Source organism: Desmodus rotundus, chromosome 3 (genome assembly GCF_022682495.2).
Source record: "Desmodus rotundus isolate HL8 chromosome 3, HLdesRot8A.1, whole genome shotgun sequence".
Lineage (NCBI taxonomy): Eukaryota > Metazoa > Chordata > Mammalia > Chiroptera > Phyllostomidae > Desmodus > Desmodus rotundus.
In genome coordinates this window covers 174,095,261-174,162,684 of record NC_071389.1, presented here as the reverse complement: position 1 = coordinate 174,162,684, position 67,424 = coordinate 174,095,261, and the positions used below count along the sequence as shown (strand labels likewise).

The 67,424-nt window shown below is 39.3% G+C and overlaps 1 protein-coding gene across 3 annotated transcripts; it reads left to right on the top strand.

Moving 5' to 3' along the window:
- The first annotated feature begins 23,152 nt into the window (after window positions 1-23,152).
- On the top strand, window positions 23,153-51,350 carry MGST1 (microsomal glutathione S-transferase 1). Of its 3 annotated transcripts, none has more exons than XM_053921765.1 (6): window positions 23,153-23,309; window positions 30,878-31,018; window positions 34,712-34,806; window positions 44,857-45,643; window positions 49,025-49,051; window positions 50,381-51,350. In XM_053921765.1, the coding sequence occupies exons 2-4, from the start codon at window positions 30,893-30,895 to the stop codon at window positions 45,101-45,103; spliced, it is 468 nt and encodes a 155-aa protein (XP_053777740.1). In that variant the 5' UTR covers window positions 23,153-23,309; window positions 30,878-30,892; the 3' UTR covers window positions 45,104-45,643; window positions 49,025-49,051; window positions 50,381-51,350. The 3 variants fall into 3 exon arrangements, with proteins under 3 accessions (XP_053777740.1, XP_071077173.1, XP_024431538.2); XM_071221072.1 differs by having other exon boundaries at window positions 49,025-50,083; XM_024575770.3 differs by lacking the exon at window positions 49,025-49,051.
- The last annotated feature ends 16,074 nt before the right edge of the window (window positions 51,351-67,424 follow it).

Below are 67,424 nucleotides of genomic sequence, written 5' to 3'. Positions count from 1 at the left end.
AAGGTGCCAAAGTAGATGTTAAAAATCAACAAGTTAATTGGGAGAATGCCCAGAGATTGACAGGAAGAAATGGTGATTAAATTAAAATAGGGAGAATGGTAATAATAAACACAACCAATATGGTTCTTATGGAACCCAAGAAAAAAGGAGGGTAAGCATGATGTGTTTCCAGGGGAAAAGTGTCATTCCAGAGGAAGAGGGCAGCTTGACTGGGGAGCACAAATATATGAGTAAATTGGCAAACACAGCCTTTTTCTGGAGAAAGATGACTCATTGGCTTCAGAGCTTGATGAAAATATCATCTCTGGAGGCCACACAATTTTCATTTCTCTGATTCCATATTTACCAAGCAACCTTCAAATTTAAATTTAGTTTCTCAGTGTTTTCCCTATCAGCATAAGAAAGCACTAAGAAACAAAAACCAAAACCACAGTCAAGCTGTCTGTTTTAAAGCAGATTTTTCATGGGAAACTATTAAATTTTTCTCTCTTACCAATTCAAGCAATGCTACTTGTCACTTAATCTATACAAGGAACTCTTCTAGGCTGTGGGGTAGTACAAAGCTGACTGGAACTTAATCCCTGTTCTCAGCTTGCTTACAAAGTTGGGAGGGCCAGATTGTGTTTGCTTTTGGCATAAATGTGAGCCTTATTAAACATCCAGAGGAGCTGACCAGTAAATTCCTTGACCTGTAGCAGCGGCGGGTCCAATTTGGACCCATATTGCCTTGTATTAATGTGTCTCCCCTTAAATGCTCCTATTTCCAAGCTATAAACATTCCCGTTCAGAGAATTTGCTCACTTATCCCTGTTCAACTTCAATTCCCGCTCCTCCTCTATCCTGTGAACTCATTCTGACTTGGTGACAAGCAATAGACATTTCCCCAGCTAAAAACTGAGACAATACGTGGCCTTCCATGGTAGTAGCACCATAATATTGAGGCCATTATCCCCTTTTTACTTGTGGACTTGGGAAAACTTAAGAGACAAAGGTTGTGAGATCTTTGCAATAAGTTAAACATTTTAAATTATTTCCTTGCATCAGAAAACCACAGAAGAATGAAACACTGCAGCCTGTTTTAAGAGTGTTCATTTTCAATCAAGAATTTTGTAATTATGTAGCTTGGTCCCTCTGTCATACGCATGTGTGTGCATGCACAAACACACACAGAGGCACCCACAGCCTTCTCTCTGAGCATGCCGTTATATAGTCTTCCCACGTGATTATGCCCCAACCCAGGCTGGAAGCACACAAATCCTATGGAGTGATGATTTGGGGAAAGAGAATGGAGATAGCATTATCTTGAAAGGCATGAATGAATTTGTTTACCACTGTGACCTTCACCCTTTGTCCTACTTGTGGCTCCTAACGACGCGCAATTTCCAGCATCACTCCACGGTGTGGTTATTGGTGCGTGGTCTCTCCCAAGGCTAATGTTAATAAGTTAACACAAAATACTCGCAATTGCATGGATCTTAAACATCAGCTAGGATAAAGATAAAACACATTCTAAGACAAAGGGAGTGGAGTTTATCACACATGGCTCAGTCTCACAGATAAGGGATGTAGGCTCCATGGGTTTTGCACTGCTTTTCACTCTTGCATCTGTGACCTTCCCCCCCAGGCTTACAGGGCAAGGCCTCAGATGGTCCTTTAGCCTTGATTGGGATCAGTCTAAACTAAACTAAACTAAATATTAGGGTTTTTTCCTCCCCACCCCACTTTCTGCTCCATTCCACATCTTTTTCATAGTTAATATCCATGTGGAACTAACTCACTGCACTGTTTTTCAATTCGTACTCCCCAAAGCCTCCTCTGGAGCCATAAAACCATGAATAGGAGAAATTAGCAAACAGAAAGCCTGTGATTTTAGAGTATCTGGGGTAAATGGGAATATAATTAGGCTAGTGCTGGTTTACAATTAGGAGAGGGATTATATCTGCCTTTACTCTGTATCTACCAAGGTAACCTGGAGAAATATGACTAATTTAGGGGAGAATTATTACATTAGCCCATTGCTCTAGGTCAGCCTGTCTCTCCCCCAGCTGTGGTAACCCTACGGGCCCTTCTTACAGAGAAAGCACAGCTACCACTCCTGCTGCTTTCTAAATGCCCTCTTCAGCCTGAAGGGGTTGTGCTCATAGTGCAATTTTCATTTAGAAATGGGCTTCCAATTGTGTTGACACACCTCATTAGCTAAGCCTACCTTTTCAGTCAGGGACTTTCATACAGGTGTTAAGTACTGGAGGGAAAAAATATAAATAAATGAAGAAAAGCTTCATTCTCCACTTAAATAAATAAGGGGGGACAGCGTTCCTTATTTCAAGTCCCTTGTGCCATGTAATTCTGTTTATTTTTGTTGTAGTCGCTATTGTTTTATTTTACTTTTTTCTTCACTGTAGTGTAGGGAGTCACATTATCTGCAGATGACGAAGGTGAGGTTAGATATGGATTGGGCTCTTTAGAATTGTAGAAAAATTGCCCAATATTGTTTTTCTCCGTATAGCTTTCGCTGCTGCGCATTCTTTCATTGTCAGGTGTGCCATTTGGAAGCATTCAGTTAAATTTATTTAAATGTTTTATTTTATCAGCTTCTGCTGAGGGCATATTTGGCACTTGATTTTACTTATTGGTTTATCCGAGGACTGGTTTTTCAGCTACCTAAGGGAATATATGTACTGATAACTGAAGCAGGTGTTTAAGCGTTTGGCAGGGTTTGGCACTTGGAAGAGAACCAACCCAGCTTGGGCCATGTCCTATGGTAGCACATTTAAGCTCCACTCCGTGTTTCTCTTGCTCATCGATGATTTACATGCGAGGAAGAGCTTCTAGGATGTTCTATTGACTTAGATGACTCTGCCATCCTCAGAAATATTTAATGAAACAATTCCCATTATAAGACCAGGCTGGAGACAATGGCTTGTCTGTTTTGCTCCTTTTCTTCCTGCTTCTTTCTAAGTGCTTTCCTGAGAAAGAGAATTGCATCATAAACCTGCTGTGTGCAATTAATATGTGATACTTGCCTTCTTCTGGACCCCTTTTTATGTTTCATGATCAGCTTTTGCTAACAGCAGAAATGGAGACAGAATGTCAAGAGAGAGAAGCTACTGAAAAGGCTTTATGTGACAAACCATACTGTCACACATTTCCAGAAAAAACACGGCAGCGGAAAGGTGGCCACACACAGGGGAAGAAGCACCGATGGCCACCTCAGATAACAACATACGTTTAATTTCCTTAAGTTCTTTTTTCACAGGTTATGGTTCTGAAAAGCATGTTCTGGAATGCTATTCTAGTACATTGATAGGTTTTAGAACTCTAACATATTTCTTAGCAAACTCAGTGCCCCCCTGTCTAGGTTTCATGGAATTATTTTTTGAAAGCTGTCATTCTATGTCCTTTTCAGTTGACCTATTTGTAAACTACAATTTTGCTTCCTTCTAAAATTGGTTGTCTTTAACGATGTTTCTAGATGTGTCAAAGAACGAGTCTACTTCTGAATTGCACCGCCTCACCTAAGACAACGAGCAGGCTCCCCAACCGCCTGAAACACATATCCCGTTCTGTCCATTAGACATTGCCTACGATTCAGGGATTGTGTTTATGTCTTCACTTACTCGTTTGAGATGTGGAGATATTACAATAATTCTTATCACAATGATTTGAGGGGGGGGGGCTGATGCCCCAGTGCAGTAGTAAGGATCACCTTCTTGAAAATACAGATTCTAGCCTGAAACTACACGGATTTGAATTAGAATCTCCAAAAGGTGGGGCCCCCAAATCTGTAATTTTGACAAAAGCTTACTCTTACTATCAGACAAGTTTGGGAAACACCCCTCTACATCTATGAGCTCTGAGATAGGGGAAAGAGAATGGTCTATGAAGACAGACAGACATGGGCTTGAGTTTCTGCTTTATCACTTACTAATTATAAGGCTTTTGGCAAGTAAACGTCCACAAGCCTTACTGGTCCAATCTGTAGATGAAGGATAATACTAATATTCAGGTGCTGATAGTGAGACATTCGATAGTAAAAATGGCACAGCAACAACCAATCACCACTGGCCAGAGCGCTGTGTTGGGCTTTAGCCTCTTAATTGCTGGATTGTGGGGAGGGGGAGGGCAGGTGGTGACAAGAGAGCCTGGGTAGCTGCGGAGTCTAGTAAGGACTCTTGGAAGACCAAAGCAGGGGCTATTTACTAACCCATAAGAAAATGTTACAATATTTTCAAAATTGGGATGGCTATATCCATATGCTTATCAGCAGACTATTGGCCTTGTAAAATTAAAAGATGGTTGTGACTATTAAAATAAAGCTTGAAAACATGGGGTCCAGCACTTTGTAAGTATTCAACAAATAGAAATTACTGTTTTCATTAATGCTTTTATATTACTTATGTGGCATCTGTTATACTTGGGATATGGAGCTGAATCAGATCAAAGAAATTCAGAATCAAGAGTCCATAGACACTTCAGGGCTTCTAAAATCAGATTGTAACTAGAGTATTGATCTCACCATGGGAGGGACGGATGTGACTCTAGAAAGGGAATATAAAATTGGGATATGATGCCAAGAGAAAAGAACAGCCGCATAAGAACAAGGGTTAGAGTGAATCACATGTGTCACTTGAAGCAGAGTTGTAGCAGGTAGTTATAGTGTCTACAGAGACCCCAGCTCTGTAGAGAGATCTGGCAGAGACCCAAAAAGAGGTATTCAGAAATTCAGTAGATGTCAAAAACCTACATTCAGGGATGGGGCACAAAGTAGGTGAAGGACCAGGTGGGAACAAAAAGGACCCTGACCTTGCAGGAACTTTTCTGCACTAGTCACAGAGTTGGGAAAGCAAACAAATTGATTTCACCTGGAGATAAATCATTTTGAATTTGAATGTTTAAATTCCTCTGCCCAAACACTGGACTGATTGTACTGTATGGGCAAGTCTTAGCCTATCAGTGGACACTTTTCCTAGCAATTATCTGATCTATGTGGCAAGAGCCACGCACATGGGTGCAGACCCCGGGGAGTTACTGAGAAAGGAGTAGGTGGGAGTTGGTGGCAATGATTTGCAGAGGGGCGCTCCTGGGGAACAGGAGAAGTCAGTGGGGCATGGAAGGTGTCCCTTGGTGACATGTCAGTCTTTTTCTTCCCACGCTCACCAGCTCTCTCCATCTCTAGCCCATTTTCCTCTCATCTATTGACATTTGGACCCCAAATAACATGATTGTATGGAAACTTACCTCCATTGCCCTAGGAAAGTATTATATACATGTATTAAAGAGAAACAGCTACTTGTAGAATACTTAACTGTTTTTTATGAATTGCATTTTTTGATTAATAGACTATTTTAGAGCAGTTTTAGGTTTACAGAAATATTAATCAGAATGTATAGAGTTCCCATACACCCCCTTTCCTTTTCTTGCACATTTCTTTATTATTAATATCTTGCATTGTTGTGGTAAGTTTATTACAATGGATGGATTGATACATATTATTAAGGAAAGTCCATAGTTTACATTAGGGCTCACTCTTTATGTTTTATTTATTTTTATTTTTGTAATCATTTTTTAAATTTTTCAGTTAAAGTTGACATACAATATTATGTTAGTTTCAGGTGTACACCCCAGCGATGAGACATTATATAACTTACTAAGTGATCATTCTGCTATGTTTCATACCCATCTGACACCATTCATAGTTATTAGAATATTATTGACTCCATTTCCTATGCTGTACTTTATGCCCCCATGACTGTTCTGTAACTACCAGTTTGTACTTCTTAATCCCCTCACCTTTTGCATCCATTCCCCCAACTCCCCTCTCATCTGGCAACCGTCAAAATGTTCTCTGTATCTCTGAGTCTGTCTCATTTTTGCTGGTTTGCTTATTTTGTTTAATTGAAAATACTATTCTGAAAAAAGAAAAGAAAAAGAAAATACTATTCTTATGATAGTGACAGCTGCTTGGCCTGCAACCCTGTCACTGAACTGTGACTGGAAGGCAGAACCCAGCTGCCGGTGTCTCCATGGGGCTGGGAGAGCCACCAGAGCCAGAAGTGAGGAAACTGTGTTTTATAACCCACAGCAGTATTGATTATTCTCTCCTGCCTTTTGTAAGAACCAGAAATCAGGAGTAGCAGAAGGCTGGCCAGGGGCAGGTAGGAAAAGGAATTTTCAAGTAGTCCAGGAAGAACCAGAGAGGGTAGCATCTATTGAACGGGACCTCTGGGTCCCAGGCTACCTTTCGTAACCTGTGTCTACCTCCATTTTCCTCTGGTCAGTGTTGATATGGAGTAATCAGGACCTTTCTTCACTCCATTACTAGCAAACTCCAAAGAGAAGTTTTACCAAACTGCCTCCTGGTTGCTCTCATTTCTAAATTTTGAGCTGGTGATTAGTTACTTACGAGATGGGTATCTTATACCCAATGATTTAAATAATGCATATTTATTTATATCTTTAAATACATTTCTTTAGGCACCTACTGTTCTAAGAAGTGTCACAGTTAAGCTGAAGGAGGTGAGTTCAGGCTGGAGAGACAGTTTCTGTTTCTTGAGTTTAAATTACCTCCTTGACATTATAAAACATTACAGATGTATTACCATTGTCGATTGTGTACTGTTTGTATATTTTGGCCACTGCATTATTCAGAATTAAGTTAAAAATTCTTTTTATTGTGTATTAATGTTTCTAGGATGTGGACAGATCAATATTTCTAGCCTGTGCACGCACTACCTGAGGGCTATGAGTCATATTTGCTTTGAAAGAAGTAGCACTTAAGGCCTGTCAGTCAAGTCAGTTGTAAGAAACATAGAACTCTTTAAGAATTACTCTGCCTCCTCCTCGCATCTAAATATAGCTAACCAGTTGGAGTGTCTAAGAAACATGGCTCCACAGTATTTTAAAAATGGTGCAATTGCAATTAATCAATGCAAATAAAAAGCTCAAGGACTTTTTACCTATATATATCAAATATATAATCTTTATTAAATTAAAAACTGTTTAACAATATGAATAAGGTATATGTGTAAGGGAAGGACCCAGTTCCGAAAGTCATTTGTACAGCAATATTATACTCTTTTATTTGAATAGGTCTCTATGCCCAGGTGGGAAAGCCCTGTGCAGGGTGTGGAAAATGGGATTCTAGTCTCCATTTGACCACTGCACGACCTTTAAAAACTACTGCCTTCATCTCTTCCTCCCCAAGGTCTCAGTCTCGTTTCAGACTACAAGGTAGGGACTACATATTAAGAATTAATTGTATATTTTCAGATTTACTCTCTGTGTCTATGGGAGAGACTAGATTAATATCAATATAGTCTGATATAGAAGAAATCCTCTACTAACACTAAAATGGGCATGTCTAATTAATACTTGTTTACTGTTCCTGAAAGTAAATACAAGCAAAATTGTTCCTCTGGTATCTAATATGCTAACAGCGTGACAACTATTTACCCACTGACAACTTAATTTTTATCACTGTGCTTGCTGTATATATATACATATATATATATATATGTTTAATCTTCTCACTGTATAAGGTCTCATTTACCTATCCCATAATTTATATTTGCAAAGTGATATTTGGATTTTTCTGGCATGTTACTGTCAAGGGTGCCAATAAAGGAAACATACTGTCCCCTAATATCCCTGATTATGTTTGTATCAATGTCTGTAGAGGTTGCATCAGCAGACAGAAGATTGGACCGTACCATTAAATTAGCACAATTTTGCGGCACTGCCTGGCAGAGGCTCGCATTTAATCCAAGAGGTTATTCAACCCTATCCAATATGATTACTCTATAAATATTTGCCCAAGCTCAGCACCAGCCATTATATCACTAATCACACACAGGTTTGTTACAGCAAAGACCCCCAGTGTCAGCAATTTGAAAAACAAAGCTAATTAGTTTTGATTTAGAGATGGGAAGATGTTAAGTTGAAGTGAACAGTTCACATAGTATAGTAGCTATTTAGAGCACATACGAATATGAAGAAGTTCCACAATTGTTTGTGTAGGATTTTGAGAAGGAATGGGAACATTGGTGGCTAAGAATACAGACATATGTGACAACCAGTGGCAGCGAACAGTGAGGGCTGGATTGGGGATGGGACAATAGAACAATCCCCTTAAAAATACTACCCCCAATAAATATATATTAAGTGAACACTTTCGTTCTATGCAATCAACTTTAGGGCAAGTCCCTGGCTTCGCCTTCTAAACATATCACTGCTCCTAAACTCCTCCAATATATTGAAAATTCTGGTACCAATAGTGATGTTGACCTGTATGATTTGACTTGGGGGAGGGTAGCAAAGGAGCCCTTTATTCCTACATCCCTCTAGTCTACTGTGTTACTTGAAGTATTGTTATTATTCTAGTGTCTGTATCCTTTAAAAATGCTTTGGATGGTGGGTACACAATGCAAAATACAGATCATGTGTCATAGAAATCTACACTTGAAACCTATGTAATCTTATTAACCAATGTCACCCCAGTAAATGTAATAAAAATACAAGTGAAAATGTTTTGATTTGTAAAAAATTTATGTAGTAACATATATCTTTATTAGCACCACATAATATAGTATTACTTCTTTTCAGTTTTTGATAGTGATCTTTCAACAAAATCACCTCTACTCTGAGACATGAAAGAAAAAAACCCCTAACATTAAATTGTCAAATTGGGCCAAGCACTGTGCTAGTCTCTTTAAATATGTTCTCCTTTAATTGAATGCTCAACAATTCTACCTGATAGAACTAATGATTTCTCCTTTAAAGATGATAAGACTGAGACGAGTGGGGTTAAATAACTTAGCTCCGGTCATCTCAGACTCTCTCCCATCGACAACCAGATTCTTCTACTCACAGATGGGATCCCACATAAGTTGTTCCCTTCTTTTGGATCATTTGCCTCCTCTGCAAAGTAAGAGGAGCAGGCAAGATCACTTGTCTCTCAACTTTTTCAAAAAAATTATATTTTCCTATTAGTGAAAAAAAACCTTTGATCTTTACCCTTTAGCATATATATAATAAGTCGTACAAGGTCTGTCCAGAAAAAGTCCAGCCATCGTTAATATAACAAGAACAGTTTGCATTGATGTAACCTGGCAGCCAAGGAGAGTGGACTGGAAGGCACAAGCATGAGCAATGATGACTTCACTGTACTAGTCAGTGGGGGTGGTAGACCCTATTGAGTGAGCATGTGGACTGGGTGGCCATTGCATTAAAAATGACTGAGCAAGTGGAGCAACAAATCTGCATCACATTCTGCTTTAAGCTTGAACATCCCTCTGCAGGAACTATTTGGATGAATCAGAAGGCTGCAACTATGGGCAACTGGTGATTGGCAGCTTCATCTGGACAATGAACCCACTCATGATTATATTTCATGCAGAGTTTTTTAGGAAAACATCAAATTACCCAGGTGACTCAGCTCCCCTAGAGCCCAGATTTGGTGCTCTGTGAGTTCTGGCTTTTCCCAAAATTAAAATCATCTTTGAAAGGGAAGAGATTTCAGATCATTGATGAGATTCAGGAAAATACAAAGGGCAGCTGATGGTGATTGGGAGAATTGTGTGAGGACCCATGGTGCCTACTTTGAAGGGGACTGAGGCATCACTGTCTTACGTACAATGTTCCTTGTATATTGTATCTTTAACAAATGTCTCTATTTTTCATATTACATGGCTTGATACCTTCTGGACAGACTTTACCATTGTGAATTTGTTTATTAAATAATAAACTAATTCCTTGAATTTTATACTGAAAATATATAAAATATAAATCTTAAGGTATTTTCTCTTGAACTGCATGAATCAAGATTCCTGTGTGCTTCACTTTGGAAACTACTGGACTGGATGATCTCCACAAGTTCTAAAAATCTAAGATTCTAGGGTTCCTATTCAACTTTGTAAATTATATTAATAGAAAGAATGCATTGATGAAAATCTGATTGGCACAGGTAAATTACAATAGAGGAGACAGAGAAACCTGGAAAAACTAGGCCAGGAGAGTTTAGCTGAGAGTCCTGAGCAAGTAATATAGGGAAACTAGGAACTCAATAAATTGGGAAGAAGTGGGGATGAAAAGAGATGGTGATGATAACAATAACAATAATACAGTAGAATGCTTTCTATGTTCCAGGCCCTGCTGTAATAATTTTCCATATATTTATTTTAATTATCACAGCAACCTATGGGGTAGGAACTATTATTATTTCTAAATGAGCAGCTGCGATGGTAGAAAATGAGGAACAGAAAGATCAAGTAATTACTGAAGGTCGTGTATCTACTAACCGGCCAAACTGAGATTTAAACCCAGTCACTTGGTCTCAGAAATGAATTATAAAAGGAAGCATAGGAAACAGAAGGCTGTTGAAAATTTCTAAATTTTAGTGGATATTTATTCATTGTCTTGTTAGGAGCCAAGCTTCCCTACCTCACTCCTAAATCTACTCCCAATTTTCCCAACTAAAATTTGGATGGGGTTGGCTCTCACCCCTGACTCTAGAGGTTAACCTAGTCAGCAGTTATATTAGTCAGGGCTGTCTAGAGCAGCAGAACCAGTAGGATAGAAATAGAGAGATGACAGACAAATGATAGAAAAATGATACATTGTGTGATGATGGGAACTGGGAAGTCCAAAGTCTTCAGTGTGGGCTGACAGACAGCTTGGAGGCTGAGGAGAGCCAATGGTGCACATGAAGACCTATGGTGCAGGGAAAGGCTGAAAGCAGTCTGCTGGCGGATTCCTTCCTTCTCTGGGAGGTCAGTCTTTTAATTCTATTTGGTTCTTCAACTGATTGGATAAGGCCCACCCACACATGGAAGACAATCTGCTTATTCAAGGTTCACTAACTTAAATATTAACCTCATCCAAAAACACCTTCTCACTTGACACATAAAACTACCTGCCACAGCAATGTAAGCCATTCAGTGTATTTTATCTACCTAATTTTATAGATGGATACCTGACCCCATTAATACCGATTAGGACCAAGAAAGATTACCTCTATGACTTAATGTGTTTCCAGACACATGACTCTCTTGCAAACATGAGGGGAGAAGTTTCTTGAGATGTAGACAATGCCAAGGAAGCAAAGTAGAGTAATAGAGAAAGATCCCAATTTTATTTTTATAAAACTTAACATAAGCCCTTATAAAAACTACATTTATTTGTGGATGACTCAATTATGTGAGTTAATAAATTCCTTTTAATTGAATTTGGGTTAGGTATTCTTATACTTGTAACTTAAAAAGTCCTAACAAATATATAGAGAGATGTTAAGCAGGGAAGGAACTCAAACTTTTTGAGGTCAACCTCCAGCTGTAGGCAGCTGCCACACACTTACAAAAGGACAATCACAGCCAACTCTTCGACAGAGCCAGGATAGCACTACAGACACTTTCAGGTTTTTTCAGGTGTAGAGAAAAGCTCGGCTGACCTTTTCTGCAATGAGCTATTGCCTGCTTCATGGTTTCACCGGAGACTCACTTAATGACTAACAAATAAAAAGAAAAATGTGGCCATACACCAACTAAATCAAAACCAGAAATCTTGAAGGATTTGTGACTAAAATTATCTTAATATATTCTATAAAATATTTCATCTTAATTCCAGTGGGAAAAATTGCAGGAATCAAGGGATCCAAAAAAATAGAATCAGGGGATATAAATACTGTACTTTTTTTTCTCAGTCTCGGTCAGTTACCCTGTATTTCTGACTATTCTTTTGCTCACATTGTTGCCCTCTTATCTATTCAATGGTACCAAAGTGTGCTGTCTCCTTCAAAAGCATTTTTTCTGTCTATTTCACCCATATTGAGCTTTCCTTTCTAAACCATCCAAGCTGGTGTTGCCTCTTCTACACACGTGAGCACTTAGTTACTTGTTGTCTTACATCATTACCTTGTGGACTTGCGTACATGAAAGAAAAAGAGAGAGAAAGATGTATCATTCAATCCATTCTTAGAAGACCGAGAGAATTTACTCAAAGGATTTTCCCAATGGGTTGAGCAAGGAAGAGCAAACAGAATGGGGGAAATCTTGGTGTGTCGCTTAGGCTGGGGGTGGTAAATTTAGAGATTGACCTATGGAGGCTGGAGTGCTTTCAACTGCAAAATCAGGCCAAATGTGGAAGAGACAGAAAGATATGTAAGTACGTTCAGGTTCAAACAAACCTTCACTGTCTGTCAAAGAAAGACCAATGTTGCAAATAACAGACCAGGCATTGGAGATGAGCCCTGTGGAAGGAAGGAAATAGCCATTGGGTGATGAGATATCTCTGGCAGGGAAATCTTTCCTGAGGTCTGGAATGAAAGCTGGACTCTACACATTGAAGCCTAGGGTGTAAACAGAGGGTAGGGACTCAAAGTGGATACACGTCACAATCAGGAATTAGGTTAGAGAAACATAATGCTCTAAAATAATAGCAAGCAAGAATTAGGACAGTATAGTGTAATAGCCAGAAACTTAGACTTGGAAAAATGAGGTTCTAGTTGCTAGCAGAGTGATCTTGGACAGGTATTATAACCTTTCTGTACCTCAATTCTTTTTTGATAAAATGAGGATGTTAGAATAGATGAACCCCAAGTTTCCATGAGGGTAATTCAGGGATTTCCTAACCAAGGAAGCACATGTTTGCACTCACTAATCAGTAAAGAGTTTAGACCATCTGGGAAACTTACACCTTGCTGTCAATTATTTTAAATATTAAAGTTCTGTTTTAGATTTCATTTGAAAACAATTCTACTAAAAATAGGTTGAAGTCCATTTGAACTCATGCTACCGGAGTTTCTTTTTATTATATAAATATGAAAACTAAGATTATTTCTCTTTCCAGCAAAAAACCCTAGATGGTAAGTGATTTGTGTTTTATCGATATCACTTCACAGCATCTTGTGAAAAAAAGGCCCAAAGTACCTTGGCAAAAGAAGCAATCAAATATTTTAATTTTTGATCAAATATATTTATTATTTTATTTTTACATTAAAAGTAATGTATATTATGGTGGACATTTTAAAAATCAGAGGTTAGTATAAGGAAGAAAATGGAAATCATATGGATACCTTTAAACCAGAGAAAACATTTAAAAGCATTTGGTATCGTTGCTTCTAGTCTTTGTGTGTGTGCCCGCAGGCATGCTCATTGTACGTTGGTTTTCATCCAACTTAGGGCCATATACTTATATACTATGTATTTAAAGGTAAGCACAGATAGCCTAGTAGGAGTGTTAAAATATTACAAAAGTTATAAAATAATAAGATAATATATGCATGTCATAAAAAAGATAAATATAATCCATTACAAGAGTTCAGAGAGAATGAAATCACTTTTAACTTGGTTTCAGAACTAAGGGAAAGTAGCAACTAGGTTAGGCTACGTGCATTCCAGATAGACTGATGTGAGAAGGAAGACAATCTCCGATAAGACAGCAGAGTTGAGGAATAGCAGTGGAAACAGGTGCACAGTGTGTCGATTCACCAACCCCAGGGTAACAATGTATTTGGACTCTCCCCCTGATCCACTTTCTCAGCCTGGCCTGGAATTTCCTATACAGTTAAAATATCAATCATTTGTATACTTATTTGTCTTTAAAATATTTTGACATTTTTAAGCAATTGCTGAAAGAGATGATAAGGGACGGAAGCTTCCTAGTGTTGACGGACAGTATCCTGTCACTCTCAACGTCAATGTAGAGCAAACTATTTTTGGATGTCATTTGAAGCAGGAAGCAATTCTTTGAACCAGAGTAGGGGGTTTGAACCTCAGCCCTATCTTCCCTATCCCCTGTGAGTAAGAGAATAGAAAGTCGTTGATCTTACAAAAAGAAGGCAGATGTGGAGAGCATCATCATTCAACAAACAGCCAGCCAGCCTTAAAGATCATATTGGAAAAAAAACCCCTTCCCACTAAGGTCATTTATAGACCTCCATATATGTAGACTGTACTATGAACAAGTGTCTGAGCAAAGACTGAGACTTCACAATAAGGATTCTAAAACAAGATGCAGCATAGGTTTTGCTGAACAAAAATAGAGTAGCACATATAGGAGAAAAATCCATTCTGAGTTGTGTTATCTCCAGTTATTGAGTTATAGAATACAATTATTGCCAGGCTTTCCCCAAGGAGGAACTGAAACAGTGATCAGAGCCTGCTGGATGTTCACTGTTTTTGAGTCGTTCAACCAAGACAGGACTGTGCTCACGTGGCCCTGCATTCTCAGCCTCATGGTAGGAGCCCAGCTCAGCACCTCTCATAACTTTCTGGAGGAAAACCAATTCCCTGAGATGTTAGAGAGAGCTGGAGACTCATTTGAAGACTGTATGGGAAAGGAAGGGAATGGTTACAATATACACTATGCCTAAAATGCTGATAAAAGCCTCACTAACCACAACTGTTCTTCCTCTGAGGTTCCTCTTCTTCATCAGCCACCTCATCTCTTTCTCGGCCCTTTCCCCAACTGCTCCTGCTGGCCTACTGGTTTGATTTCTGCCTGAGAACCCTCTCCTCTTCTGATCTGTATTTTATTCACCATAGAGCTACTTAAAGTCTCTTTTTCAGTTGCCTACTTCTTCTGAGAGCATCGGAAAATTGTAAATTACTCATTTTCCCTAATACGAATTTTACAAATGTACATGTGTATACTAAGATTTATTATTTTCAAAACATCTGCTTAATTATTTTCAACTAATCCTTCATACTCTTCAAAGAGAGAAGCTTAGGTGTACATAAGCACTCCTTTAGGTGCCATTACAATGGCGTGGGGGTCCAGCTTACCTCACTATTACCGTCAACACTTTGACAAACCAGAGGCTGATCAAACCAGGTAAGAAGACTCATTCCATTTCTCACATACTTTACTTTTACTGCAATATTACGTATCCTATAGTTGAGACTGGAAAGTTAGACCAGTCAAAATCATTAAGTTTCTCAAATTCTACTACAAGCTTAGAGTATAAGAGAGCCTTGATCAGAGCTATGCTTCAGGAAGTCCAAACAGGCAGTGCTGTACTGGTGGGGAGAGAGGCTTAAATTGGAGAGTCCAGTTAAAACTTGTGGTGATATTTCTGTGGTCCTTTGAAAGGTATCCATTGAAGAGAACCTGAGATAAATCTCCAAGTTCTAATGCCAGATGAGACATTTCTTTTTTTTTTTTTTGTACACTTTGTTATTTCCCATTTGGTTTTACAGCTGGAGAGGGAGTACTTTATAAAGTTGATTTGAGTAGTTTGATCAATGGAAAAGCAGAACTCTTTTTTAAAATTAACAATTTGGAATTTTGATTTATAAATCAGCAATAATAAATATATTAGTATGGATTTACTTTGGAGAATGTGGACACTTTCTTGGGCCAATAAAACAGAAAGAGTGAAAATATTTTAGCATTAAATTAAATACTTAAATACAAAATACTTAAAGAGGGAGGTATCTCGGCGAGGCATCATAGTCAAGCCGTGCTTCTCCCTACCCTACTTTGTATTGTTTAATTCCCATACAGCCTTTCAAAGACATTTAATTTTTGTTCTTCAGTTTCCTGATCTATGCAGGGAAGACAATACTTGTCCTAAAGTGTTGTGTTAAGATTCAAATTGGCCTTGGCTGGTGAGGCTCAGTGGATTGAGCGCAGGCCTGTGAACTACTCCCAGTGAGGGCACGTGCCTGGGTTGTTGGCCGGGTCCCCAGATGGGGGCGTGGGAGAAGCAACCCACTGATGTTTCTTGCTTTCTCTTTCTCTCTCTCTTCTCCTGTCTCTAAAAACAAATAAATAACATCTTTAAAATAAGCGAATCAAATTGTCAGTAGAAGACAAGAGAAGTGTAAAAACATTAAAGTACTATGAAAATTTAAAGTGATAAAAAGTCAACCAAAGATGGTGAACAGAGATTGTTGGGGCCTGTGCTCCCGATGGGCCATCCTGAGTGTGCAGAAGGGTAAAACACATTTAGTTTACAGAAAATGTATGTCCCGTCCATCCCTGTTTGCTCTAGTGTGCTCCATTCTTGGGCTTTGTGAATCTGGGAACTTATCCAAAGAAGCTCAAAACACTATGCACACCCCTATGTTTATTGCAGTGTTATTTACAATAGCCATGATTTGGAAGCAGCCCAAGTGTCCATCAGTACATAAGTGGATAAAACAGCTATGATAAATGTACCTAATGGAATACTGCTCGGTCATAAAAAAGAAGAAAAATTTACCCTTTGTGACAGCATGGATGGACCCAGAGAATATTTGCTAAGTGAAATAAACCAGTCAGAGAAAGACAATTACCATATGGTTTTACTCATATGTGGAATCTAATGAACAAATGAATCTAACAAGCAAAATAGAGACAGACTCATAGACAGACAGCAGGCTGACAGCTCTGGGCTGAGGGGCTTTGCGGTGGGGTGGATGGATCGAGCAAAAAGGGAAAAGAGAAAGAACTCATGGACACAGACAACAGTGTGGTGATTGCAGGGAGGGGGCAGTAGGTGGAAGTGGAAGAGGGGGTAGGGGATAAGTAGTAATGGAAAAAATACAGTAAAATAATGTAAAATGTATAAAAAATAACCTTTAAAATGCTGAGAAATATTTGTATTAGATTTGTATTATTTCTAGGATAAAATTTTTAGTGGATGTAAATTAACTCGATCAAAGTTTTATTAAGTGGTTGGAAAGATGTCCAACTGAGATGAGTAACATTAGATGTTCTGTTTGGGGTAAGTAGTTCTCCGTACACCATACATACAATGCTTCTTAGTACCATTTAATAATCTCGGTGCCCGAGTCTCCCTTTGCCAGCACGAATGCTGCACTTCAGCCTTGCTTGAAAATTTGCACCGTTGCTCCCACTGATAAATCTGTTCTAGAAAGAAACAGGCTTTCATTTCCAGGACTGTCAAATGAGGAGCTTTCACAAGAATTCAGAGATTCACTCTATTATTGCACATCATAGAACTCATGCCTGTATCTTGAAAATAGAAGTCTTTGGTGTAGGCATCTGCTTGTTTGACAGTTCTGTTCTAAATCTTGAAACTGGTGGTACTGTAAAGTGCCTGTCTGACAAGGGTGTACCGGGGCTTAGTCATGCAAAATAATTATTGTTCATGGTTCCTTAGCTGAAGTCAATAGCTCCGTGCAAAACACAACATAATGCAGGGATCTAAAGTTACTAAATCAAAACCGAGAAAAAGAAGAATTTAAAAGAGGTTTGGCAGAATAAAATAGCTTCTACAAGATTTGCCAAGTGATTTCTCTCAGCACATAGAAGGCTCTAATATTTCTAAAAGGGGCTCCATGATAGAAATGATGGTAACTTTTATTAGTATGTTCTGGTGATTGTGTCAGTGAGCTCATAGGATGTTAAAGAAACAAAAGCAGTTATGGAGATGCTATCAAGTGGGGCATGGTGCTCATTTTCCAAAGTTGAAATAATATGTTCAGGTTTGCTTCTGTGAATTCATCCTTTTAAAGTTTCTAATATGCCACCTGCACCGAAGGGACTGGTTACATTAGCCGGACCTTGTAACTAAATTTTTGTGACTGGAGTGTCAGGATGCCTCCCCTGGACCGCAGGGTCCATGAATCAGTGTAGTGTGTGTGCTGGGAACATCGACATTAATCCCCAAAATGAAGAATTATTTCTCCACGTTGCCTGAAATATTTGCCAGAGAATCTTGGCAAGATTAGGTGTTGCTGCTTAACTGCTCGGAATGAAAGGGATGATGTCCTTTCTAACCCTTGGCAGACAATTGCACTTATGCATGTCCCTCTTCTGGGAAAAACAAGCAATTTTTCACTTCCTCAGAAGTGGGAGAAACACAGAAATAAATTAGGATTGCGCAGACCTCTCTATAATATATTTGTCTACATCCTTGCTTCCACACTTTCCATCTGATATTAAGATGGAACTGGTGGAGGTGAATATGTCATTATTTTAGGCTTAGCTAGTTGCCATCTTTCACAGTTGATGAATTTTTAAAAATCCATTTCTTACTGAGGTAGAATTTGTATACAGTGGAGTGCACAGATTTTAAGTAAGTGTGCAGTTCAGTTAAGTTTTGACAACTATAGACAGTACTCTCATGTACCTAATATCCTGAACATTTTTACCACTCCAAAAAGGTTTATTTATTTATTTATTTTTAATTGTTCAATTACAGTTGTCTGCATTTTCTCTCCACCCCTCCACCCCACCCCAGCCAAACCCACCTCCCTCCCTCACCCCTACCCTCCCCCTTGGTTTTGTCCATGTGTCCTTTATAGTAGCTCCTGTAAATTCCTCTCCCCACTATCCCTTCCCCACTCCCCTCTGGCTATTATTACATTGTTCTTAACTTCAGTGTCTCTGGTTATATTTTGTTTGCTTTTTTCTTTTGTTGATTATGTTCCAGTTAAAGGTGAGATCATATGGTATTTGTTCCTCACCGCCTGGCTTATTTCACTTAGCACAATGCTCTCCAGTTCCATCCATGCTGTTGCAAAGGGTATAATCTCCTTCTTTCTCTCTGCTGCATAGAATTCCATTGTGTAAATGTAACAGTTTTTTTGTTCCACTCATTTGCTGGTGGGCACTTAGGTTGCTTCCAGTACTTGGCTATTGTAAATTGTGCTGCTATGAACATTGGGGTACATAGGTTCTTTTGGATTGGTGTTTCAGGGTTTTTAGGGTATAATTCCAGCAGCGAAATTGCTGGGTCAAAAGGCAGTTCCATTTTTAGTTTTCTGAGGAAATTCCATACTGTTTTCCACAGTGGCCTCACCAGCCTGCATTCCCACCAACAATGTACTAATGTTCCCTTTTCTCTGCATCCTCTCCAACATTTGTTCGTTGATTTGTTTATGTTGGCCACTCTGACTGGTGTGAGGTGGTACCTCATTGTGGTTTTAATTTGCCTCTCTCTGATGGCTAGTGATGCTGAGCATCTTTTCATATGTCTCTGGGCCCTCTGTATGTCTTCCTTGGAGAAGTGTCTGTTCAAGTCCTTTGCCCATTTTTTAATTGGGTTCTTTGTCTTTCTGGAGTGGAGTCATGTGAGTTCTTTATATATTTTGGAGATTAGACTCTTGTCTGAGGTATCATTGGCAAATACATTTTCCCATACTATTGGTACTCTTTTCATTTTAATGCTGTTTTCTTTAGCCATGCAGAAGCTTTTTATTTTGATGAGGTCCCATTTGTTTATTCTTTCCTTTACATCCCTTGCTTTAGGGGATGTCCCAAAAGGCTTTTTACCCTCCTTTTCAGCCAATCACCACCCATGTCACTGGAAATAACCACCTTTCTCATTTTTATTATCATAGTTTTACTTGTTTTTGGAGTATATCTAAATGAAATTGTATAGTATATAGTTTTTTGTGTCCCTTTCATTTAACATAGTACTGAGATTCAATCATATTATTGTATGTGTTAGTTTATTATTTTTATTGTGATATAGCTAATGTTAGTAAATGAATATACCACAGTTTATTTTTCTACCTTTCTGCTGATAGACATTTACATTTTCTCAGTTTTTGGTAATTATGAGTAAAACTGTAGAGATATTCTTAAACTCCCCTTTTTGTGTCTCTGGTCCTCACTTCTCTTGAAGTCCAAATTATCAATTATTTTCTCTTACAGATAGTAATTGTTGTGTCTGGTCTAAAAGATCTTTGCCTAATCCAAGGTCATGAAGATATTTTCTTCTAGAAGTTTTCAAGCTATAGGCATGAGTTCTATGATGTGCATCAATAGCGTGAATCCTTAAATTCTTGTGAAATTTCCACCTGGTAGTGGAATCATTGGATGATAGCCTAAATCTATGTTTCCCTTTAAAAGAAACGAGGAGAAAGTTTTCTAGTGTGGGTGTTCCCTTTCATACTCTCACAAGCAGCACACGAGCATCCCATTTGTTTCACACACTCATCAGCGTTTGATTGTGTCTGTCTATTCATTCTTGCCATACTAATGTTTTGTCAGAAGTATCTCATTGTGGTTTTGAATTGCCTATCTCTTAAGACTAAAGACACTGAACACCTTTGCTATGCTTCTTAGCCATTAATACCTCTTCTGTTGTGAAGTGTCTGTTCAAACCTTTTGTGTATTTTTCTATTTTAACTGTATTTTTGTCTCAACTATTATTATAAATATTCTTGTTCTATTTTGCATACAAGTTCTTTGTTAGATAAATATATTAAGAATATTTTTCTCCCATTCTGTGCCTTGCCTATTCATTTTTTTAATGATATCTTTTGGTGAGCAGAAGATTTAATTTTTTTAATGAAATCCAAATTATTTTCTCTTACAGATAATTTTTGTATCTGGTCTAAGAAATCTTTGTCTACTCCAAGGTCATGAAGATATTTTCTTCTAGAAGTTCTGTAGTGTTAAGCTTTAGGTCAATGATCTATCTTGAATTAATTTTAGTGTATGGTGTGAGCTAAGGGTTAAAGTTTTTTTCCAGATGGTTATCCAGGTGTTGAAAATGTTCCTTGCTCCATTGAACTGCTTCAGCACCTTTGTTGAAAATCAAGTGACCAATTAGTGTGACTCTGCTTCTGGATCCCATTTTATTCTTTGACTTACTTTGCTATCCTATCCATACTGTCTGGACTAGCGTCATGAGTTTTACCTTTTTTTTTAGATTTGTCCCTCTCATTGTGGCTACTTTTATGCCCTGCAGGGAGGTTATCAGGTTCCGAGTTTATTTTTGAAGTCAGTAGAAATTCTACATTGCTCTGGATATGAGTGTCTGTGTATAAAATAGGAGAAATAAGAACCTCCTTATTGGGTTGTTGGGAGAGATAAACAATCCAGTATGCCTTTAAAATATAGTATAATTCTAAAATAATAATTGCATGTTTAGAATGTTGCATATTTTAATTCAATTTTTTGTTTTCCTTAATCTTAAGATGTATTCTCATTTATGTTTACTGAAATCTCCAAGAAGGGTATGTGCCCTCAGTTTCAGATTGTGGGGACACCTCATCTGTGGAATTAGGGGGGAAAGATCTAAGATACCCATAATCACGAGTGATGGGTACCTGATTCCTTCCTACTTATAAGAAACCTGGTCTAGAGATGATGGCAGTCCTTTCTTTTCTCTCTTGTCTGTTTTTTAAAAGGCAGGAGCTACTAGAATTCTAATGTTTTATTCTTCCAGAACTTTCTCATTTGATCTTTCTTTTCTTTGCTGTGCCAGCTACTCGTTACTGAACGAATGACCTTTGCTCTCCCTAACCCAAATCAATGACCTTTTAAACTGTTTCAATACCTACTAAGGACCTACTTGTCCCAAAGCTTGGATCCAGGTTTCCTGATAGATTTCTTCATAGGCTGAAAATGGTGGTGAGGAGCAGGGTTTGAAGTCTGAACCCTTCCCTTTACCCACTCTAAAGCAAGCCAAATAATAATAACTTTTCCTCTTCCACACTCATTTAAGAGCAAATAATAAAGAGGTATATAAAGTATAAATTCTTTCACAATCTTTTTCTTGTTATTACCCTAGTTCATACCCCAATTTTCATTCTCATTCCTAAAATGACATCTTTTCTTTTTCAAGTTTAGTGGCAACTTTTTAGTTTTGGGGGGGATCTTGTGTTTACTAGATTGAAACTCCTTGAGCACAATTATTTGATTTTATTTATGTTAGTTTCAGATTGTAGCATCCAGCCAAAAACATTATATTTATTTCCTAAGTGTCTGTTGTAGTAAATTTATTCCAATCAAGTGTTGATATTTTACCAAAGACAGTGTCATATATATAACCGACAGGCATGGTTTATTGATAGCAGGGGCTCAGTATTTATTCATTGATCAGTTAAGTTTGAATACATTTTATAACTGAGTATCAGATGAATCAGGTACTCCTTTTCTTTTCAAAAGCATGTTAGAACTGCTCATCTGGAACTCTGTAGAGCAAATTGTTTAAGTTATAGCTGTCCGTACCCTTTTCTGTAATATTATCCACAAGATTGGGGCCATATCACTTCATAATAAATGAAAGGGTCTTTTAAATGCTTCTAGTACTGACGTCCTGTGGTGAGAATTACAAATAGACTTATCTCAAATTCTGTCCTATTCCAGTTAGTGTTACAGCCAGGTTCCCATGTACTTTAACAAGATAGGTGAATAAATATAGTTTTCAAAAAGTACAGACATGGAAATGAAGCACTAATGTCTTCTGATGCTAGATTTTCCAATACTCCTACTGGTATGCTTACGTAGAAATTGTTCCCATACCTGTGATTAAGTCCTCTTCCTAGAGCAAACTGCTAAGTCTTACCTTCTTTTTTGGTAGAACTTGGACTTGGCCATCAAATCTAAGAGCTAGCTCCAGGGACACCCCTTAAAGCTTAAAGGAGGTAACATTATGACCAAAAAGGAAAAAAAGTGTACTACACATAGCAGGTGGTAAAAATGTAGGGAGTATTACCAGGAGAGAAGTAACATAGATTGAAAGCATAAATCCTTGAACATTTTTAGATAAACCACAGGAGCTAGATCCATAAATATTGTTGTGGGGTTAGGAATCTTGAAAATACCCTTAATGTAGATATTGATGTTGCAATAAATATGCCTTCTAAAACATTCCCCTAAATGTCCCTGTAAAAACTATACTAAACTGATTGTGTAGTGAACTAAACTAGAATAATCTCCACTTCCATTTTCGATTCTGAACATAAGAGGATACAGTGAGGAAGCAGGTAGTCTGGGATCACAGATTTGGAATAATCTGGGCGATCTTTACTAAATGTTTACCTGTGTCAGTGCCAGCCTTTGCCTTGTTCGGGTGCAGGGAAAGTACAATTCAAAGGAACTAACGTTACTGGGGACTTCTAATCAGTATTCCCTCTCCCTGCCCCGCCCAGAGATTTAAATTTTCTATAAAGCTTTTAATGCTTTCAGGATTCAACATTAAGGTCTTTTTACATTGTTTCCAACTAAATAAAAGTTAACCACCTTTGCCTTACTTTCCCACTCCCATAGTTGAAATGTTAGGGGCTAAGGCGTTTCTAGACCATCGCCAACGTCTCCGCCCCACTAAATGGGAGAAATGGCAATTCAGGAAGCAGAGCTGCTTCAGGCGCCAAATACGAGGGTTCAAAAGGGGAACCCATAGTCGGAGGTTACTCAGGGAAACAACGATCAGGCGATTCAGCGGAGGGAGGGGCTTGGCGAGGCTGGGAGCCTTGCTTTCAGCGCTGAGAGCAAATTAATAGGAAATTAGGTAGAGTGGGCGTGGCGCCTGCGTCTGGTCCGCGCGAGCCTAGTGAAAGTCCCCGCAGTTCAGCCACCAGCCTGCTGGGACAGGTTTGCTGCCTTGCTCCTGCTGCATTCGATCCACGGTGCGTGACGGGGAGGGGATGCGGAGGGAGGCGCTTTGGAGAGGGTGGAGGGCGGCTAGGGGCGAGGTTTGTGGCCGGTGTAGGCTTGAGAGGTCTCTTGTCAGCCTGCAACTTCTTCGCTTTTTCAGTGGTCACTCCTGAGATTTATTCTCATCTACTTAGAAAGGACCCCCTTGAATCTTTGGGGGAAGGAAAAGTCCGTGCAAGCTGTAGTACTGTAAATGAAGTCTGTAGTTTAAGCAACTTCTGTCCACCCTAAGGGTGTAAAATCCTGAAGCGACTCTGTTGCACGCTCAAACTGGCGTTTGTACCTGCTGAAAGACGGAACTTGTCTGTTCACAAAGTCCCTTTGTTAGGCGCGAGAAACATCAGCGAGTTTAAAATAATAATAATAATAATAATAAAAACGACAACAAACAACAACAACAACAGCAGCAGCAAAGTGCAGGAGGACATGGATTAGACCGTGTGATATTTTTATGGCCAGTTGATTGGAAAGCTAAGAATGGGACTCCCTAGAAGACTCCACCCTCAATCTGGAGGAGGATGCCATGTGAGAGTAAAAGAGAAGGGGGATTTGTGGGGGGAGTGGAGGCCTCAGATATTATTGCTATCTTGGGACGGGAGTGGTGGAGAGAAGGGTGTCTACCATTTCCCTGCTTCCTCTGAAACAGTTCCAAAGCCTCTTGGTAGTCCTGTCACCCCTTCTATTTTGTCCTTTTCCCTGTCCCTGCTTTCTCTGTGAGGGAGTGCCAAGTAGGCCCCAATCAAGCATTGTTATACAGCCAGAGGGAAACTTCCCAGGCGCCCAGCTAACAGCCTGGAGTTCTCAGGGCTCCAGCCTGCTGTGAATACCAAGCTAGACACACCTTTTGCATCCCCAGTGGGTTTACAACCTGAGAGTTAGGCTGGTTTGGGGGCTTTGCTGTCCTCTGCCTTATCCAATATAAAAGGCCTATGTGTATTAACCATTTTGGTCACTTCTTAAAATCAGTTTACATTTGCATATTGGTCTCTGTGGCAGACAAACAGTTTTTCTCAGGGTTTGTTTTAGGAGTGGAGTTCTTTAATCACAGAGGCTAGTAAAGGAAGTCAGTACAGTCCCCTGAGAACAGCCTTGCCCCAAATACCCCCAGAGCCACCAACATTCTCCTTGTAGCCCCTGGGCTCTGCAGCTAAGGAGGCCAACTCTACAGTTACCTCAATCCCATCAGGAAATTCTAGAACTCATAAACAGCAACAAAGAACATGGATTATCTTTTTTCCTAATCGCATGAGTAGTGTTCTGTTGGTTTTAGAGAGTGCAACGCTGCTGAGTCATGCCCCAAGGGACGGCGCCCAGCTTTTCTGTGTGTTTCACAATATTGACCCAGAGAGGCCAACGCTAAAGAAAGAACTTTGCTCTTTTTGGCCAAGAACCTGTAAAGGGAAGAAGAATATTCCTCAGTTGAGAGATGAAGACCCAACTGTGATGGGGTCGGGGAGGGAAGGGCAAGATAGGAATGGAATCTGACAGAAAAATCTCCCAAAAGACCAGAGCAATCTTGAATTGTTAGCCGGAAGATGGATAGATCACAAGTTAAAGGAGAAAACTGGGTTCTAGTGTTGGTCCCTCAAGTGTGAACCTGGTCAAATTAGTCACTGTACCTCTCTGGGCCTCAGTTTCCTTACGTGTTGAAGGAGTTTTCCAAATCAAGTGAGATAACGTGGAAGCTTGAAAACTCTAATATTTAATGCTCGGTGCCTAGAACAGGGCCAGAGTAGGCGCCTAGTTACTGACCCAGGATGTACAGAGCGCTTCCCAGGTCCCAGGACTTTTCTAAGTACTTCACTCATTTAATCCTCACAAGGTTCCTGTGAGTAGGAAGCATCATTAACTTCATTTTACAGGCAAGGCCAGTAGGCCCCAGAGAGGTTAAATCACAGCTCATAAGCAACAGAGTCGAGATCCACCTGAACTCCAGAGTCTGTGTGTGCTCAGCACTCTGCCCTTTGTCCTCTCCGAGGCAGTCACCTCCACGTTGGGGGACTGAGCCCTGCTCTCCGGGGAGACATATTACGGTATTCTCTGTGATGTCAACCAACGATGGCTAATAAAAGCAACAACATGCTAGACATTGTAATGTTTTTTTTTATAATTTATAACCAAGTGTCATATTTTGCTCTGCTTACTTTACTTAGATTATTTCTACCTCATTCTTCGAATGCTCAAGTCATCTCACACTTTACCCTCTTATTATTACTACTATACTGTGCTCCTTCCTCCTGGTGACTCTTCCCGGCAAGAAGCTTTCAGTAATTTCGTTTTGAGTGCAGTGCCCAGCCATGCTGCGGGGTCAAGGCAATTCAGTGGCAAATCAACTTTGGGAAAAACAAGCCTAGAATAGTAGCACCTTATCTCATGCTCTATATAAACGACTCTGATTTCTTAGTGTCTTCCCTTTACTCCTCCTCACTTGGCCCTCGGGTGTATTGGGACTGGAAGATGTTGTCCCCAAGGAGGAGGATCAGAGGCTCAGCATTGCCCTGTCTCCCAAAGCCACAGGCCAGAGAAGTTAAGCCACATTTTTGGTGATTGAGAAACTCTCTCTCTGTGAGGTGCACTTTCACATTTATTTTTTAAAATTATATTTTATTGATTATGTTATTACAATTGTCTAATTTTTCACCCTTTCCCCCCTCCCTCCAGTGTCCCCCACTCCCTCAGGCAATTCCCACACCTTTGTTCATGTCCACGGGTCATGTGTATAGTTCTTTGGCTACTCCATTTCCTATACTGTACTTCACATCACCAGGGCAATTCTGTACCTACCTATTTATACTTCTTAATCCCTTCAGCTTTTCACCCACTCCCCCAAACCCTCCTCCCATTTGACAAGTATTAAAATACTCTCTGTACCCATGATTCTGTCTCTGTTCTTGTTTGCTTAGTTTGCTTTTTAGATTCAAATGTTGATAGATATGCAGTTATTGCATTTTATTGTTCATAGTTTTGATGTTCTTCTTTTTCTTAAATAACCCTTTAACATTTCATATAATGATGTTTTGGTGATGATGAACTCCTTTAATTTTTTCTTGCCTGGGAAGCTCTTTATCTGCCCTTCGATTCTAAATAATAGCTTTGAAGGATAGAACAATCTTGGCTGTGGGTTTGTGCTTTTCATGATTTTAAATATTTCTTGCCAATCCCTTTCAGCCTACAAAGTTTCTTTTGAGAAATCAGCTGACAGTTTTATGGGAACTCCCCTGTAGGTACCTAACTACTTTTCTGTTGCTGCTTTTAAGATTCTGTCTTTATCTTTAACTTTTAGCATTTTAATTATGATGTGTCTTAAGGTGGGACTGTTTGTGTCCCTCTTGTTGCAGACTCTATTTGCTTCCTGGACTTTCATGTCTATTTCCTTCACCGAATTAGGGAAGTTTTCTTTCATTATTTTTTCAATTAGATTTCCAATTTCTTGCTCCTCCTCCTCTCCTTCTAGCACCCTTATAATGTGAATGTTGGAGTGCTTGAATTCATCTCAGAGACTTCTGACTTTGGTTTTTTTATTTTTTTTTCTTGTTGTTCTGATTGGTTGTTTATTGCTTCCTTATGTTCCATATCATTGATTTGATTCTCAGCTTCATCCACTCTACTGTTGTTTTCCTGTAAACCATTCTTTATTTCAGTAAGTGAATCATTTGTTTCTGACTGGGTCTTTTTAATGCTGCGGAGGTCCTCACTAAATTCCTTGAACATCCTTATAACCAGTGGTTTTGAACTCTGCATCTGATAGATTGATTGTCTCCATTTCATTTAGTTCTTTTTTTGCTTTGATCTGTTCTTTCATTTGGGCCATGTGTCTTTGTCTCCTCATTTTTGGCAGCCTCCCTGTGTTTGTTTCTATGTGTTAGGTAGAGCTGATATGACTCCCTTAGTAGGGTTGACTTAATGTAGTAGGTGTCCTGTAGGGTCCAGTGGCACAGCCTCTGTCACCCAAGCTGGGTACTCAAGGTGAGTCCTTTGTGTGGGCTGAGTACATCTCCCCTTATAGTTGAGTCTTGATTGTTGTTGGCAGGTCAATGGGAGGGACTTACCCAGGCCAGTCAGCTGAAAGAACTAGCTGTGACCATTGACCACCAACCTCTGTCCTCATGGAAGATCAACTGTGCAGGGGCAGGGTGGTGGTGCTACAATGTGGTCTGTGGCTGTTCCCTGGGTCTACAGGCTCTGGGTTTCCTGGGTGGTGCAGGCCAAGGTTAGCCACTACCTGTGTTGTGCCCGGTGCCACGCAGCATGAGCTACAAAGGAATCTGCAGATAGCTGCTACTTGTGCTGGGCTAGGAAATTCCCATGGGAAGTGAAGCTGTGAACCTAGGCTGGCTGTTGATAATGCTGTGCTTGGGGCCACTTAACAATAGGTATAGGGGCTGGGGCTCACTGAGTCTGGCTGCTGCTTGTTTGAAGGATTTAGAAGATACAAAACAAGAACAAAGGCAAGCCATTCATATGGAAAAGCCACTGTTAACAGCTTGGGTGGGCCCATAAACTGGGTGGGATAGAGCCTCAGGGAATCACTGGGGCAGGGTAAATAGTGTTAGCCAGGTTAATGGAGTCTCAGAAATGCACCTGCCTTCTAGTTCTGTGGCTTTGTGAGGGGAGGGTTCAGAAAAGGAGCAATGGCCTCTGCCCACTGTTCTGTCTGGGAGAAAGTTGTCCTCCAGCTCTTGTTCTGATGCCAGACACTTCATTTCCTTCCTGTATGTCACTGGTACCTTTCAAACTGCTACCTTGGTGCTGGAGCTCAGAGGGAGTAAGTCTGAGTAAGTCTATATTTGAGTCACTTGAGAGGAACTGCCTGGGAATCCAGCAGTTTCTTCCACTCACTCAAACCCCAATGGTTTTTGCAGCCAGAAGTTGTGCGGACTTGTCTTCCTGGCACTGGAGCCCTGGGATTGGGGGCCTTGCATAGGGCTGGAACTCCTTGTTCCTGAGATATCCCTCCTGAAATTTTATCTACCACATATGGGTGTGGGCCCAGCTTATTCCTCATCTCCTTCCCTCTGGGTGGAAGTGGTTTCTTTAATTCCACAGTTGTTGGACTTCCATTCAACTTGATTTCTGATGGTTTGGAGTGATGATTGTTCTATAGTTTAGTTTTAATTTTGATGTGGTTGTGAGGAGGTGAACCATGTTTACCTATGCCTCCATCTTGATCGGAAGTCCCTGAACTTTCACATTTAAAGAAGCAGCTTGTCATTGCTGGTTTCCTCCAGCTGTTGACATCTGTGTGCTCTTTCCCCATCAACAGTTCTGGAAGTCTTCCACTTTTTCCCTGCTCTTTCCATAATAATTTTCACCAAGAGGAAAACATTCCCTGAAGTTTTATTCCATTGCTAAATAAATTTCATTCTGGGGACATTAGTAGAGAGACCTAGGAAAATGTTTTAGTTTTAAAATTATTATTAAATAGCAGCACTTCTTATGTGATAAACTCTTCATTTTTAAAAAATTAACTTCATCACTGTTTCAGATCTCTTTCCAGAAACATAAGACTTAGGGATCCCCTGAATTAATTACTTTACTTGAGCTCTGAAGGACAGAGCAGCTTATTCATGATTTTCACCCCTCAGTACTGGAGCACGTGCAGATGAGTTATATATTACGAAAAGTATTTCCTTGCACAGAACATTTATCTGACATACTGTCCTTTCAAGACTACTGACTTGTGGAGGTGAATTAATTTATCATACGTGTTTTGTTTTGTTTTTTTCTTTTAAACCAGATATATCATTTCTGTTTGCCTAAACCTAAGGAGTGCATTTTTGGCTTACCCTTTAAAATAGAAGTTACTTAGAAAGCTTTATTTTTTCTGCAAAATGGGAATAATAATACCCACCTTGTAGAGTAATGGGAAGAGGAAAGAAGATAGAAGGTGGAAGGGGCACCAACAGTGCCGGCCAGAGAGTACACATTCAGCCAATGTTACCTGAACCGGAATTAAGCAGTTTGCAGTCTCTCGGAGACAGTGCAGTGTGGTTTGTGTACGAGATAAGAGGTCGGAGATACGGGATTGTGCTCCAGCTCGGCTGCTTAACATATTTAATTCCGATTTTCTTCAAATGCAAAATGGATCTAGTTGTGAGGATTATAATGTTATAGTTACAAAGATTATGTAGAACAATGCACATAAAGCACATGGCATAACTGGACTCATAGTTGATGAATAAAATTATATGTATATTGTACGCAGTTAATATCACATTCATCAGTAGTGCATAGACAACTGTTTGACCAGTAACAGAGTAGAGAAAGATACATAGATTTATAGATTATGGCAGACGGATAAAATGATGAGAATCTGATAGAGGCCATTCTAATAAGATTGCATGCAAGAGCCGAGTTTTCAAGGCAGGCATGAACGTTGCCTAGAAGTGACTACACTCCATGCTAAGCAGCTTAAATGGTGTTTTCGCTTGGGTATGAGAAAAGATGTGTGCTTGTGTGAAAGAGATGGAAGAAGCAGGTAGGAGAGATGATAATGGAACACAAAGAGGTTAAAGAATTCGTGATTCTCAGATCATGTGAGGAGTTTAAAGTTTAAGATATACCCTAAATGCCTGCCCACTTTGACTTCGGTATCACCACTGTGCCTTAGCTTTCCTCCTGGGCACGTAGTTACATTTAGTGCACTATTTCCATCTTTTAGATGGAAGCAGAACCTAAAGAATTATGTAAACCTAATGCTCCTGCCCTTCTTTCTTTGATGAAAGTACCATAAATGCCAAATTTTTGCCTGGCATGTGCAAGCCTATCTCATGTCTGGCTCCATTATCCTGCTTTTTCTTCTTCACATGCGTTGGTATGATGATGACCATGACCATGGTGAGTGATGATCATGATAAGAATGTAATAAAGTTTATTGAGGTTTTTCACGGGCCAGGTGCTGTGCTAACTATATTCCACATGTTATCTCAATTAAATCCTGACAACAACCCAATAAGCTAGGAGCGATTACTAGTCCCATCTTATAAATGAGGAAATTTAGCCTTAGAGTGGCCAAGTCTCTCAACCAAGGTTAATGATCAAATGGTGGCATTGGAATTTAGTTTCTGAGAACTTAAAAACTACTGAAATGACAGAAAACTAAAAGTCTGGTTTCTAACGTTTGAGGCATTCCTGGTCAAACATTAATGGTACTACTATATACATAGTTTCATTATTTCTAAAGAGCTCAGTCCATGAACTCTGATCTTTTGTGTCCAACTTGTGGTTCATCTTCAGATATGACTTTAATCTATCTTTACAGCGTTTTGCCTATTTATTTTGCCTTGTAACACCCGCTACATTTTCATTCTACTTGTTTGATGTCTTCAAACTTAATGACATAAGACCAGAAAAAAAAAATACTGTTTACTTTGAAATTTTAGAAAAACTAAATGATTATTTATTCTGCAAGTAACCCATGATACTTTAAAGAACACTATGGTTAATACTGCAATATCAGCTCACCAACTTACCATGAAGATATTTGGGATATTTATGTCTGCTTTTTCTTATCTTATCTACAACCTTTTTAAAATTCCAGATCAAAATTGAAAAAATGGTTGACATTACCCAGCTAAAAGAAAACAAAGTATTCATGGCCTTTGCCTCCTATGCAACGATTGTTCTTTCAAAAATGATGTTTATGAGCATTGCAACTGCATTCTACAGATTGACAAGAAAGGTAAGAAATTTGAAGGATATATTGTCTTACTTTTAAGAGTTGGAATTCTGAGAAGCAATTTTCTTAATTTACTTTTTTTTTTGTATACTGTAATGGTACATTGTTTAATGTTGCAAATGAAGTATGCAATCATTTGGTATAGATGGAGTTAATATATTTATGGAACTGGTGTTTTCCCCCAGAAACTAGTAAAATTTTTTTAAATTGCAGATTTTACTTTTTGTCATGGTGCTTCAGCATATGGGATTTCTGGAGAATCAAGGTTCTCATGGAAACTGTCTATAATTTTGAAGTTAATTTTGCCAGCTAGAGTTTGTAAAATAGTCATTTTCCAGATAATTAACTGGTGTTTTCAGCTCTGTTACAGGTCAAGGATATGCCTTTGGGGACAAAATTAAAGTTCTTATTCCCATAGTAGAGCTTCTTGTCAGACAAGGCATTTTAATTTTGTATACTTCTCTCTTCTTAAGGGAATAATATTGCTACCCAGTGTTATAAGAATGATTTAAAAGAAACGAAAACTGGAGGCATGGAGAAGGTGGCAGAAAGATTTGGAGTACATACCCTATATTCCAGCGAGGTGTATGACACAGTGAGGGGAGTCGAGCAAATCTACCTTGACAAAGTTAAATGATTTTCATTGGTGTGGGCCCTGTACCCTATTCAGCAATTTCTTTTTCTTTATCTTTTTTCTTTTTTGGAAAACCATTTATTTCTCTCTCAGTGCCTGTCCTGAATTTTGTCCTTCAGAGCCTTGCTTTAATCTGGAGGTCATAGTACTTGCTAAGGTATTTCATTGTACTGTCTGGAGGTGTAATTCCTTCCCCAGAGATATTTGCATTTTAATGGGGCACATACCCGCTTGTTTAAATCTCCCATGGGACAAGGTCTTGGAACAGCAGGCTATAAAATAGCTGCCTACCACCAGGTCCTCACTGGCCTCCAGAAACATAGTGGCACCAAGGATAGAAGAAATGTGCTCTGTCTTGTAAGGAAAGAATGAAGGAATTCATATTTGGAGAGTGCTGGTGATGTGTGCCAGCAGTCATGGTGCCCTTCATATGTACCAGATCATGGAATCGTTTCACATACTTGTTGGCACTGTCAGGTTAGATCCTCATTAGTGTCCTCGTTTTACAGCCGGGGAGTGAAAGTTGGAGGAATAAAGCAGCTTGCCCAAGGTTTCACGTCAGTAAAGGGTGAGGTCGAGGATCAAAGTCATATTTGTTTAAACTCAAATTTCATATACTTTCCATCATTTTACAATTATTTATTTGCTCAAAATATATTTTTGGCTGACTGTCTAGTGGATGCCAGACATTTATTTAGAAACAAGACTGACGTCAAGAGCTGATGCTGTATCACATTCCTGTCCATCCATCTCCTTGACATCTTTATCTGGAAAAAATGTTCCTATCACATTAAGAAAAATAGTATAATATTTATGAGATTGCTGAGCTTAAATTGAGGCTAATTTTATAGTTTGTGTTTTTATTTGTTAATTTACTATAAATGATTAAACAATGGACCATACTTAAATGTTTTTTTAGCACACGTTTCAAGTTTCAAGGAATGGGGAAATCATTTCAAGCAGCATAATAATTACAGAAGAAATACATAAACATATGAGGTCTGTCCAGAAAGAGTCCAGCCATTGTTAATGTAACAAGACTGGTTTGTGAGATATCGATGTAACTTGGTAACCAAGGAGAACAGACTGGAATGTGCATGTGTGAACAATGACGACTTCACTCTACTAGTCTGTAGGGATGGTAGATGATGCTGAGTAAGCAGTTTACTGTGTGGCCATCACATTCAAAATGACTGAGCGAGTAGAGCAATGAATCTGCAGCAAATTTTGCATTAGGCTTGAACGTTTCTCCATGGAAACTATTCGGATTTAGAAGGCTTTTGGGGACTATGCAATGAGTGCAATACAAATAAAAGTGTGGCACAAATGCTTCAAAGATGGTCGAGAATCTGTTGCAAGAGATCCATGTTCTGGAAGACCTTCGATAAGCAAAACACTTGAGAATGTGGAATGTGTACAGGCTGCAAGCAACAATGATCAACGACTGACAGTGTGAGACTAGAAGCTGATCTGGGGATTTCAAACACTACTGTGTCTGAGATTTTGATGCAGGACCTTGGCATGAAACATATCATGGCAAAATTCTCTCCATGGCTTCTCCTACCAGAGCAGAAGGAACATTGGGCCTCAGTTGCTAATGACATGATTCAAACTGCTACCAAATGAACCAGATTTTCTCATAACCAGAAATGAATTGTGGGTCTACAGCTATGCATGTGATCCGGAAACAAAGGCCCAGTCATCCCAGTGGAAGTTGCCTGGCACTCCAAGTGCAAATAAGGTGCAGCAAAGTTACAGCAAGATCAAAATCATGTGAACTGTGTTTTTTAAAAATATTTTATTTATTTATTTTTAGAGAAAGGGGAAGAGAGGGAGAAAGAGAAGGAAAGAAACATCAATGTGTGGTTGCCATTTATATGCCCCTCTATTGGGGACCTGGCCCTCAACCCAGGCATGTGCCCTAACTGGGAATTGAACTGGCAACACTTTGGTTTACAGGCTGGCACTCAATCCACTGAGCCACACCAGCCAGGGTTTTACTTTGGTTTTTCGTTGGGAAGGTGTTGTCCATCACAAGCACACCTCACCAGGTCAAACAATTAATAAGGAGTTCTAAGTCTATGTTCTTCATTGGCTGAGAGAAGCAATATAACAAAAACGGCCACAGCTATGGGCAACTGGTGGCTGGCAGCTTCAGCACAACACACCTGCTCATGCATTATCTCTCCTGCAGGGCTTTTTGGTGAAACATCAAATCACCCAGGTGACCGAGCCCTCCTACAGCCCAGATTTGGCGCCCTGAGACTTCTGACTTTTCCCAAAACTAAGAGCACCTTTGAAAGGGAAAATATTTCAGACAGTTGGTGAGATTCAGGAAAATACAATGGGGAAGCTGATTGGGAGAACTGAGGTCCCATGGTGCCTACTTTGAGGGCAGCTGAGGTGTCATTATCCTATGTACAATGTTTCTTGCATCTTGTATCTTCTTCAATGTGTCTATTTTTCATAGCGTATGGCTGGATACTTTATGGACAGACCTCTTGTGCCCTAGAACATGTACTTGGTATTTATAGGAATGGAATCAACTTCTTATATTTTACTATATTATTTACCCAAAGTCTCAGTTAAATAAAAAGAGGTACATATATCTTAACCAAGTACAAAAGACATTTCCTCCCCTTGGTCTTCTAATTTCTTCAGCAAGTAAACTTATGATTTCAGATGCACAATCAATTGGAAGTGTTAATGCCCTTGAGAGAAGGTACATGAATATCACTATGAGAAAATGCCAGCTCACCACAATTATAGTCAATGATGACTTTGAATTATGCCCTCTTTTCTATTTTGCTTACTTTTCACTACTTTTATACATTAGTTTTTGTTTCAGTTCTTATTTATGCTTTTCAAAAAATTTTTGCAGTGTTGAGAAATATTCAGATTTAAACTGTAGATGCTCTTTTCTCCCTATATTTGATCGATTGCTCCAAATTTTCTTTCTGTAGCGCCATTCTGGGTGCCTGTTTCTTCTGTTAAGATGAAAGTAACTTAGAATATCACGGTATTATCTGGTATTTGAAATATTTTTTTGGTGTTTGGAATAGGTTTTTGCCAACCCAGAAGACTGTGCAAGCTTTGGCAAAGGAGAAAATGCCAAGAAATATCTTCGGGTAGATGACAGAGTAGAACGCGTACGAAGGTAAGCCCGCTATGTCCTGAAGTTATTTACTTGGTCGAATATTTTTGGTCAAGGAGTTCAGTGAGGATATTGGAGTATTGCAGAAGAGGGAAGAAAAGTCAGTCCATGTAATAATTACAGGAAGTTAGGGATCTAGAAGTCTCCAGCTATCACTGCAGTTACACCTGTTGCCAGTTTTGCTACACTCTGCACTTAGTTGGGGTCAATGACTTTGGTCTGTGCAGGTATATATCAAAACTAATGACAGGTACGAGGTAAAATAACAAAGGTAGCTAACAATTTTGTTATCTTCCTCCAGAGGTGAGACCGTCAACTTATGTAAAAGGGTGAAGAACTAAGTATTTTGCATAAGATTCAAAATATTCATGTGGGATATAGCTCTCTTTCCTATCTCTCCATTGTAGATATTATGTTTAATGTACTGCGAATTCAATGAACAGTGAAAAGCAATAAGCCAAGATATCATCTACACTGCTTCTTAAAAATACAATTAATATACTTATTTTAAAAGCACATTGAATTTTATTCTGTAGGTATATTTCTTAATTCTTGTCATAAAGTCAAGTAAATGAAATTTTTTTCAGCTTTACTGAGGTGTAGTTGGCAAATGAAACTGGAAGAAATTTAAAGTGTACAACATTATGCCCTGACCCACATGGCTCAGTTGTTTGGGCATCGTCCCTCGAATGCAAGGTTGTCGGTTTGATTCCTGGTCAGGGCACATGCCTGGGTTGTGGGTTCGGTCCCTGGTTTGGGTGCATATGGGGGGCAACCAATCTTATGTTTCTCTCTCACATCTGTCTCCCTCTCTTTCTCCCTTCCCCTCTCTAAGAAAAATATATAAATATTAAAAATAAAGCATACAACATTATGATTTGATATACATATTCATTTTGAAAGTATTCCTCTCATCAAGTTAATTTTAGCACATTTATCATCTTGTATATTTACCCCTTTCCTTTTTTTGTGAGAACTTTTAAGTTCTATTCTCAGCAAATTTCAACTATACAATGTTATCAGCTATAGTCACCATGTAACACTTAGACCTTATCATTTAACTGAAAGTTTGTACTCTTTTACAAAATTCCCCTTATTACCTGCCCCACCTCAAAACCTGGCAACCACTTCTCTATTTCTGTAAGTTTGACTTTTTTTTCCTTAAATTTACCCCATATAAGTGATACCATACATTTGGTTTTCTCTCTCTGGCTTATTTTACTTAGTACAATGTCCTCAGGTTTACTCAAGTTGTTGCAAATGACAAGATTTCCTTTCTTTCTTTTTTTTAAAAGATTATTTATGCTTAATTTATTATTTTAAAAGATTTCATTTTCAAGTATATTTCATTGGTTATAGTATCACAGTTGTCCCATTTTTTTCTCCCCTTTATCCCCCTTCACCCTGCACCCTCCACCCTCCAGCTTCTTCCTCCTTAGTACATGCGCATGGGTCATACATATAAGTTCTTTGGCTTCTCCATTTCCTATACTGTTCTTAACCTCCCCCTGTCTATTTTCTACCTGCCATTTATGCTACTTATTCCCTGTACCTTTTCTCCTATTCTCTCCCTTTGCCTCCCCACTGATAACCCTCCATGTGATCTCCATTTCTGTGACTCTGTTCCTGTTCTAGTTGTTTGCTTAGTTTGTTTTTGTTTTTTAGGTTCAGTTGTTGATAGTTGTGAATTTGTTGTTATTTTAATATTCATAGTTTTGATCTTCTTTTTCTTAGACAAATCCCTTTAACATTTCATATAAGGGCTTGATGATTATTATATCCTTTAACTTGACCTTATCTGGGAAGCACTTGACTGCCCTTCCATTCTAAATGATAGCTTCACTGGACAGAGTAATCTAGGTTGTAGGTCCTTGCTTTTCATGACTTTGAATACTTCTTTCCAGTCCCTTCTTGCCTGTAAGGTTTCTTTTGAGAAATCATCTGGTACTGTTATGAGAACTCCTTTGTAGGGACTTTCTCCTTTTCTCTTGCTGCTTTTAAGATTCTCTCCTTATGTTTAATCTTGGGTAATTTAATTATGATGTGTCTTAGTGTGTTTCTCCCTGGATCCAACTTCTTTGGGACTCTCTGAGCTTCCTGGACTTGCATATCTAGTTCCTTTGCTAGATTGGGGAACTTTTCCTTCATTATTTTTTCAAATAAGTTTTCAATTTCTTCTTCTTTCTATTCTCCTTCTGGCACCCATGAGTCAAATGTTGGAACATTTAAAGTTGTCTCTGAGGTTCCTAAGTTTCTCCTCATTTTTTCTGAATTCTTGTTTCTTCATTCTATTCTTATTGAATGTTTATTTCTTCCTTCTGTTACAAACCTTTGATTTGAGTACTGGTTTCCTTCCCTTCATTGTTGGTTCCCTATATGTTTTTCTTTACTTCACCTTGCATAATCTTCACTTCTTCCTTTATTTTGCAACCATACCCAATCATTTCTGTGAGCATCCTGATTACCAGTGTTTTGAATTCTGCATCTGATAGGTTGGCTATCTCTTTGTTACTTAGTTCTTTTTCTGGAGTTTTGATTTGTTCTTTCATGTCGGCCATATTTCTTTGTCTTGGTGCATCTGTTACATTGTAAGGGTAGGAGCCTTAGGTATGTGCCGGGGCAGGGTAACCCACTTCTTATGTTGTGGTGCTGTATGTGGGGGAGGGGTCAGAGAGGGAACAATGACACTTGCTTGGCTCTCACCCTACTTTCAGTAACTTCCCTCACCCCTCACTTCCCACAAGCTGATTGTTCCCTTTCTGGTGCTGATTCCTGGGTAGGTGGGCTTGTGTATGTTCTAGAATCCCATGGGTTTTTATTTACTTATTTTTTAAAGATTTTATTTATTCACCTTTAGAGAGAGGGTAAGAGAGGAAGAAAGAGAGGGAGAGAAACATCAATGTGTGGATGCCTCTTGCTTGCCCCCGACTAGGGACCTGGCTTGCAACCAAGGCATGTACCTTTACTGGGAATTGAACTGGCCACCCTTCGGTCCACAGGCCAGCACTCTGTTCACTGAGCTGCACCAGCCAGTGCTGTTTCTTTGTTTTTAAATTGGTTATCCTTTTTTTGGTTGTGTGAGGAAGGGAAGTGTTATCTACCTATCCCTCCATCTTGGCCAGAAGGATTTCCTTTTTAAGGCTGAATAATGTTTCACTGTAGGTATATACCACATTTTCTTTACCCATTCACTCATTGCCCCATACAGGTTCTTTCCATAGCTTGACTGTTATGAATAATACTGCAATGAACATGGGAATGCACACATCTGTTCAAGACAGTGCTTCCTTTTCCTTTGCAGATATACCCCGAGTGGGGTTGTTGATCATATGATAGCGTGGTCAGCAGGAATTAGGTTCTTCCACGTGATCTCAAGGAAGTGTTCCTAGGACCCATGCATGGGAGATTGTGGTGTGGCAGGGTTTATTCATGTGGAGAGAGAAGCTGCCCTGTGAGTTTCCAATGTCCTGTCTTCATCTGTCCTGCCATGGAAAAAGTCCAACCATGTCCTCAGCAATGCCAAGCCAAAAGCCAGTGTCCAGAGTTTATATCAAAAAAGTGTCCTTTCAAGCCCACAGGTGACTGCTCTGTGGTCTTAGTCCCCATCCTGGTAGCTTAGCTAGTTCCAGGCTGCTCCAGTGGCAAAGTTCACATGGCTGCTGGGGAGCTCAGTCCTTCTGGAGCCCATGCCATCTTCTGTGGGCCCAGTAGCTACCGACATGGTCATGTGCTCCCAAGCTAGAAGAGTGCATGAATAAACTGGTGAATGCATCACCATTTGGGCAAGAGAAGCTTCTTTGCTTCCTAGGACTATACTTGCTTGGATGGGAGATGGACCTGGTGCTTTATCAAAATGACCAGTGAACTTCCCAAGCTTCTGCAGGCTTTGGATGGGCCCACCTTGAAACCAATCCCTTTATTCCCAGGCTACACTGACAGGCCTCTTTGGTGAACACCTTCCCTGCACCATTTTGACTTCTATGGTTCATGTGCTTGCTTTCCCTTCCTCCCCACTGGCAGTCTGGTACTGGAGGGGGGAAGGGAGGAGTGTTCATCTTCTTGGTGGAGAAATGCTGAGGTTCCCCAGGGTGTGAAGCAGTAGCTTCCTGGCTAGCAAGCAGGTTTATATTCCCCAATTTGTTAAGCTCAAAGTCTAGTTCCCTTTGTTCTCTTTCCTCTATATTGAGCTAAACACTGAAGGTAAACGTAGATCTGTTATTAATTTATTGACGACCCTCTATACTGTTTTCCATAGTGGCCATGCTAGTTTACATTCCTCCAACAAAGTGTGCAAGTCTTCCCTTTTCTCCACATCCTTGCTGGCTTGTTATTTCTTATCTTTTTGGCAATAACCATCCTAACAGATGTGAGGTGATAACTCATTGTGGGTTTGATTTGCATTTCCTTGATGATTACTGACATTGAGTACCTTTTCATGTATCTGTTGACCATTTCTATGTCTTCTATGTAGCTATCCAAAAAAAAAAAATGTCAATTTAGGTCCTTGTCCTGTTTTTAAATTGGATTATTTGGGTTTTTGGTTTTCTTTTTGCTATTGAGTTGTGTGAGGTCCTTGTATATTTTGGATATTAACCCCTTATCAGGTAATGTGGTTTGTAAATATCTTCCCCCATTACCGTAGTTTGCCTTCCCATTTTATTGATGGTTTCCTTTGCTGAGCAGAACTTTTCAGTTTTGATGTAGACCTTCTTGTGGGTTTGTTTGTTTTTCTTGTATTGCCTTTGCTTTTGGTGTCATAAAAAAAAAATCATTGCCAAAACCTACCTTCTATGCTTTCTTCCAGGAGTTTTATGGTTTCAGACCTTATGTACAATTTTTAAATCCATTTTGAGTTAACTTTTATATACAGTATAAGATAAGGTCCAGTTTCTTTTACCTTTGAAAATTCATTTTTTTCCCAACAAAATGTATTGAATGAAAGCCCTGTTGGCTATGAGGGCCAGGTGAGCCAGGGACATGTCCCTTGTGCTATAGGTGTGCAAGCTGGGGCACAGATGTGTGCACAAGCTATCTCTAGGAAGAAGCCGGGGACTTGGAGTAGGCGAAAGGGTAAAGGCAGGGGAGGTGTGCGCTGGCTGTTCTGTCTCTGGGAAGTATCAAATGCAGCCCTTAGGTGTATGCTAAATTGGAAGCCTGACCCTTAGGTAGCAGCTTTTAAAGTAAGCAGTTGGATTCCTATCAGGGAAATCATGAGAGATGGGAGTTTTACCTCTTCCCTCAGTGTTGGCCCTCAGAGCCAGGTTCTCTGGGGACCCATCCACCCTGCAGGTGGAAGTGTAAAAAGCTGGGGCACGGAAGTGTGTACAAGCTCCTTCTAGGGAGATACAGGAGAGTTGGAGTGGGCTTCAGGGGGAAGGCGGGGGTGTGTGTGCCAGCTTCTCCATCTCCAGAGAGGATTACAGCCAACCCATAGACGAGAGCTAAATTAGAAACCTGACCATCCGGCAGCAACTTCCAAAGTACACAGTTGGACCTTTTTCAGGGAAAGCCTGGGAGATAGGCGATTTTGCCTGATCCCTCTGCACTGATTCCTGGGGATGACAGCCTCACTCACCACGTGCTTCTGTGACCATGAACAACTGTTCCTTTGTTTGCTGTAGTCTCGGGGATCTCATGGACTCAAGGCTCATTGGCTTTCAAAGCTAGATGAGTTCGGGGCCCACCCCTCAAGTAAGAGTGAGAGTCTTAAAAGTTGGGATGCTAAATGTGGGGTCCAAACCCTTTAATTCTTAGGAAGAAGCTGGAAGCTGAGAACTCCCTCCTAACTGTATGGCACTGTGCCAGGGGTGAAGTTTATGGTCAGGGTCTCTCAGCCTTTCCTACCCACTTCAGTGGTGTTATTTTGTCATTCATTGGATGTGTAGGAGTGGCTCAGCTAGTTTCTGGATTTATTTCAGAGGTGATTGCTCTGTGTGTGGCCCTACATTTGGTGTGTCTCTGGGAAGAGGGGTGTTCAAAGCCTTCCATGTTGCCATCTTGGTTGATTCCCCAGCAAAATTTATCTATTAAGATTGCATTGCCAACCCATGAGTCACCACCGTTTTCTAACATGTGAAACATAAAAGTTATATGCCATCTTCTCATTTAGCATTTTCAAATGACTATCCAAACTGGTACAATTCTAGGCATATTTCAAGGAATAAATAAGTGATAAAGTTAAAGAAATAAATAAAGTTAAAGAAACAATGAAGAGTTTTAATAGCCATACTTAAGTGAACAGATGTCTTGTGATGCAGAGTTAAGATGGGAAGCATCATAAGTGTATCTGAAGACTCTCCCTCAGTTTGGTGCATAGGAATAGAGTGAAGTGGTGACTGAAGGAAAAAAGCTTTATTTCTTTGTTTCAGGAATCAGCTGGAAATTCTTCCACTCTCCCTTCCTGCCCAGTTCTTTCACTCCCCCATTCTGCTGGGGTTGTACTTCTAAAGGAAAACTCCATTATACAAGCTGATCTTCTAGTCTGATTGTGGACAACAAATAAATTTTAGTAAAATAATTGACCATAGTTGTGAAATGAGACAGTGTCCTTCAGGAGGTGCCGCAACTGTGTGCACAGCACCCCCTGGTGGTCAGACACTGGGTTTTCATTATGGCAAGAGAGGAGACTAAGAAAAACAAGGTGTCCAGCTTGCAGCTGTGTTCTTTGAAACATTATTGGCCCTATCCAGTGTTCTTAATAATAGCTCACTTTTGGAGATAATTTTCAGGGAAAGAGTTTTCAGTATATCCCTAGACTTTTAAAAAAGTTATTTTTGAAACTAGTTGCACATATAATTATAAAGCTGTTTATGTTAGCATATTCCAATGGCAGGTACTTAATGGGGTACACATGAAGTAAAAGGAATGCTTTCGGGTATGCAATATAGAGGAAGCTAATGCATACACATATGGAGCAATTAACTAAAAACATAAGATAATATGTGTTGAAATGACAAGGTAAGGGGCCTAAAATGTGTCATTTACCTTCCAGACAGAAATTAGTGGTGCTTGGAAAATATTTTATATATATATTTATTTAATTCTGCCTCTAGAATTGTTCTAGAAGGAATTCAAGACCATATCCATTCAACACAACAAGATAAAAGGCAAGTTGTAAGGTAATCAGGGCAGCTATAAAAGTAGAGGGAATCTGTTTTAAAAAGGCTTGAGTTTCGTGTTAAGAGAAAGGAGAGGTGCTTAGGTCATACCACCTCCGAAGGCAGAGAGCACTCACAGTGTGCGGTGGAGGCTAGGTGACGCTGGCTGGGATTCTGTCTAGGATTCTCGAAGACGCTGGGCTAGGAGCCGAATGAGATGCCCGAGCAGAGTGTTTATTCAGAGATTACTGTGTGTCTATCACTGTCACTTCTTCTACTGGGATGATATAAAAGAGCTTTAAGACTGGGTCCTGGCCCTGAAGACTTTAAAACTTTTTCTCTAAAAATAAGACCAACGTGCATGCGATAATTAGAGAGTAATATAAAGCGGTCTGCCATTAGATGTTAAGTTGTGGGGTATGAGGTATAAGTTCCTAGGGTATTTAGGAATGCTTCATTTTGTAGGATACTAAGACTTAGAAAAGGGAAGAGGAGAGAAGAGATCATGTCAGCTCGGGAAAGTATCTTTGTGGGAATTCGGACACACTGCTGTACGCGGTGTGGGAAGAGCTTTGGCTGAGATGAGGGGCTCAGGAAGAGTCTGGTGTGAAACATCTTTTGTGGTTGGCCACACCCTGACGGTTCTCAAAGACGTAAGGAACTCTGGTCCAGGGCACGTTGATGCTGAGATCCAAGTGGTTCTGATCCGTGAAGGGAGGTATGACGGGACCGTCACAAGCATGAGAGGAGAGCTGGTGGGAAGGTCTGCCACAGACACCAATGGACACCTGTCCAAAGGAGAGAGGAAAATGGGAACATCAATCATAGGGTGGGCCAACAGACCCAGCTAGAAAGACTGACGTCCACCAGCAATAAATTGGGTCACTGTCTAGACATGACATGAAATTGAAGTAAGCTGCCGCTCTAGGATGAGCTCTGTCATTTGAGCAGAGAAAGGGTTACAGTGCAAGGGTGAGTAAACTCCAGCAGGTCCTCCCTGGGAGAGCTGGGTAAGTGTGTGCTTGGGGCAAGGTCTAAAAAGGACAGCATATGAAAGGGCATATATTAGCAAAGAGTACAAGGGTCTGGTGAAAACAGGCCTTTCCAGGGTCATATGGAATATTATCTGTGATAATATTTTGAGGGCTGAGGAAAGGGAAAGAAAATTGAAGGAGAGAAATGAGATTAAGAGAGAAAGGAGGTCAGAAAAAATGAAGAGGTCATTAAGGTCAAAGGCAGCCTTGCCCATGACCTTCCTTCTCTCTACTCCCACTGAAGCTTATTACCCCTTATTGTCCTTGGCTTTCTACCCTGTTTTATCACTGAATTCTATTTTCCAATCACTTAATACAGGCTTAGAAGTGAACTGATTTCCACAGGGTCTTCCTTTTAAAGATTTCCCCCCAAATTTGAAATGTCTGTCCTTTTAGAATGTTGCAAAGGAGAAAACTAGCATGCCCATGGTTGGAGGTGAAGACTTATCTGTGTCCAGCAGAATTCAGGAGACCCAGACAAACTGAAAAAGAAGGGCTTTCTTTAATAGAAAATGGTATTTTGTCCTTTCTGTCCCACTTTATTCTCAGGAGCCCTTGGATTGTTCCATGAAATAAAGGGCAGGAACACTCATACCTTTCTACGCTGTTACTCAGGAACAGGTAGTTCTTTATTTAAATCTTTCAAAACTGTTATTACTGTCATCTTCTTTATACCCTTAGGTTGTCAGCATCTCCGTCAGGCAAACTTAGAGATCTGCGGAAAACAGGAGAATGGAAAGGGGGGGTAGTGGTGATCATTGAGTACACAGCATGTCACTGTTCTGTTTGTTTGCTGAAAGAAAAGAGCGTAACATAAAACAGAAATATTTTTCATCTTGAAATATGTATCAATAGCTGGTAAATTCTATAAAATCTTAATTTCTACTATAGATTTTAAAACGATGTTTGAGTCTGGAGATATAAACAGGAGCATCAGATTTTAAAAATAAGTACTTAAAAATATATCAAGCCCTGGCCAGGTAGCTCAGTTGGTTAGAGCATATGCTGAAGTTGCAGGTTTGAAGCCGGGTCAGGGCACATACAAGAATCAACCAATGAATACATAAATAAGTGGAACAAACAAATCTCTCTCTCTTTCTCTCTCTCTCCCCCCCTCTCACATCAATCAAAAAGGTATCAGGTCAAGGACAGATATGCCTCATATTCACACTCCCAGCCAGAGAAACCCAAGGTGCCATGAACTAGGGGGGAACTTGTGGCTAAACCATGCTTTTGCTTTCTTCTAGCTGTGGTATAAAGATTATCTTTCCTTGTGTTGTCTCTCATTTTTGTGTATTTTTTCTACTTTGTCCCTGCACTTAGCTTACTTTTGTAATTTGAGGGTACATTGACTAAAATGTTAGCCATATTTGAAAGGCTAGTTATGTATTCTGTTGTTTGGATGTTGGGGGTGTGAGATTCTTGATATTAAACTGGTAAATTAATTCTTGGCAACACATGGTTTGGGTGAATGAGCAAGGATTGTCTCAGTAACTGTTTTACAAACTGACAGAAGTGAGGGAGGAGACTTTAGAAAGATCATAACCAAAAGGATTGTCTTCCTTTGGGAGGAAGACTTTTTATAAGAAGAACCTTGAATTGCTATTGTCTGAACCCTGGAAGAAAAAGTATTTCCTATCTACAAAAATGAAGTGGGTTTTACTGTATAAATGCAGATTTAATATTCTTGCAAGTGAAAAATGCCCTCTCTGTTAAAAATAAAAATAAACACAAATAATGAGACATTCTAAATAAAAACTAGGTAGGTAAGGAAGCAAAGCAATTTGAGAGAAATAAAATGAATCTTTCTTTGAGTTTTTAAGATCCATAAACACTTATATTTATTTGTAGAAGGAAGGGAAAAGTGAATATATTTTTGCTGATTTTAAAATTAGTATTTTACTAGTCATCTTTTTCCACAGGGCCCATCTGAATGACCTGGAGAATATTGTGCCATTTCTTGGCATTGGCCTTCTGTATTCTTTAAGTGGTCCAGACCTCTCAACAGCCATCCTGCACTTCAGAGTCTTTGTGGGAGCACGGATCTACCACACAATTGCGTATTTGTTACCCCTTCCCCAGCCAAATCGTGCTTTGGCTTTTTTTGTTGGATATGGAGTTACTGTTTCAATGGCTTACAGGTTGCTGAAGAGTAGATTGTACCTATGAGGAGAACCATGCAACTCATCATCCAATTATTTTCTAAGAATTCTGTACTTCCAATTTACAATGAATGCTTTTTTAAGATTTTAAGTGGGAGGGAACAGAGAAATTAAGATGGGAAAGCCTAGTCTGATTATTAAGATCACCAATATCCTTTATTCTTGTGTTATATTTGTGCTAGAAATTCAATGTAATACTTAAATCTTTTGTCTTATTCTTAAAGTACCTTGCTGTAAATTTTGATTGTAATTTGTAACATTCATTCACCATTTCATATTTTAAATCTATAAAATGAGTGAGTGCATGTATGAGAAACCATTATTTCAATATTGCTGAGATAGGCATAGGAAATAAAGAATTTAAAGAATAATTTTATTTGATTTTAGTTTTCCCAACTTGTACTTTCAAAAATCTTAAACCTGTGGAAAAGTAGAAAAGTAATACAACGAACCTTTCCATGTCTCCCACCTGCACTTACACAGTTTGAACGTTTTGCCAGATTTGCTCGAGCTGGGTCACTCGGTGTTTTCTCTGAACCACCTGAAGGTACGTTGTAGATATCAGTGCACTTCACTCTGCGTAACTCCTACCTGTTTCCTGTGAGCCAGACAGTCTCTAAATAACCACAGTACCACTATCACAGCCAATAAAGTTACTATTAATGTAATAATGTCAACAAATACATAATTTATATGTAAATTTCCCCAGTTTCCTTAAAAATGTCCTTTATGCAGCACTGTGTTTGAGCCAGGAACCAGACAAGAACCACCCAAGCATTTTGTTATCATCTCTAGTCAGTTTTCCATAAAACGAGAATTCTTTAACTTCTTTTCTGTTTTGCTTTTTATAACCTTCCCATTTTTTGCGGAGTACAGGCTGGTTGTGGTCACAGAATGACTCTTCGCTGGGCTTTGTTGGGATGCTATTTTCTCAGTTTTGGATTCAGGTCAAACGTTTTGGTGATGTTGTGTCTTTCACATTACAGCTCATCAATAGGCGCATGACGTCAGTTTGTTCCATTATTGGTGGTATTAGATTTGATTGATTTAGTAAGGTATTGTCAACCACGTTTATCCATTATAAAGGTATCTTTTTATCTGAGTAATCATATGTGAGCCTATACATTTGCAAATTTATATAACCTATATTATTTAGGATATAGATATATTATTTTTTTCATATTAAATGAAGTAAAATCTTCTTAGCAGGTGAGGACACCTGTCTTTAAGATATACTGATTTGGCTTGGGCGGGGTGAAGAACATTGGTGGGACATGAAAAAATTTCATGTATATTAAGAGGCTCCATAGTTTAAAAAAGGTTATCTGATCATTGACAATGGGATGAGTCCTTCTGTTTTGAAGACTCAGAGACTTGCTCTTTCAGGGTACAGGTGTAATTAGGCCCCGAGGGGTAGGCTCATAAGAACCAAACTATAAATAAGACTGGAATGTAAACAAGAATGGTGAGGGATGCATTGAAACTCAGTCTTGTAACTTCCACGGTCTGGTGGTCTGCATCCCAGGATGAGTCCATTCTGCCCCTGTGGTCAAGCTGCCCTGGAAGCTAAAGCGTGACCAGAAAGGCTGTGTTGCTTTTCTCTGAGGGAGCCTTGCCAAAGGAACCAAAGTTCCCCCATGACTCAGTGCTTTGCACATGTAGGCAAGCTTGCATGTCAAAAACCAAAAATATATGTGGTGAGTATGGATTGGTACCAAAGAGAATTAGATGAGCCAAATGTTAAATGGCATTAACTCCGATAATCTGACACATCCATTTTAAGATAGAGGTGATCTCATGAATGGGACTAAAATACTCATCGTCCATTGTCTATGGCACCACGCATTCATCTCCACACTTGGAAGAGCCGTGCAAAGGGGACTGGCAAGACCACGATGACACAAACCCCCTCGCCACTGTGTGTGCTTTAGTTAGATGCAGTCAGTACTTAACTGTATATTCTTTTTCTCTGTTCCCTTTTTATATAATCTCTCTTCTGATCGAAACATTCTTCCTTTCACCACATTAAAACACAAAGAGTCTACCCCCTGGGTCTTATTAACTTGGCATATCCATTATGTGCTCAGCTGGGAGGTTGACCATCAAAGAATCATTGTACAGCCTCTGGTTCCTCCTTGTTAGGGGAACCTCAAGAAACACCTAAGCACTACTAACAGCCACTCTCCCACTCTAACATTCAGTGATTCTAAAGCCAGATATTTCTCCAGGCAGTGAGAAAAGCATGGAGTTTCTGGTGCCCTAAACATTAAACTTTAATGCAGAGACAGACTTAAGCCTAGGGAATCCTGCGAGGGTTCTACAAACCACCTGAGGATTCTTCCTTATAAATACCCCCCCAAAAAAGTTTTTTGAGTTGCACAGTTGCATCACACTGACTCTCCTTGGAGGAAGACGGTGACCAGTGAGGCAATTTGCCTTGGGAGTCTGTACGATCTGTTTAGAAACAGTGGCACAAAAATCCTATGATCATCTCTCTCATGCCAGCCTGAAATGTCAGCCCTGTGGGAAGCTGATTGGTATCCCTGCTATCAGCGGAAGAAGCACCTCTATATTCATACCTTTCAGAGTATTTTATTCACTATATATCCTATGTAAACTGTTGGATTTGACAAGGAGGAGTTGTCGAAGGCAGACTGCTGGGAAGGGGCTGTGTTGGGTTGAATTTGGCACCAATCTCTCATACTTGACAGCTCAAGTACAAGATTGTGGATGAGCTATAGGACCTGTGAGCCTCCTCAGTCAGTGAGCGCAGACCCTAAGTCACATTTAATTCAGAAAACCCTGACAGCCCTGCATGAAATGGGAGCAGTAAAATGCAGAGAGAGGAGCTGTGTGCAAGAATGGGCCATTTAAGTTATTTCCTGTTACCAGAGTTTTGGAAAATATGAACCAGGACAATATAGACTATGATACAGCACAAGGAGATCTGTGTCAGCAATTTAAAGAAAATAATCTGAACTTTGAGCCAGGGTGACATGATTTTTAAAAACTAAAAGCTAAGAGGGCAATCAGTGGGAAGTTAGATGTAGTTGTCCAAAATTCTTCATCTATTAGACTAAATTATCTCTACCTGTATATCTATATAAACAAATCCACCTAAAATAAAGAGAAAAATAAAGGACTGAAACAGTTTTGTATAGCAGAATCCTGGACTTTGGAGTTTAGACTGACACTTTCTGGCTGACTGAGAGAATGACCAAGGTATTTAACCTCCTGAAGCCCCATCCTTTATTCTAAAGTGGCAAAAATAATAGTTTACCTACTGTATTAATAATCTTTGAACACAGCCAGGGCAGGGGGGGGGGTTCCGGGACAGTGGGAAGAGGGGATTACAGGAACTACTATAAAGGACACATGGACAAAACCAAGGGGGAGGGTGGAGGTGGGGGAGGGAGGTGGGTTCAGCTGGGGTGGGGTGGAGGGATGGGGAGAAAAGGCATACAACTGTAATTGAATAACAATAAAAATTTTAAAAAAAAGAAATTGTACTGGAACCATTGGACAGTGTGTAGGAAAAAAAATAAAGCTAGATATAGACCTTAAAAAAAAAATCTTTGAACACTAATTCTGCATAGCAATCACCCGCAACTCCGGCTTTGCAAATGATTCTGCAAGGTTGAGCTGATGTTGGCTGGGTTTGCGCATGTGTCTGCTGAAAGCTACAAGTTGGCCAGGGAGTGCTGCTGGATGTGCCCAGCTGTCTCACTCAGCTGGGAATTGGTTGGAACTTGGCTGATGCTAAATGACCTCAACTAGCATTACTGAAGCAACTCAACTCCATGTGTCTCAACCTTAGTACATGGCTCAGGAAACTGTGGCTCATCAACCAAATCCAGCCCACGGGCTGTTTTTATGAATAACATTTTATTGGAATACAGTTGTGATTATCCATTTTCGTATCCTATAGGGTTCCTTTTGTGTCACGATGGCAGAGGTGTGTAGTTGAATAGTTGCAGTAGAGACCACATGGCCCACAAAACCAAAAAGAGGTGCTATTTGGTCTTTCACAGAAAAAGTTTGCTGAATCTGGTTCCAGTAGTGTAGCTTCCATGTGTTACAGCCATGAACGAGTAAGAAAGAAAATGGAAATGCGTAAGCACCTTCTGAACATTCTGCATTTACCATATCTATTGAGATGCTATTGCCAAAGGAAGTCGTGTCTATGATGGCAGCATCAAAGTGTACGGAATAGACTCAACCTCGTTAGTGGAAAAACTGCGTAGTCACAATGCACAGGGGCATGGTTGTGTGCAGAGATGGAGAATTTCAGCTTTTCATGCAATAATCTATGGTCCTGCCCACTTTACGTAGTTGTTACGAGGTTTAATCCTGACACATGTAAAACATCTTACAAACTCTGTAACATCAAGTGGTTAAAACAGCATTCATCCTAATGTGTCATAATTTTATTAGATTAGCATAAATATATCCTCAGTATGATAGCAATGGTTATAACTAAATAAAAAAAGTGACCCTGGGTATATGAACTTGGCCTTCTCCCTCTCATTTGCATTGTGCTTCCTTAGGGAGACAGATGGAATGAGGAACAAATATTTGGATAGCTTTATTGCCTTTGTAATCAAGTTGGTTCCCAAACTGTGCCCCGTCTGTTCTTTTGAGATTATTATCTGCACCCTGCTCCCAACCAAGTGTTTCACAAAAATTAGTCAATTTCTGACTGCTGGTATATTAAATGTAAGACAGATAATATTATTACTGGCCCAAATGTAAACTTTTTGTTGGTATTTGCTGAAATAATTGTATATGATCTTTCTATGGGTTGTTTAACCATGAAAATAAGGGCTTTGCTAAATCCTTGTCTGAGCTTCTAAATATGTAAACTTGATAACTAATAGAATGTAATTTACTGTTTCTTTATAACTCACCTTCCATGGAAATATGGTTGGATTGAGAACCAAGAATTGGTCTATGATATCTCTGCCACCAGCTTACAAGAGACGCACAGGCAAGCCACTTACTTTTGCTCTCTTCATGCCCTTACACTGAAAGTGGATTGAATTAGAAAAATATTTGAAATATCCTGTAACTCTAAAAATTCTGTTTGTCTGGAGGTAGGTGTAAGTCTCCTCTTTTCCAGTGATAAAATACAAGTAACAAGATGTGGGAATAATTATAATAGAAAGCTTGTAGCATTTAATGAGGTCAAAGCTAAATTTGTGAGGCTGAAACACTTTGTGGCTTATGTCTTAGAATAACAATCTTTATTATTTTTTAAAAAGGTTTTATTTATTTATTTTTTCAGAGACAGGGGAAAGGAAGGAGAAAAAGAGGAAGAGAAACATCAACATGTGGTTGCCTCTGATGCATCCCTCCACTTGGGACCTGGCTCACAACCCAGGCATGTGCCCTAACTGGGAATCGAACTGGTGACTCTTTGGTTCACAGGTCGACACTCAATCCACTGAGCCACACCAGCCAAGGCAGAATAGTAATCTTTAAATTAATTTTTTCTGAATCATCAATGTGATGTCACCAAAACCAGATGGTCATTTGCTAACTGTCAGAAAAAAAAATGCGTTGAGTTACCCCCATTTTAAGATGTCCTTCTATTAAATTAATAGGATTGAAAGACATCGAACAGGCTTTCATGTGAGCAGACTAGTCACTGGTCGTCATGATTGTTTGTGGGCCAAAGCACTAGAATGCCCAGGAATAAGTACAATAGGACTCTTTGGTCCTTGTCCTGAGCTTCCAGAGTCTTGATTTTAAGAGTTAGGTTTCACCTAGCCCAAGTGTCTATATATAAAATAACAGAAAATATTTTATTCATTGCTTCATAAAAGAAATATTATGGAAGGCCTCCTATGTGCCAGGTGCTTGGAATACATCAGTGAAAAGACAAATGAATTCCTCCCTTATAAAGTTTGTACTCTAGTGGGGATTCTCTAATTTTGGGCTTGTAAAGATAGCAAAAGGATCGCTGTACTGTAAGAGAAATTATGTATGCCAGGGGTTGGTCCACTATGACCTGTGGGCCAAAACTGGCCGGCTACCTAGTTTTGTTTGGTCCACAAGCTAAAAATAGTTTTTACTAATGCACATTTGCAATAAGTTTGGTGATTGGGAACACTAACCTTGAAGCCTAATTAAGCAAAATGTTATCCTTTGAATACAATTCTATTCTTCTCACTAGGATATCTGAATTACCAAAGCCAAACTGTTCTCTGTTATTATTATATTTTGAATTTCATCAATAAAAATGTGGAAATTTGTTTTCTCTCTCATTATGTAAGTGCCTATATAACATACTTGATTTTGCCTCTTTGCTCACAAAGCCTAAAATATTTTCTATTTGAACTCTTACAAAAAGTATGTCAACTCTTGAGCTGTACAATAGAGTAAAATATGACATAAAGAAATACAGAAATTTCTCCAGTTCTTTTTTACTAAGTAACCATTACTAGAATTTAATCTCAGTGACCAAGAAAACAACTTTATTTCAATATTGATCTTCTTGAACTTCACCCAAATTACTATTTCTGTTTGAAATTATTATGTCCCATACGGTAGAATATATTTGGTAATCTAATAAGTATTTGGTCAATTGTAATAGGATTGAAATACTGTTAATTGACCTCTATGAAAACACAGCTTCTCACCTGTGCGCTTTGGTCTGTATGGACTCTACACCTGGCAGTGGAATTTGCTCCCTGAGATCAGTACTCTTGATATGACAATGATGGATATTGAAGTTTTAAAGGCTCTTTTGCTGGAAAAGTGTCTTTTTGCTTGGAGTCAATTTATAGAAAGCATGACACTTTCAGTGAAACACTATTAAATCACTCACTTCTCAGAAATGGTAGTTAAAACCATTAACGTTTAATCACTTTATACCCAAAGCCAGATAGTGTACTGTAACAGAAAGCAGAAGAAACTATGGCCAAATGAAAGAACGAAAAACTCAGAAACAGCTGATGCGGTCTAATTTAACATTTTTTAAAAAAAAACTAGGACTTTTATGCTCATGGTGGTGATTTTGTATTGCATGCAGATAATATTGTCATAGTTATTGCCTTTAAAATTGCTCCTAGTTTCTTCAGTGGATTTAAATTTATTACTATTTTATTGAGAAATAGTATATCGTTCCAGTAGGAAAATCATGGCTTCTCATTGCTCTGCCCCACAAACAAATTTTAAATCCACCAATTCAAAATTACCCCAAAATCTTTATTAAAAAGAAAACAATAACGATTTTGTTTTGAATTCTGAGCTTGAGTTTTAACATATGTTTCAAAATATGAACTAGAAAATTCACACATGTTCCCATTTTTAGAAATATACCAAAATTACTCCTGTCAAAAATAGAAAAGTACTGGTAAACAAAGTTATTTATGGAAGTACCATTCATAATGGCAAAATATCACCAGCAATTTAAATATTCAGCAGTAAGGACTGGGTGAATAAATTACAATGTATTCATGCAATGGATTATTATGTAGCTGTATAAAAGAATTTTAAAAATCATTGTATTTTGCCCTGGTTGATGTGGCTGAGCGGATTGAGGGCCGGCCTTCCAACCAAAGGGTCACTGCTTCGATTCCAAATGTAGGGCATATGCCTAGGTTGGCCAGGTCCCCAGTAGGGGGCGTGTGAGAGGCAGCCACACAGTGGTGTTTCCCTCCCTCCCTTCCCCTCTCTAAAAAATAAAATAAAATAAAATAAATGTTTAAAAAATCTTGGTATTTTACTAAGGAATAGTTGTAAATATTAATATAAAAATACACACAAACACAAGTTTGTGTGTGCATGCATATATGTGTATATTTGTGCTCATATTTTAAAAATCAGTACAAAGACAAACAAAGTTTAAAAAATAGTTAACTATAAGGGGAAGGAAGAAATTGAGTAGGAGAGGATAGGAACTATTTACATTTTTTATTTTTACTTCACTTGAATAAAACTATTTAATATCTTGTTTTGAAGATGTAACTTTGGAAATATATATTTTACATAATAATTTAAAATAATTAAATATAAAGAACAGTTACAAAACATTGAAAGAAAAAAAACCTCATCGCGTATCCCGTTGATGGCATAGCCTCCCACAGAGGAACTATCTCAATGGACTTTAAAGCATACCAGTCTGATTATCCATCCATAGTAGGAACAAAAGAACTTAAAAAAATATTTACAGTAACTAAAAAGTTGGCGGTAGTATTGACCTTACTCTGAGCCCGTTGTGTGTGTAGTGTGGGGTAAAGCAAGTGAGGGGTTATATTGGTGTCATTATAAACTAGGGTTTAGGGCATGGCAGGGGGTTTACAGATATGAAATCTGTTAAGTGAAAACTGTCCTATCTAATTTGAACTATTAGTTTGACCTTCTGATAAGTCTTATTCAGAACTAAACAAAGCTAACCAGGTTTTTTTAATCTATGTCCACTACAGAATTAGCAGCCAGATGTATAAAATGTAAAGTGATCCTTGTAAATAACGTATCAGAAAATACAGACGCTATTCCAGACTACTCCCATCATCTCAAAAGGACTCAGGGAGTAAAATGAATAGAACTCCCTGCCAAAGACAGGATGGCTTGAGTATCAGTAAGTATAATAGTTTTAGTAAATTGCTAGACATCAAAGATATTTAAATCCATGAGTTTATAAAATATATGCACATACACATATGTATGTACACACATATTATATACATAGTATATAAGAAGGCCATATATATAATCTGTTTTGAAGAATGTTAAGGATTTTATTCTTTCGGAAAACTTGAAAAAAGAACCAAGCCTTATCTTGCCTGTCTCATGCAAACTGTACCTCAGCATGACCAATTATTGTTGAGAGGGAAATGTCCTTTTGTAGAAGCATATCAGCTAAAAATTGAAGTAATAATTTATCTTTTAAATACCCAATAGATCAGTAGATCTAAGCAATGATTGTAAATGTCTCAACATCACGACAAAAAGTTGAAGAGGGGTTATTTATTCCTGAGGGTCGTCTGGAACACCGCCCTGAGTTGTCTAGACAGAGAAGCCAGCATCAACCTCCACACGTCTCTGACTCTGAGTACAAATTTATAGGAAACACGAAAGACAAAAGTCACTATGAAGAGGAAGTCAGGAAAATTCAGACTGAGGAAAACGTTATTGGACAAACCCATTTTTTCAACAAGAGCTCGAAGTGAAAGACAGTAAAGGGTAAAAAGAGAGAGGCAGCCACAAACAGAGAGAGATTAAAAGAAATTTGAGAGAGTTATCATCTCCCAATGTATGGATGTCATTTGGATCCTAGTTCAAAAAACAAGGTAAAAACAAAGTGAAAAATGGTAAGCAATTGGGGAAATATGAACACGATGGAATATTTGATATTAAACAATTGTTCTTAACATTTGCAGATGTGATAATGTTTTTGGACATGCAAAAAGGCTATCTTTTAGACACATCTCTGAAATGTTCACAGATGGTATGATATCTGAGATAGCTGCATAATTCTGCGTCAGGATAGAGTGGACAAGAAGGTGTCAGTACAACGGAAGCAAGGTTGGTTGTGAGTGTGAACTGTCGAAACTAAGTGATAGGTGCATGGAGAATTACCGCTCTCCTTACTGTTATTTATGTTTGAAATGTTCTAAAATGAAATGTCAAAACATTTCAGAGAGTAGAGGGTAGAAGTGAGCAAATTCTTCTAAGACCTAAAGCTATCGCTTATCAAAACCTCATGAGTTAGATGCTGTCTGTTGAGTTATACTTTTAGTATTTTTTACTCAATAGGAGAAGATTACATATAAACTGAAGTGTTCAAATCAGTGCTTGTTAAAATATTGCCACATGGGACCAATATCCTAATATAATTGACTCTGTGTGTTTGTACATATTTAGTGAAGATAATATTTTTGAAATATTATGACAAATAATAGAATCTCTTAAATCACACTGTTTTTTTGTCATTGATGTTTGCCCTAAGACTTTATCACCCCAGGGGCGAAGCAAATTGTTACCTCGTACAACCAAAAGGTTAAGAAGTAGAAAAGAGTGCAGGTATGATATAGGTAATTCCTCACTGAAGAGAGACAGAAAGCAGAAACACTTTTGGTGCAAAAAGGAGGGATCTCAGAGAGAATGAACACAGTGGTGGGATGCTACAGGGGTCCCCTGAGGGAGGTACCACAGACCTTATAGAAGATCGAGGCCTCAGTGAGGACTGTGACCCATGTAGTTCATTTAGTAGTGCCCCGCCCCTCAAAAAAGATGCATCACATCCTGACCCCCTGAACCTATCAGAGTAACCTGATGTGGAAAAAGGGTCTTGGCAGATGTAATTAAAGATCTTGAGATGAGACTGTTCTCAATTAGGACGGGCCCTAAACCCAATGGCACATCTTTATAAGAGAAGGGAAGGGGGCACAGACACAGAGATAGGGAGAGAAGGAGTTCATGGGGAGATGGAGGCAGACATTGGAGTCAGGCAGCCTGAAGCAAAGAATGCCAACTGTTGCAGGCAACCCTTGGAGAGCCTTGGCACCGAACCCCTCTCAGCCTCCAGAGAGAACCCACCCTGCTGACAATGTAAGTGGACTTCTGGTCCTCCAAACTGGGAAAGACTTCATTTCTGTTGTGTTAAGCCACTAAGTGTGTGACAATTTGATACGGCAACACTAGCAAACTAATTACCCCACTTTTCACAGTGAACTCTGGGAGGAACGAATCTCACAGGTACCTCAGGATGATGAGGTGGCCAGAGTAATAATATCAGTGCCATGAGGCTTGGAAAGGAGAGGTCTAGAAGTAAGACCCCTAAGTCTCTGTTGGCTCACTCATGGATGCTTTCTGGAATTCTGACACCCCCGCCAAGGGAGAGCTAAGAACTGGTGGGCCGGTCCTAGGGACCCCTAGAGTGAGGATGACTCTAGTGAGGGCTGCAGTAGAGGCTGTGGGTGGAGGTGGATAGCAGGGCTAGAGACGTAAGAAGGGACAGGGGTTGGGTGGCAAGGGGGAGGTAATATTAGACATTCAGTGTGCTGAGGAAACAGGCCATGGATTTCACCAGTGTGGACTTGTTGGAGTGGATTTCGATAGGACAGTCTGAGGTCAGAGAGCAGCAGAAACCAGTGGAGCTCAGGGAGGCAGAGGCCAGGAGAGAAATGCAACAGTGTCTGCACACCACATCCCAGTATAATCCTCTTCTTGTGCCCACATTTCATTTGGGAAAGGAGGGGTAACGTAAAGAGAAAAATTGTTGAAATGAATAATTTAAACTGCAATATGAGTTCAACTACAATGGGCAATTGTGATCAAGAACAGGTTAAGTGAAGTGAGCGTGAATGGACGGGTTTAAGAGCTTTCCTGTCATTAGATGGGTGGAGATAGGTGGGTTGAAGGGAGGACTTGGAGATTGTATCAACTGGATAATTTTTTAAAAGCTACATTAGAGTACATGAATTGTAGCATGTAAAATTTGACCTTGCTAAATGTGGAAGAGGCAAAAATCACTGGTAATAGACTTTCAATATTTTTCTCCTAATACAATCCACTATGAGTTTTACCAGCTAATTTAGACCTAATTTAATTTATTTGCACCTCTCTCTGCCTGTGTGAGAGTTAGCTTTGGACAGTGAAACTTTGATGCAACCATATCTATTTTAGCTTCAGTCTGACCATCAAAGGCCAGGAGAAGCTTGCCTCTTCTGAGGACTTTGTTTTGTTAATCTGGGTGGCTAGCTTTGATTTGGCTTTGTCATCTTGCTGTGAGGCTCACCAGCAACTCTCATTAAGAGTTCTGCTGATGCTAATTTTTACATTAGCAAGTTTGGAGGACTGTTTTTAATGTGTTTAGTTTATTTCAGAGGTTTGAAGCTTTGGTACCTCTCCAGGGTCAGGTCTGTCTCGCAGCCTACTAGAAAGAGAATATTGAAGTAATTGCCCACAGAATGAGGGTCTCCTATCTCTGTTTGCTCCTCAGGACACTGGCCTAAAGAATTTATCTGTGGCCTTCACTCTTTGCTTCATGTGGCTTTACAGTGACTTATTAGGTGTGGCCTAATAAGTGGCCAGGGTGTCCAGCTCCATTTCGGGTGCTGCAAATCACTCTGGACCTCTGCTTGCCTTCCTACGCAGTGACTAATTTGCGAGGGTGGGAGATAAAGTTCTATAAATGAATCTAATGCCCAAGCAGCTCGTGGTCTGGAAATTCTCGGACTCCTCTGAGTGGTTTGGTGATTTCCCATTGCCACTAGATGTCCCTGTGTGGCTTTTCTTTTGGTCATCAGTGCCGTACACGTGTAAGTTATTTCTGCTCTGCTGGAGTGAAGAAAGTTCTCCGCAGTCTCTGAGGAGGCAGCTGACAGTGGAATATCATCCAAGCTGCGACCTGACACACTTTGACCCTAGTACACTGATTTCAAGTAGGTCATGGCAAAGCTGAAAATTAACTCTGAGACTGCGCAGAAATGGGGACTATCTCTATAGAGGTCCCTGAGTTCTTTCTCAGTTGAATTCATTCAACATTCCCCACCTCTCAGTCTACCCTTACTAGCCTACACCAAAGCTCTTCAAATGGGAAGAACTGGCTTTGAAAACATAGTTTTTGCCCTTCTGATCTCTTGCAGACCAGGTCTTACTGTGCATGACCAGTTTGCAGCTTACCTCACATGTAGGTCATTATGTGGGTCTGATAACACCAAAACGGGGTATTCCCTGTTTAACGAAATGAGTTCACCGATTACATGCTTGGACGGGACTGTGTGCGGCAGTGCCAGCTGACTGTAAAAGTTTTTAATGCAGACTCTCCATTTCCGTGTCGACTTTGTTATTGACTGGCAGTGGTTTGTAGGCCACACTGGTCTGAAGAGCACGTTTTGAGTGGCGCAGGTATAGATGTTCTCCTAACGCTTAGCTCCACATCCTTCATCAAAACTAGTGGGCCATGAGGAACTGCGATGTTCAAGGAAGCTACAGAAGACTTGGATAGAGACTCCTGCGATGTGCAGAGGGCTCTGGCTTCCGTTCTAGGCCACGCCTCGAGCTTCCACTGAGCTACAGCAGTGAAGCTCAGATCAAGGCTGTTTTAGACCAAAAACAATGGGTGATCTCCATCAGCAATAGCCATGAAGAGGGAATGAGAGTACTTACAGCTTCTGAACTTCCTTGCAGAAATTATGTATCTTGTAAAGGGCTACTTTGTACGTTAGAAAAATCAAGGCGTCACAGGGACGGAAAGTACCATGAACTTGGATTCATTTTACTAATTAGTCATAGTGACGCCTAGGTGACAGACTGTGTGGTGGCTTACCCAGCAACCCGCTGCAATTACAGAAACAGTGGGGGTTTTAGCCTCACAAACCGGAAAGAAATAGCTTGTCTACTTAACGCACCACCAATGCTCTCAACAAGCATTTTTTAAGCCAGTTAATTGTGATACAAGAGCACAGCTTGCCTAAAACACCATGTTGAGAGTATTGGTTAAGTTTCCTGTTTGTTCACAGGAAATTATTTAAACCAAGCAGGAATTGAAATAAAATAATGAAGCAATATATTTCTCTTTTTTTTAGAATTCCATGGGTCAGATTATATCAAGATGAGGAGAACATTACTTTCTCTGTTCCAAATTCTTGAAACCCCAATTTCAGATTGTGGTCAAAGGGCTCTCCTCTCTCTGTCTCGGGGGGTACAAGTGGACAGATGGGTTTCTCTGAGCTTCCTTGCTCTGGTAGGGGCGGCAATGGGTCCCCTAAGGCGGTGACCAGCAGACGGGATTCCAGACCAAGGGGAATATGGAGGATGGGCTCCAGCAGCTGTCTCCTTAGGGGCTGAAGTCTAACGTTATGTTTGATGAGCAGTGTCAGCAGTGTCAGGGCTTTAGTGGTCTGCAGTCCGGGGTGGCCGAGTGAGACACTTCATTTCTGGGAGAAGGAAAAATAGAGTGGTGGGTGCCAGAAGCCCTGGATCAGGGGTTACCTGGTGGAAGTGAAGAAGAAGGGTGGGGTGGGGCTGCACATAGGCAAAAGGAAGAAGAGAGAAATGAGAGTATGAGCAGGGAGGTGGGGGTGATACATAGAGCTCTGTGAGTCAGGTATTGAAACTGCACAGGCTAAGGCTGATTTTCATATGTTCACATCGATGTGGCAAGGGCTCCAAAGGAGAGGCCCTAAATACGTCCTCCCAGCACGACGACTCCAGTGAGCGCTGACATCTGCCGCATCTCCCTTGGCAAATGTAACGGGCACAGGGGTCGATCCAGGTAGCACGGGGCCGTCAGCTTAGATAACTTGGGGTATCTCAAAAAGAAAAACCAAACCAAAAAATATAAAATCAGGTGTGAAAATATTCGCTTAGCTGAGAAAATAAATAAAAACAAAATATTCCTTTGAAAAAACTAACAGACACTACAACATACATAAAAAATAATAGTATTTTTTAATTGTCAGACATATCTCTAAGATTTTTCTTCTATATATTTTCATTGCATCTTCTTTGAGTGCCTCTCCAAAAGACAATGAGTATGGAAAATGATTTTTTGTTATAACAATAGAAGCATAATTTTTCCTCTAAACTCTAGCATGTGATGGGATGCAGGACATGTCCCCCCCCAAATATAGCACCTGGGCATATCGAAGCAGAAACGTCAATCTGATTTTCCCTCATCCCATTCCCCCATGAAAAGGGTCGTAAAAGCCTCGTGTGAGAGGTGTCCCTCCTACACCCAGAGAAAAGGGGCATCTTCATCTCCAAAGGCAGGGGGGCGTGAGAAAGAGTCCAAACAAACAGGCCTTGCTAAGTTTCCTCCAGTTTATTATACTTCAAACCCTTAGCCTATCATATTGTACACCACTGCCTACTCTTCTTTAAACCTGGAATAAAAATACTTGGATTTGTCTCTTTGCATCGTCATTTCCTTATGAAGTTCCCCATGTCGAGTAAAACATAGCAAATGAATTGGATGCTTTTCTGCTGTTAATTTGTCTGTGTCAGTTTAATTTTCAGATCTAGCCAGGGACCCCAGGAGAGTCAAGGAAAACTTTTCCTCCCCTACACGTTAGTGAACAATTTTAAAAATGGTATTGATACTTTTGGAAAAGTTTTAGTTTTATAATGTATTATCTGTAACATCATGCAAACTTTTAGGATTGGTGATACATTTAGGGAAATTTCTATCCAGTTTTTCTTCATATAAGGACTGTTTGTAAGAATTTTTTCCACAGTGTAACCTCTGGTTTCAAACATTGGAACCTGACTTCCCTCCCTGCATTCACAGCATTTATTGCTTCCGCAGCTAAAACTAGCCTCTCACTTTTCTTCTCAGCCGATCAGTCAGCCCCGTGGCCAGTGAGAATATTCCTGCAAGCCATTGCATGGATGGACACTTAGCAATCATGACCACAAACAACATCGGTCTCTCTCTTTCTCGCCCCATTTCTAGCTCTAGCTTTGTGTAGCTGAATTATGTAATTATCTCTATGTCCATTATATAATGATATCTATGTATTTACTGATCTATAAGTAATAGATTTGATCAATAGTAGATAGATAGATAGATCTGGTATTTATCTATATCCCACTAATAGTATATTAAATGTATTTCCAGCTCTACTTCCCCATAACTGTGTATCAAAAGTGCGTTGGATTATTCTAATGTCACCCACCATGAGTTGGAGTTTTAGGAAGGGGGCGTCAGAGTAGAAATTGGCAGTGGTCTTTACTCATTCCCATCAAAATATCTTAGTTTTGCAAATTCTATAAAGATAGAAGCACGTGAAGACATTGCTGGGGCTCCTTCTAGGCCTTTGTAGAAACTTGTGCAAATAAGCTTCGTTAGCTTCGTAATAAAGCTGTGAAAGGTGACGGTAGCAGACGAGTGTGTCCCTAGACGTGCGGGGAATGAAGAGATATCTACGCTGTTACGTGAGAAGCATTAGCTTCTCACCCTTTTCCTTCCTTAGCCCCAAACGAGTAAGATACAGGAGGAGAGCTTGGGAGGAACGGCCAAGGCTCGTGTGCGTGTCAGGGCGAGGGGACTGTGGTGGGAGGCTGCGCGCAGGAGCAGTGAGTCTGAGACCACCGCCGCTGTGGCGGTGGCTTCTTACTGCTTCTTCAGGAAGCCGAAGGCTGGTCGAGGCCAGATTTGGCCATAGCCACTGGTCGTGTGCTGTTTACAAGCGATGTATAACTTGCCTCACTGCTTTCAATAAAATATTAATGCAATCAAAGCTAAAAAAACAAAGGTGCAGTGGAAACCACAGATTTGGGGCCCAGTTTCATCAAAACTAAGGCCCGGAGGAGCAGCGCGTTAGCAGGGTTGACGGTCGTAATCAGAATGTCTGTAAACCTTTGATATCCACTCGGTTTGAGGAAAGACGGGAGACTAAAGTTCCAGATACCCTGCTACCTGGGGCTCCGGCTGTTGCATAATTGGTCACCATATTCTGCCGTCATTCTTTCCCCACATCAGTGGCCCAGAAACAGTCTGCAGCACTTAAGCATGAGTAATTCATTTAAATCACTAAGATACTGTGTCAGTTAACACTCAAATCAAACCCAGTCCCAACCTAATGGTATAGTTCCTTTATTGTCAATTTTTTTTTAGTAATCTACTATGTTAATAGATAGTTTTTATTTTTTAAATTTATTTTTCAATTACAGTGACATTCAATATTATTTTATATTAGTTTTAGGTATGCAGCATGATGATCAGACATTTATGTAATTTACAAAGTGGTCCTCCCAATCAGGCTATACAATCAGTCTATAGTCTATACAACCAGTCTATACCTGGCCCCACACATAGTTATCACAATATTATCGACTATATTCCTCAGGCTCTACCTTACGTCCCTGTGACTATTTTGTAACTTCAATTTGTACTTTTTAATCCCTTCACTTTTTTCGCCCAGTCCCCACCCCCCTCCCCTCTGGCAGCCTTCAGTCTGACTGATCTCTCTATCTATGAGTCTGTTTCTGTTTTGTTTGTGTATTTTGTTCTTTGGATTCCATATATAAGTGAGATCATATGGTATTCTTTCTTGGTCTGCCTTATTTCACTTAGCCTTGGTCCATCTACATTGTTGTTAATAGATCACAATTTATTTAACCAGTTTATAAACAGTTGGGTTGCTTCCACTTTTTGCTATTTTAAGTGCAGCTGTGAACGTCCAGATACATGCGTCCTTGTGCTAACATGCAATATATTTTCTGGTACATATAACTAGGAGACAAACTAATGGACTGTAGAATATACACATTCCCAATTTTCCTGGGTAATTACAGCTTTCCAGAGAGACAGAATTAAGAAACACTTGCTCCAGGAGTATTTGAGAGTTCCTGTTACACTATACCTTCATCAGTACTTGATACTGTTAGACTTGTAAGTATTTCTCAAATTGGTGAACGGCTAATGGTATCTCACTAAGATTTTAATTTACTAACGGTCCTAATTGTGACATTTCTGGCCCTTGGATTTTGTCTTCTGGGAAATGTACCATTCAGATCTTTGGGCCATTTTCCTATTGATTTACCCATCTTTTTCTTTTCTTCTTCTTTTTTTTTAAATTGAATTTATTGGAGACTTGATGTGGGGTGGTGAACACACAATACAATATACAGATAATGTATTATAGAACTGTACACCTAAAACCTATATGATTTTATTAACCGGTATTACCCATCTTTTTCTTATTGATTCACAGAAGTACTTTATATATTCTGAAAACTAGCCCCTATCAATTTTATGCATAGCACATATTTCCTCTCAGTCTACAGCTTGTCTTTTCACTCTGTTTGAGATATCTCGATTAAACTGAAGTTTTCATTTTAATGCAATTGAATTTAAACATCTTTCCTTTCTTGGCTTTTGGTGTTTTCTGGATAAAATTTACAATCATCCAAGTTAATGATAATATTTTTTCTATATTTATTTCTAAAATATTTATAGTTTGGTCTTTTACATATAGTCTCTAATCCACTGGTGAAGTGACTTTTAAAATATAGTGTGAGGTAGAGAATCCAATTTTCTTATCACCATTTATTAATAAGTTTATCATTTCCGAGTGAAATAAAATAAACTTTTCTTATAAATGAAGTGTCTGTGTAGGTGTGTATAAATCCTGGCCTCTCTATTCGGTTCCATGGTCTATGTGTCTACTGTAGCACCAGCAACCTGGTATCTTAATTACTACTTACCTTCACCTTGAACATCATCAAGATCACCTTGTTTTTTTTATGGCATTGTTCTGTATATTTCACTGTCAACTCATTAAGTTCCAAATACATATGCATACATACAAACATAACCCTCGTTAAACTTTTGAGTAGAATTATGTGAAAATCTATAGGTTAATTTTTTTAAAAGCCCTTGAGAGAATTAACATCTTTACACATCGAATCTTCTAGTTCATAATCACAAGTACCTCTGCATTTATTTATAAGCCCCATGGATTCTGGCACATCTCCTTTAATTTTTCTGGAGAATTTTTGTGAGTCCTTGTTTAGTGCTTTAGTTACGTATTTAATATTTTTTATTCTATCTATCACAAATAGCATATTTTTCTAATTCTTTTTTTCTGTTGTTTAGGTATAGAAATAAAATTGAGTTTTCTATATATCTTTTTGTGTGTAAAATTGCTTAAATCTTTTAATATGATAGATTCTTTTGGATCCTTCATTTACTTATGCCTTTTAAGATATTCCTTGATTAGTCTAACCAGATATTTGTTTAACTTTCTTATTTAGTCTTTTAAAAAAACAACTGTAGTTTTTGTTGATACTCTCCCATTAATGTGCCTTTTCTATTTTATTAACTACTGTTGTTTGCCACTCTATTTCCCTTTACTTCTTTTGGATTTATTTTTGATTTTATACTGTATTTTAAGACTTATTTAAAATTATTGTATTTTTAGATGGATGTTTGATGGAATAATTTTTATTCTTCCAGCTTTCTAGTATAAATATATAAGGCTATAATTTTCCTTAAAATACAGCTTTAGCTGTACCCCAGAAGTTTTAGTATATAGAATTTTTTTTACCATTCAGTTGAAGTGTTCTGAATTTTCATTTCAACTCCTTTGACCCATAGATTACAAAAAAGTATGTTTATTAAATACTAAATGTGTGAGTTTATTTCCTCTTTTTCTATTTGTGTTTAGTTTCTGACTTAAGCGTACTGCGATGGGAAAATATACCACGTACAAGTGACGGTGGTTAGAATCATGTGTCTCCTTGTATGAATGGTGTCATTATAAAGCTGTTTTCTAATACTCTTGACAGAGGATAGAACTAAAGAAAAAAGAGCCTTCTCTGATGACATGTATTCTTTGCTGATGTATATTATAATTTTACTCTCTTCAGTTGTAAAGGTAGAGTAGAATAATCGTTAAAAACATGGAATTTTGGAATGAGGTCTGAATTCTAAATCACATTCAGACTCAAACACTTATCAGCTCTGTGGTCTATGGACAGTTACATAAGTTCTTTAAGTCCCAGTTGACTAAGGTATCAAATGGAATTAATAATAATATCAACTTTATAAGGTCGTTGTAAGGATAACAAGAATTAACTCACATAATGTGCATAGCATAGTGCCTGATAAATATCGAACTACTAATAAATGTTAGCCATTATTATTTTGCTTGTGATGCACCTGAATTTTTTAGTTAAGAAGTCACACCCTTGCAATATAGAAGTTTGGGCTATATTATTTCTAGTTAGTTTTCCTGTACAGATCAAACTTGAACCACGCTGCACTTGACATCAGCAGCCTCTGGCTTGAACCCAGCACCCTGACTGTGGGCGTGCATGCAACGACATCTGTAGGGCAGGGGATGACTACATCTCCCTGAAAGGGTTGTGTTAAGCTTATCAAATACAGAGGATAATGTAAGTTCTCCATTCAGATCTCCCAAGTTACCCTTTTAACTTTTTTTTTAACTAACAAATGTAGTGAGGATTGTAGTAGAATGAGTACTCAGAAATATTAATTTTGTTCTAACTTCTGTCCAGTGGAAGTTTCTCAGAGACATCCATTTTTTCAAAAATTAAAATTGTGGATAATAAGTATTCAGAGGCAAAAATGACCAACATTTCATTTTTTGACTCCCAGATTAGTCTTTTGGAGCCCTTGTCAAATGCAATAATTTTGAAACAATGTTTTATATTTGGAAGAGTCAGCTTTATAAGGAGAGAAGAAAAGGCTCTTACGAGTCAAGAAGCACCCTGATGGATGCAGAACCACTATTTATGCCATAATAATAAACTGAAAATAAAGCAGGAAATTCTTCAGTATACCCACCTTAGTGGTTGTAGTACTGGTCATTAATTTGGGGTGAGCAGTGTGGCTACTCAATGAGTGTCACTTAGAGAAGATGATGAGGCCAGTGAATTAGAATCAAGAAAGCCACTATTGCTGTTCTTTGTTGACCACGGTTTGCCATGAAGGAGCTGAGCTGATGCCTACTGACGCTCTGTTGCCATTTTGGTGACTACCACATGTCACATGCATTAAAGGGCCATGTTGGCTGCTGCTCATGGAGCGGTCAGGGGTGAATCACAGCCACAGCTGCCTGCACGATGTCTATGAATTCTTCAGCAGAAAAGACGTCAGTCTATTGCCTAACATTTTGCTGACTCTCATCTCAGCATCCCCATTGTGAACAGACCACCAATTTTTCATGGCTAAGGTATTTCATGAACTCTGGAGACGTCAGGTACTAGGTTGTGCAGAGTTTGATGAGAGAGAAATATCCCAGCACCAGTATCTGTGTGGGAAAAGATGGTGGGGAGATACCCATTCCATTAGAATCCTCTTTTATTCCCTCTGCCAGGTCATTAAAGTAAATTCTGCTTTTCCTAACAGATACAACTCAAATGTCTCATCTACTGTTTTTTTCTACCCATTCTCAAGGAAGTATTGATTACATCCTCTTTCTGGGCAAGGCACTGTATCTCGTATTCTTAGTTCTTGGCATCGTATGTGCCAATATTTGTTCACATTTGTTTACACTTCTGGACTACCCAATTAAAGGTGTTATTTAATCTTGGCATCTCCAGCATATAATTTCTGACACACAGAAGACTCTTAGCAATTGTCAAGTGAATAAATGAATTTATTATAAGGCTTACTGTCTGTAGCACTTTAAAAAAATCAGAGCAAATTTCAGTTTTGTGGGAATTTCAAGATCAATAGCTACATGGTGTATTTGCTTTGTAAGTGTTGTGACCATATGGTCTTATGTAAACAGTATAAAGTAATCCTATGTGGTGTAATTTGTGCTGTGCTTCTGGAAGCCTTTTTTGGCCAACTATGTTTCCTTCCGACCTCTGGGACACCTGAAATTCTATTAAACCAATATTTCAAGAGTGCAACCTTAAGAAAATCACAACCAGTGACTTGAGTGTGGAGGAGATGGTGGAGAAGACGAGAGAGAGCTTCAAGTTTCAACACAAATTTTGCGTTGAGTTCCAAGTGCAATCTGGTAGCACACTGTACTTTGTTTAGAGTAGAAGTAGTTAACAGTGGTTAGATTATTCTTTTAAAGTCATTGCATTTTGTATTTTTTTATTAATAAAAATACTGTTTCTTAAGTGAGCTAATTATACTCAAGTAGAGGCAGTTCATATTTATTTCTCTATTACTCATATATCTTTCTCTTAGAGCTAAATACCACTTTTCCAATCGTCCTCACCAGCATAGTTCCAGACACTGGGATCACTATCTTCTTGGTTGAATAAATTCAGAATTTGCCTTCTTGGACTTTCCTGAGGCCTCCCAAGAGGCCTAGAGCCCAGGAGTGCACAGAGCCTTGCAAAGGTGAATTTAATCGTGAGAGTGACACAAGCCCCATTAGAACTGTTGTCCAACATGTCATTGTTGTTAATTTTAAGAAAACCTTGGCAAATAGTATAATAATATACATTAGCCTCAAATCTAGTAATTCTCAAATCTGGCTAATCCCCAGAATTTCCTGAAGCTTGTAAGAAACACAAATTCTTCAACCCTTTGTAATTTTGTTTCAGTAGGTCTGAGGAATTGCCTGTACTTATAAAAAATTCCAGACTCATTCTGATATTCCATCCAGATCCAAGTTTAATACTCAGGGTAGCCTGTGTATGTGATGTGTCCTTTCACAGAAGGTGTTTTACACAACCAGCGGACAATGTGGGTGGTAGAAACAAAAGTCCTTCCAATAGTAGATACTGTAGTAGATCTTTGGTGTCTATTATAAACAAATCAAAAGATGTTTCCTCCAGTGTTAAGTCATTTTAGATGCTGCAAACATACTAGGCCACCACTATTTATTCTCTTATCATATTTTAAGAGCTCCTTAAAAACTTGCCTTGAATAAAGACTTTTT

Excerpts from the sequence above, each read along its gene's own strand:
- MGST1 (XM_024575770.3), top strand. The coding sequence starts at position 30,893 with ATGGTTGACATTACCCAGCTAAAAGAAAACAAAGTATTCATGGCCTTT. Across the intron at positions 31,019-34,711 it reads TCTACAGATTGACAAGAAAG|GTTTTTGCCAACCCAGAAGA; the intron begins GTAAGAAATTTG and ends TGTTTGGAATAG. Across the intron at positions 34,807-44,856 it reads AGAGTAGAACGCGTACGAAG|GGCCCATCTGAATGACCTGG; the intron begins GTAAGCCCGCTA and ends CTTTTTCCACAG.